The 72,089-nt window shown below is 42.6% G+C and overlaps 2 protein-coding genes and 1 pseudogene across 2 annotated transcripts; 2 read left to right on the top strand and 1 right to left on the bottom strand.

The window, feature by feature from the left end:
* Positions 1-22,210: 22,210 nt before the first annotated feature.
* Positions 22,211-47,878, bottom strand: Cgrrf1 (cell growth regulator with ring finger domain 1). The gene is made up of 6 exons (XM_003471832.5): positions 47,673-47,878; positions 39,022-39,161; positions 32,338-32,515; positions 32,045-32,192; positions 23,636-23,743; positions 22,211-23,201 (listed from the first exon to the last, which is right to left on the bottom strand). Exons 1-6 carry the CDS (start codon positions 47,774-47,776, stop codon positions 22,881-22,883), a joined length of 999 nt encoding a protein of 332 aa, XP_003471880.1. The 5' UTR covers positions 47,777-47,878; the 3' UTR covers positions 22,211-22,880.
* On the top strand, positions 41,130-47,159 carry LOC111757378 (neuroplastin-like; annotated as a pseudogene).
* Positions 47,879-51,039: 3,161 nt separating the features above from the next.
* On the top strand, positions 51,040-64,888 carry Gmfb (glia maturation factor beta). The gene is made up of 7 exons (XM_003471752.5): positions 51,040-51,234; positions 55,341-55,437; positions 56,779-56,828; positions 57,559-57,608; positions 58,302-58,384; positions 59,464-59,537; positions 61,225-64,888. The coding sequence occupies exons 1-7, from the start codon at positions 51,232-51,234 to the stop codon at positions 61,294-61,296; spliced, it is 429 nt and encodes a 142-aa protein (XP_003471800.2). The 5' UTR covers positions 51,040-51,231; the 3' UTR covers positions 61,297-64,888.
* Positions 64,889-72,089: the final 7,201 nt, after the last annotated feature.

Genomic DNA, 72,089 nt, shown 5'->3' with positions numbered 1-72,089 from the left:
TGCCTCAGGAGTGAGCCTCCTGTGGGAGGCTATATCTGGGTCTCCCTTTAGAAGGTCGAACAGGGGTTTGAGATCTGAATTTGGTATATGTAAATATGGCCTAATCCAATTAATGTCTCCCAATAGCTTTTGCATGTCATTTAGGGTCCTAACGCCATCCGTCCTAATGGTGACCTTCTGTGGAGAGACTAGCATAGGGGAGATTTTCGCGCCTAAGTAGGTCACCATTTCTCCTCCCTGAATCTTGTCGGGGGCAACATGCAGATTAGCTTGTCTCAGGGCCTCGACCAACTGGCCGAGCATATTATTTAGCATGTCTGGGTCCCTGCCGCTGAGTAAAAGGTCGTCCATGTAATGCACACATCTTATCTTGGGAAAGGATTTCCGTAGGGGGGCCAGTAGGGAATCAAGGTAAATCTGACACATAGTGGGACTGTTGGCCATACCTTGGGGCAGCGTTATCCACTCGTATCTGAGATCAGGGCTTTCTTGGTTAATGGTGGGTAAAGTAAAGGCGAACCTATGAGTGTCCTCTGGATGCAGGGGGATTGAGAAGAAACAGTCTCTAAGATCTATAACATAAACTGGCCAGGACTGAGGGATGGCTGAGAGAGCTGGCAGCCCCCTCTGGACCGCCCCCAGGGACTGCATCTGCGCGTTGACCGCCCTTAGATCATGGAGCAGCCTCCATTTGCCAGACTTTTTCTTAATTATAAAAATGGGGGTGTTCCATGGGGAGGTTGACGGCTTAATGTGTCCTAATCTAAGTTGTGTACTGACTATTTCTGACAAGGCTAATAGCTTCTCCTTAGGCAGGGGCCACTGAGGTACCCAAACCGGATCATTTGACCTCCAGGTGATTTTGATCGAAGTGGGTAGGAGAGCTTCTTCAGCGGCCCCTAAGAAAAACCCAGCCCTTGCCTACCTTTTTTGTTCTCTACTGGTATTGGGGATGTCCGACCCTGTAGGGCATTGCCCAAGCCTTTGCCGGGGGTATATCCCTGGTTCCTGAGTATATCCTTAGCCTGGGGGGAGCAGTTTGACGTAAGCGTGACATCCATCTGAGTGAGGATGTCCCTTCCCCATAGAGACACTGGCAACTGCAACACAAATGGTTGGAAATGGCCCTGATGACCCTCCTCATCGCACCAGAGCAGGGTTGAAGCACTAACCTGAGGAGCTGACACCATCCCCAGGCCCTGCAGCGTGTTATCTGCAGTGTTGGTGGGCCAGTTGGAGGGCCAATCCTTTCTAGAGATAATGGAACGGTCAGCTCCTGTGTCTAGGAGCCCTGTTATATTCTTGCCATTGACCTTAAGTGAGAGCATGGGCCTTTTATCGAGTATTATATGGAGTCCCTCGAAAACTTCCCCTGAGGAACCGAAACCTTGACTTTCTCTAATTTTCTGCTTTGAGGGGAATCTCTTGTGGAGACTGGGGAGCAGCAAGAGCTGCGCTATCTTGTCTCCTTTATTGATTACCATAGTACCCACAAGAGATTGAACCATAATTTTAATGTGTCCTGTGTAGTCTGAGTCTATGACCCCCGGGACTACTATGAGACCCCGAAGGGCCGTGGAGGATCTCCCGATCACCAGACCCATGGAATTTTCGGGTAACGGTCCCTTAAAGGTGGTTTCAACCACTTGAACACCCATATCAGGCACTAATATAAGTCTGGAGGCGACACTGAGGTCCACACCTGCTGACCCAGGGGTGGCCCTTGTTGAAGGCTGCCATCCTGAGCTGTCCTGTCTCTGGGGCGGGGGCCCGCCTGTGAAGGGGGCCCCCTCTGGCCGTTTTTTTGGCTCTCTAGCATCTCGTCCACAAATACGGTTGCCCTGAGCATCAAAGACCGACCTACACTCCTCAGCTTTGTGTGATCCCCTCTTGCATCGCCCACAAACATATGGTTCTTCATTCCTAGGGCGAGGCCTAGCATCTGCATTGTTTGGGCAATGACGTTTAATGTGTCCTGGCTCCCCGCAGGCAAAACACCCTTTAGCCTTACATTCCCCTTCTAACCCGCGAGGTCCCCTCTGCTGTACAGCCGCGGCCAGGAGAGCAGCCACTCCCGAGTTGGAGAGCGGCCCCCCTATCTCTCTACATATCCTAATCCAGGCGTTGAGGTCCTTGTTCTTATGAGGAGCTATCGCTGCCTTGCACTCCTTTGTACATTGCTCAAAAATCAGCTGCCTTACCAGCGGTCGAGCCACTCCCGGATCAGAAAATATCTTATCGGCAGCATCTTGCATTCGGGCCACAAAGTCAACAAATGGCTCTGTGGTACCCTGAATTATTTTTGAAAGACACAAGGAGGCTGTTCCGGCACCACTTACCTGCTTCCAGGCGCGGAGCCCTATGGCATTGATTTGTTCATAGACAGCGCCGGGGAACTGAGTCTGATCATCAGCGTGCCGACCTTCTCCCATAAGCATTTCCTTGTTCCACCCCCGGTTTCCCCGACTGGCGTTTCTCTCAGCCTGCTCTGCAGAGAACTCTGCGTACCAGGCTCGCCAATCCAGGTAACTACCCGAGGGCAGACACGCCTTTGCCAGCTGAATCCAGTCTGCGGGGGTGAGGGGCCCAGAAGACAGGTTCTCCAGCATGGCAATGGTGTAAGGCGCAGTCGGCCCAAAGGTTGTAACTGCATTTTTAAGTTCTCTAATCTGCTTTATCTCAAAAGGCTCCCATGCATTACGTCCCTGGCCCATAGCTACTTGTACAGGAAATATCCCGTAGGGGCCACTATCTATCCCAGGTGGTGGATGTACCTCATGAGACAAACGTCCCCCCTGCCAAAGCCGCCTGTAAAAATACCGACCCGCCGGCGGCGGAGCATAAGACGGCGGCCATGATTGGGCGGAAAATGGGGGCCCGTGCATCACTTCCTGTTCTGGCGAAGGGGAAGGGAGCTCCCGGGCGGCCGCCTCGCGGCGAGGGATCGCCTCCGGGAACAGCCCCCAAGGTGGGGCGGAAGGCTTCGCCTCCCTCTCGCGCCGGGGAGCGCTCAGGAGCTCTCTACTCCTCCGCAGACCAAGTTGAGCGGAGCGCAATTCACGGCGCGACGCTGGGAAAGAACCCTGCGACTCCTTATCGAGCGACTTAGGCTCCTGACAGCTGGTCTCTTTGGCCTCCTTGCCATTCAACTTTCCCTCGTCCTCGGAGTCAGACGACTCCGAGGCTAGAGCCCCGTCCTTCTCCTTAGCATCTTTGTTCCCCTTGACGGGCCCCTCTCGGGAGCTCCCTGACTGGGCCTGCTCAAATACCCTGCGTACTTTTGTAAGCTCTTGAGAGCTTTCTCCACAACCACCCTCGCTCTTAGTGTTGCTACCTAGCATGTTTCCCATCTTTTAATATGTTACTCACCGCGTGAGGCCCAAGGAATCCGCCACTTACGCGTGAGCCTGAGGGGAGTCTAGAAGCCCTGTAGGTGCGCGCCACCCAGAGCCCAGGCTTATCCCCAACTCACCTGTCTCGCAGCTCTGTACTGGAGCGTTGTCCGCTGTCACGTCTCGGGGGTGATCAGTCCCCGTGCGGGCCTCCAAATGTCGATGTCGCTCCCGGCCGGCAGGAAGGACACACGACAAAGTCTGGCAGTGGACAACCTTTTCTTTTATTTTTCTTCTCCGTACAGCCTGCCCTGGGATCGCTCCCAGCCGAAGCCTCCTTTGGTCCGCTCCCCGCGGCTCCTTCTGGGCTTCTACTTCCGGGCTTCTTCTTCCCCCCCAGGGGTGGCACCAGTATATATACGGATACAGTGTCCAATCATGTTAAAGTAAGCAAGGCAAGCTGATTGGCTAACATCATCAGTTGCCAGGCAGACTATATTGTTGAGCGGGTTGCTTACGCGGTAAGCAGGAAACTAACGTGCTCGATGGGAGGGGTAATCTACCTCAGGCTTTACTCTTTACTACAGGCCTCACGTCCGCCAAGTAAGGCGACCGGGCTCGGGGCTGCGGCTCCCAACATGGGAATTTAAGAAAGACACTGCAGACCTATTGCTTTTTGAGCTGGTGTTCACTGAATGAGTAGATTCACCTATGTAGAACACCTGACAATCTAGTATTTAGGAATCTACCCTATTGAAGTAAAGGCATCATTACTATAAGGCATGAATACAAAAATATTAATTTCAGCAGTTTGAAATGGCAAATGGTAGATACCTGTCTATAGAGAAACCTTTACACTGAATTTGACGCACCTACTTTTAATAGTGAGTTATAGCTGATAAAATGCTTCAAAATATAATGGACCAATGGACAGAGGGACAGGTGGATAAATTAACATGTGATAAATGAATAAAACATTAATCGTGGAACACAGGTGGTGAGTTTATAAATATTCCCTTTTAATACTTCCAGTGCCTCTGTATGTTTGAAAATGCTTATCCTAAGTTGTCAGGGATAAAAAGAAACAAATCAATTTTACATGTGTTGGCCTAAAAAAATGATGTTTTTAAAAATCTATAATGTGACTGTTTTTGTGGTTACAAAGTCACCTAGAGTGAGAATCCTAGGTCTCAGAATCCAGCCCCGTCACTCACTAGCTGTGATCTTGTACAAGTCCCTTCCCAATCTGTGCCTCAGTTTTACTGGAAATGAATCTGCCTCATTGCTACTAGGAGGAGACTACTTAAGTTTCCTAAAACAGTACCTACCATAGAGTAAACATTCAATAAAAGCAGCCATTAATTACGCTGGAGAGGGAAGGTAGGGTATGTGGGTGATACATAGATATTTTATTCATTCATTTTTTAATGCAACCTCATGAAGAAAAGATCAGGCAAATGCAGAAAGCAGGGCACTCTCTGACATAACTTCCCTGGAAGGACAGCAGAAGGACCGTCCCTGATTAAGTGACACAAAAGGCACATAACAGCCATGGGCAAGGTCTGCTCTTCGACTGCATCCAAGTTTGAAAATATAACTATCAAAGACATTTTGGGGACAACCAGGAAAACCTTTAACATAGGCTAGAAATTAGCTCATATGATGGAGTTCTTAGTTTTGTTAAATGTGACCAAGGTGCTTGTTTTTTAAAATTTTTATTAGTATATGTCTGCAGTCCACAGCGTTTACCTCCTTGTGGGGAGTTGGTACCTGTGAATAACGCATCTTTCCTCCTTGTTTTTTAATTCCTTCCTCTCCTCCCACCTCTCCATCTCTTGGTCCCCTTCCTTTTAGAGAAAGATCTATATCCCTACTTCCTATGATACATCATTTTGCTCTTTATTTATATTTTGGGTTTCCTGTATAAGAGAAACCAAGCAATATGTTGATGTCTGATTTCCTTCACTTACCACTATGGTCTCAAGCTCTGGCCATTTTCCTACAAAATATGATTCATGTATCTTTCTCTAGGGCAGAGTAGCACTGTATGGTGTGTAAATACCACCTTTTCCTTCCCCACTCACCTGTCCATTTGTTTAGAGAATATATACACTAACATGTTTGAGAAGAAGTCAAGATATTTGCAACTTGCTTTGAAATCTGCACACAACACCCGCATAAAAACATAGATGAGCAAATGTGACGGGTGTGAAATGAGCCGGAGGGTACAACAGGTGTACTTTGACCTATCCTCTCTAATTTTTATTTTTCAGATTTTTCTGAAAAATCTTTAAAACAAGGTAGAAAGTTTTAAAAGATGGAGATTGTGGTTTGTGAACAGCACTTGCAACGGTGAGGCATGCAGATCCTTAGTGACACCAGTGTTTCTGCATCAAGCAGAGATACACATTATGGTGACATAAAATGCTGCACAGAGTGTCCCTCATAGTGGGATCCAGGAACCTGGAGTAGCAGACTCTCCTGGGTCTTCCCCGCAATGCAGACCCCTGAGTTCCTCTGCAGATGCAGCAAATCCGCATCTACAAAGGTCCCATGTAAGCTCAGTGACAGCCTTCACCACGCTTCTGTTACAGACGCCCTCTGAGGATTTATTAAGTGCACAGATTCTGGGAACCTAAGTGTCTGCCTGCAGCAAATGTGTGGGGTCATTCTGCCTCTGGGCAGCTTCAGAAAGCACTGAGATAACTCTGCAGCGCCATAGTGGAAAGTTTCCTGAACACATGGGTGAGAATCCTTGGCCATCTGGTGGAAACCACCACACCGTAACTGTCTACATAGTCTTGGGAGGCTGGGCAAGGAAGATGGCCTGTTTCTTAGAAGCCCCCAGGGCTTCTTGATGTGAGACAGAGTGGGGCTCACCTGAGCACAGGTGTAAGAAGCTTTGTGCAGGAATGGCCTGGGGGAGGTTAGCGGCAGGTGTGGACCTAGGCGTGGGCCCTGCAGGACCCCCAGAGGAAAGGCAGGACCTCCACCCTTTTGGTGGCGCTCTCATGTCTAAGCTGTCCTGTAGAAGGGTCTTCCCACACACAACCAAAGGCTGGTGTCTTCTTCAGAAAGTGTGCGGCTTCCTGGTGCGTTCAGTAATTGGAGTTCCCACTGTAAATTCATACTCTAGATTGCTAGGTGCCTGGAAAACACAAGTTTAGCTGGCTGTATGTCAGGTGCTGGGAGCTGACCTAATTCCCTTCCTTCCCTCCTGCTTTCCTCCTGTTTTGTTCCTTCCTCCCTTCCTTTCTTTCCCTTTCCTCCTCCCCTTCCTCCTCTTCCTCCCTCTCTTCTTTCTCATCCTTCTTCCTGCAAAGAACAGGAATTTGCTAGAGTAAGTATATCCCTTTGGAAGCTTCTGGATCTGACATCCTTCTGCAAGCAACCACGCACTCTGATCTCCTATGGACTTCTACAGTTCATGGAGACCAAGACAGACTCTGTCACCAGGATAAGGTTTTGGTCCTGGTACAGAGGTTTCTCCACCCGGCAGATACGAAACAGCCCTGCCTCACCTTCCCTGCCACCCCGTCCTGCTGCCAGCCTTCAGAGCCCACTTTCCAGCCTGCTTTCAGTGCCTCAGACACCTCAAGCTCCTGGATGCCCCAGGCCTTGACACTGACTCCTCCTGGCACCTTGGTTCTCCTTTGATCCACACTCAGGACACCCAAAGGCTGGTGCCTCCTTCAGGAGTTGGCTCAAAAGTCACCTTCTTAGGACTTTCTATACTTGCTAAAGTAGTGGCACCTTCCTGGTGGCAGCATTTGCTTGGTCACTTGGTTGTGTCTTTTATTATCTCTCTTCCTTCATCGGATTTTAAAATCTACAAGCAGAGTCACCTGTAGGATTCTCAGTGCCTTTACAGGGCCTGCCACACAGGGACACACTGTAAATATCTGTGAATTGAGTAAGTCTTAGGGTGGAAAGCACCTCAGGGGAAGCCAGTTCTGGTGCCTGTCTTGTGCTGTAATTAAGTAACTTCTGCATGTGCTATGAGACCCAACCTGTGACAATGTCCTTCCCCACACTGCAGCAAACCAGACTGAGAACGATGCTCTTTCATCCTCTCCAATATATGCACCCTGAAGGACTTTCTTCGGAGACTATGCTTTTCCTGTTCAGGGTACTGAATGCCTTCCATTCAACCATGGTAACAGGGAGCAGTATCTGGCTGCTTGGTGTATTTACTTGGAAAAATAAAAACTTGGCAACTTCCAATGGGCTGCTAGTTTTTTGGCCTATGGAATTCAGAAGTCTGGAAGCCACAGGTTTAGGGGTGGAAATGACCCATCCCTCTAATTTGAAACTTAGCAGAGGTCCAAGCAGCCGCTGCTTCCCTGGTTGGCTTTGGATTTCAAAGGGTGCTCTCTTGAAGGCCCTGCTCTGTCTCGGTAGCAGCAACCCATAGTGGCCACGAGGGTGTGCCGCTCAGTTCTCCTCGTGGAGTCTGTTGCCACAGGTGGTGACCAATTCCGTGATGTTTGTGCCAAAGCCATGCTCCCCCATGGAGGCCCCAGCCCGTGATCAAGCTGTCCCTGACCAGCTCCTGCAGAGTAGCCTTTGTTTGGAGGTAGCATGGCCACTTGCAGAGCCCTTCTGCCCTGGCTCCTCTCACAGACGTCACAACTGCTTCTGGGAGGACGCTTCTGCCCCTTCTCACCTCCTTCTCAGGGTCCCTCCACAGGATGGGATGCCCCGCAGGAAATGATGTGGGGGTCTAACGCTGGCTCGGTATTCGCCTGAACAGACGCACTTACATGCACTGAGTGGCTCCGACTCAGAATGGGGTCAGGTATTCCAAAATGCCACCTGCGTGAGCACAGACAAGGGACTTAGGTTTCACCACCTGTAAATTGGGGATAATTCTGTTCCCCTCACAGGGGACAACACCTATGGTGCCCACAGGTCCCAGCACTGGTTAGATGGTTATGGACAACCCTACCCATGGCCGTGGGGAGCGAACTTCACTGATGATTCAAAAGCTGTGGAATTGATGAACATATGTCTTGCATATTTAAAGGAAAAGCAAACCAAAGCGTGGAATTTTTGAAAGTTGGATATAAAGGGATCTGGAAGTGACATCAATCCATCTTATGTGCAGTGAGTTTTAACATAGATTCTCATTTCCAAAGCAGGGAAGCTAGGAGGAGTGGATCCAGCTCAGCTAGAAACACAGCCAGCAGGCAGGGAAATGCTTGTTGGTTGGCACGAGCACAGGTGATTCCCAGACTGGGCTCAAGAAAGGTGTGGAGCCACACCCACATGCAAAGGAGGGCAGGCAGGGGTCATAGGATAAGACTGGGGACCCAAGACAAGTGCCCGGAGTTGAGAACATTTGAAAACTGATTTAAAGTGGGCCAGGCTGGCAGCTGTACTCGATGGACTCCTACAGATGACTTCCAGTTCCCTGTGGTTCAACTTGTGATTTATTTTGACTTTACAATTGTGTGAGAATTCTCCATATGCACACAGTGGAAACTCTCCTTGGAATTTTGCAGTTGGGTCTTTTCCTGAGCTAGCCTGCTGTGCTAAGACCCACTCTTGACCTGGTGGGCAGAGACAGTAGGAGTTGCTGTTCCTCCTTGGAATCAGAGGACGAACAGCCCATGCCACGATGCGCTGGGTTACTAGGCTTGGATGCCTCCTGGGTTTGGTGCTTCCAATGTGTTTTGAACTTATGGTATTTTTAGCTTATGATGGGAGGTTGGGACAAAACCCGTCACAGGATGAGCAGCATGGGTAGGAAAGTAGTTTCTATATTTAAAAATATCATTTACAAGTAATTATAAGACTTGTTCTTATAAGCTCTAAAAATAAATGGCATGTAGTAGGCACTTGATGAATATTAATTTTCCTCATTATATACAAATTAGAGTGCATAATTTGGCTTTTGTACATGCTTTACCCACCCATGTAAGTCAGGATAGAGAGCCACACCCAGACAGAAAGCCAGGATAACACAGCAGCAGCCTGCACCAATACCGAGTCGTCTGTACATTTTTACACAATGGCGGTGGCCTAATAATACAAGCCCAAACCAGTGCTGCAGGTTGGGCCAGAGAGAGCCTCAAGTGAAGCAGCTCTGGGACTCTTTAGACCCTATTTACATTCTTTTACAGTTCTTTTCCCTCAGAGAATAGTTGTTAAATATTCTTCAGCTTCTCTAGAATTGGTCCAAGGAAAGGACTCCTTACCCCCGGCTTGAAGTCAATAGAATGCACAAGCCAAGGGCCATGAACAGCTGTGATTGTTCTTCATGAGTCAGAGTGGAATGTGAGATGGATAAGGATGCTGACTCGTGAAGAAAGAAAAAATGTATTGTGGTAAAATATGCATACCCTTTCCACCATCTGTACATGTAAATTTCTGTGGCACGAAGTACATACACAATGTTGCACAACCATCACTCCTATCCACTGCCAGAACTTTTTCCTTATTCCAGACTGAAACTCTGTATTAGTTATGGTTTGCTGGAGGAGTCCAACCAATGAAAAATATGTATAATTACACAAAAGGATTTACTGGGCTTGCAGGACCAGAACGAAAGAATCCACAGTGGCAGTCTGCACCCCAAAGAGCTGGAAGATCCAGTATGGAAGCTGCAGAAGAAGAAGGATCGAGGATGCGGCACCAGTCCAAGGTATAAGGCCTGGGAGCTCACTTGAAAGTTGCTGGTGTGAGTCTGTGCTGTGCTGAAAGGCAGGAGAAACTGGAGATCTGGAGACCAATGTTCTAAGATGATAACAGCCAAGGGTGTACTGGCTCAGGAAGACTGGCGCTCTTGAGAATGGCAACACTTCCTTCTTCTTATCCTTTTTATTCCACCCAGGCCACAAGCCTATTGGTTGATGCGCTAGACCTACACAGTAAGTCTTCCCCACTCAATTTGCTGGCCTTCATGTCAGTCATCCATGGACACACCCAGACTGCACTTTACTAACCTACTGGGTGTTTCTTAATTCAATTGACATAACCTGATTAAGGGTCACACTATACCGGCTAAGCAATAGGTCTCCATTCCCCCTCCTCTCAATCCTATCAACTGCCCAATCTTTCTGTCTCTATGTATTTGAATATCCCAGGTACCATATATACATAAATCACACAATATTTGTTCTTTTGTGATTGACTTATTTCATTTGGCATCATGTCACCAAGGTTGTAACACACATCTTTACTCCATTCTTTTTTTCTCCTTTGTCTCCAGCACCTGGCGTGGTGGGTGTCATATAATAGGTACCCAGTAAGTGAGGCTAAAAAATACTTCAGTAAGAAAACTTTTGAAGCACTTTTCTCCAGGATGGAATTAGATAAGAAGGACCAACTCTGATTTTGCAAGCCCTTAGGTACACTGTCATTTTGACTGATTTCAAAATAATAAATCCCAACCAATCAACTGGTGCAGTTATTCAAATAAAATAAAAATACAAGCGAATGAACCACAAAATTCAAACACAAATGCAAGGTTCACACATCTTAAAAATAAACAAATGTGTGAAGCATTAATTAAAGTTTTTTATAGTAGAACATCTCATACTATGTCACAGATTAACTTTCAAATAAATTCAGACAGAAGGTTACGTGTAAGCATTGCAAAACCAATCCTATTTACAGGAATTATTTAGGTCAGGATTACAAAAGTGGGACTTTTGCACTCGTGGAACTTGTGGAAAGATAACTTGCTCCCAAATGGCACAAAAGAAAGTAAAAAATTTTCAGGCTGGAAGTCATCAAATCTGTATTCTGGCCTTGTTATTGGTTTAAGAATTGTCCTAACTTTTTTAATTGAAAGTAAAAGTGAAATTATCCACAGGCTTGCATAGTTGAAATATAAATCTAGAGTTATAGTTTTTACAACCTGAACAAACACCAGAATCCCCTTCTCTGATATTTTTAAAAGTGACCTTTGTTTGTTGAAAACATCCCATAATTGCTGGCACCAACAGTTTCCTCCTAACCAGGCACTACTATCACAGAAGATACATTACAGCCAATAATGATTAACCCCCGGGCTAGCCAGCTTTCTGTCATTGTAACAAATACCTGCGAAAATAATCTTGTAGGAAGAAACGGTTCATTTTGGCTTTCAGTTTTAGGGATTTCAGTCCATGATCAACTGGCCCCATTTCTTTGGTCTGGGGCAAAGCAGCACATCAGGCACATCCCCTCTTGGCAGGGGATCATAAAGGAAGCATGGGGAGAGCACACTGTCTCCTTTGGGGCCACACACCCAAGACCTGAAGACTCCCTTGAGGCTCCACCCTTAAAGGTTCCATAATGTCCCAGCAGCACCAAGCCATGGACAGCACCTTTACCACCACAGGCTTTGGGGGAGACAGTTAAGATCCAAACGATAGCAAACCCATCTTTTCCACACCCTTGAGATACTCCCAGGAGGAATTTTACAAGAAATGGCCTCATCCCATACTTAAATTGTAACCAAGCTTTCTCAGAGTCTTGGTTATGCTAATGTTCATTGTGACGCTTCTGAAGACAACAGAATGGCGATTCCTAAACTGTATCCAGAAACTGTGTTCCCAGGACATGTCTCTAGTGCTAGTGTTGCCTGCGCTACATTTAAAGAAATTCTGGGTCTGATAATAGATCAGAAAAAAGCAATAAAGATGACAAAAGAACTGGGAAATGGTACTTACAAATTCCATGTTGAAAAACTATGTGTTTTTGCAGGTAATACAGAAAAGTGATCAAGCCCAAGCTTCAGGCAAGAACAAAACAAAACTAGGTTCAAATCCCACCTAGTCCAGTGCCCAGGAGCTGTGTATTATGGGTTGATTACCTAATCTTATGCTGACTCCATGTTCTGCCTGCCTTAGTGAACTGTGCCAGGATTATATGAGATAATATCTAATTGTATCAACTGCAGTCTAGCCGGAAGACAGGAAGCATGCCGATTATTCCATCAGAGATTATTAATACAAAGAGTTGTGAGCTGAAAAGCCAAAAGGAAAACACAGAGGTAGCAATTACAGAACACAGCTACCACCGGGGAGCTAGGAAACAAAATGAAGCTGGACTGATAAAAATTTAGAAGACTGGAGGCAGGGCATCCATAGAGAGGGACACTCAGAGCCCCGCTAGGGAGGCGCCATGCTGCAGGGCTGGGCTGGGGTCCTAGCGGGCAGAGGGGCAAATGTTGGAAAAACTGCAAGCTGGATCCCGCTGCTGCTTCTGAACTGTGAGGACCAAGGTCAAAAGGCAAGGTACTCACAGGAGCAGAAAGCAAACAAGAAGCCCGCGGGAAACAAACAGGAAGGAGGATCCTGTCTACTTCATCTCTCTCTACTGCAGGTTTGTGAGGCCACATATGGAGGCAGCCTGCAGAGCATAAATGTGGTTTGCAGAGTCTCCGGCTCAGCATCCAACATCACAGAGTGGAAAGTGGCAGAATGAGTTTAGAGCTGAGAGGCAAAAATCTGTTTGCTGAAACAAATACGAATCATTTAGAGCAGAATCAGAGGAGAGAAAATCCAGTTATTCCTCCTTCTCCTAACCTAATTGACTTAGTGCAGTGCTTGGTGCATACTGTTTTGCAGAATTTCTGTAGAGCCTAACCTATGCTAAAGATAGCAAAGATTTGGCCAGCTATGTAGCTCAGCGGCACAACTGTCTGACTGGTAAGCATGAGGTTGTAAATTTGATCGAACCCTGTTATCAAAAACATACAAACAGAAAAAGATAGCTAAGATTAGATGGTTGGAGGCTCCATGGTTTAAATAAAACAAATGTGCTCAGGATTTCTTTTTTCTCTTGCTATGCTGAGGTATCCAATCCAGGGCCTCGGGCATGCTGGGCAGACGCTTTACCACTGAGCCAATACCCCAGCCCAAGGCAGGCTAAGCCCACATCTCACACTTCAAATGTCCATTAGACCTAAATCTTTGATTCTGCCTTCCATCTCAACCCCAGCCCCAAATACTTCCCTTCCTCAGGCTTTATACTGCACTCAGGCAGCTCACCTCCCGCGGTAACTCTTGGACCTTGCCCTGAGGGGAGTCAACACTCCTCCAGCGCAGGGCCACTGCCCTCTCTCCAACCCCGCCCACTCCGCGCCTCCTCCACTCACTTCCGGAGGCCCAGGCTTTCCCATTCCCCAATCTCTTCTCAATCTGGCCCCATTGTCCTTCCTGTTCCTTCCATCCTGGGCCCAGGCTGCTTCTCTACAAACCCTTAGGACTCAGCAAAACTGTAGGCTCTGTAGAAGCCTTCCCTGACCCATCCTGTCACCAGCTTGTGTGCTGCACCTGTTGTGTTATCTGATTTTGTTTGCTGTTTGTTGTTAGTCTCCCCTCATCCCCAGCATGTCTGAGTGCGGTCCACAAGGCAAAGACCTGGAGTGTTTTGCTTCTTCTCTAAGCACCAGGAACAGAAGTGAGTTCAGACTGGATCTTTTAAGAATTTCGCTGAGTGAATGAATGCTTGAGTAAATGAATGCTTGAGAAATAGAGGTGTGACTAAGAGTCTGGCTTCTGAATAGAAAAAGCAAAATCATCATTCATTTTTGCCTGAGGCTGGAAAGTCTTATAAAGAAATGAGGTTTGTTTAGCTCAATTCTAGAGGTTCAGGGGCCAGGGGCTCACAACTAGTGACCACCTTCTTGCTGAAAAGGTCTCAGGCAGCAACATAGGGTGACAGGGAACGTGGTGTATGTGGTGTGTGTCATTTAGGTCTCACTCTCTCTCTTTCTCTCCTTATAAAGCCACCATATTCAATCATGGGGACTTTACCCTGACAACCTTATTTAATTCTAATCACCTCCTGAGGCCCCACCTCAAACACCATAGTTGGATTATATGTTTACCCTCTTAATACCTCCAGGGGCTTAAACTACAACACCTGGACTCTTGGGGACACTCAGATCATATTCAAACTACTGTAATGGACACTCATGCCCAGACTCACTGATAATCACTTTAAAAAGCATGAATTCACAGTCACCATCAAAAGTCAAGCTCTGGACTCAAGTGCTTCACCTGCTACTGCAATAGCATTTTGTTCCTGATTTTCCTGCCTCTACTATTCCCTCAATTCAAATGCCAAGCCACTCTCCAAATCTGTATATTTATGAATGAATATCCAATGTTACTAAATTTTAATCTCTTGTGTTGATAAACATGAAACTAAGTGGTGCACATTTGCAATCTCAATATTCAGAAGGCTGAGGCAGGAGGATTGCTGGGAGTGCAAGGTCTGTCTGAATTACATACTGAGTTACAAGCCATCCTGGACTACCTGGTGAGACCCTGTCTCTAAATAAATAAATAAACAAACAAACATGAGTTCCAATACTTTTCCCACCTCCCAGTGCATACTGCTATACTTCAGTGCTGCTATCTCTTAGAAGCAAATATGGTTGTATTGCTTTTTAAAATCACGGCAGTGATTCCGCAAACAGATGCACTTCTTTAGCAAATACCTGTTAAATGGTGAGGTCTGTGCATAGCACCGGGAACATACACTTAAGCAAGTCAGTCCTTGAGCCCAGCAGTTTCCAGTCCATCCAGAGATGGAGAGGTAAACAAGCCAACAGCGCACACTGTGACCTAAACGCTGAGATGCAGACAGCGGTGGGACCCAGTTCTGACTTGGAGGCCAGCTGAGGTCTTCCGGAACAGACAAAACCGGACTTGGGTGCTGGCCGGGCAGGATGCGGGAGCACAGATCATTGTGGGGCAGGGAGATTCTCCAGAGCGCAGACTCACGGAGTGCGCATGTGCGGGGAACAGGCCTTGATGGAGGGGGTAACCCCGAAGACGAGAGGTTCAGCCTAGACTTTATCTGGTGGCAAAAGACAGCCCCTGAAAAGTTTTAATCAAAGTGACTTAATCTGTCTTTTAGAGACCTGAACCTGACTGAATTTGGAGAATGGATGCCTATTTGGGAGGATGAAGGCCCAAGGTGGTCAGGAGAGTGTTTCAGTCATCTAGCTGTGGACTGAGAAGCCTGGCATGTTCTGGGTGGTGGGACTGAAGAAGAGTTGAGAGGCAGGAGATTCCTCAAAAGAACTAAAATGAGAAATTCCATTGACCCAGCTGTTCCCCTTCTAGGTCTTCCCAGAAGCATTAAAAACATCCTAAGACTGCAGTGTGTTCGCACCCATGGTTACAGCAGCATAAATTCGCAACTGCTAAATCTTGGAAGCAGCCTGTATGGCCGATGAATGGATACAGAAATGTATCCATTCATACAGCAGATGAATGGATACAGAAAATGTGGTATTTACACACCATGGAGCACTGCTCTGCCACCAAGAAGTCATTTGTAGGAATATTTGTGAACCTTGCAGCCATAATATTAAGTGAAATAGATATCACAAAGTTTCTCTTGGATGAGAAACCAAAATAGTAATAAAGGGCAAAATAAAAGATAATAGGAAATAGGGAGATAGCTCTTTTGCAGAAAGGAAGGGAACCGAGACATAGGAGGAGGGAGAGAGAGGGAGAATTAAGAAGGAAGATGTGTTTTGTTCATGTATGATTCCCCAAGGGGAATGTGGCTGGAGACCTGGGTGGAGATAGTATCTCCCTGGAGACAAGGACCCAGGAGCCAGTCAAGGGTGAGGTGAAGGGCTGAACTCTGGACTTGCCAAGGAGCCGTGAGGCACCAGGTTGGGCTTAGAAGACCCAGCATCGGCCTGAAGACCCAGGGACTGGATGGAACCAGCAGTGGCTGGAACAGCAGAGATTCCTGAGGCCTGAGCCAGGACACCTGACATTCAACAAGCAGCTGACTCTGGAGGAGGCCCAGTGCACAGCCAGGAGCAAAGAGGAAGGTGGGTTAGTAGGTGAGGAAAGGGGACAGTTACTGACGTCCTCATACAGGGCGGAGACTTGCCAACTGAGCAGGCGTAGGGCAAGGTGGGGGCCCCCAGGGGGTGGAATGTAATTCTGAGGTTCCACACAGTTGGGAAAAGAGCAGGGCTGCTGACTCAGGAGGGGAGAGTGGGCGAGAAGCAGGCTTTGTAGGAAGGTGTGTTTACTTTGGATATACTGGAAATACCTAGAGGTTGAACTGCCTACTGCCATTCAGGTGTGTCGGTGTCGCTCCCGGCCAGCAGGAAGAACACGCGACAGATTCTGACGGTGTGCAATCTTGCCTTTATTTGTCTCCGCGTGGGCCCCGCGAGGCCTCTGCTCTGCCACCAGCCCTTTCTCGCCGGTGGACTTTCTCTATCTCTCTCTTAGCAGCGTGGGTCACACACATATATACGGACTCATTGTCCAATAGGGCAACAGCAGGCATGTGAGCTGATTGGTCATCGTCATTAGTTGCTGGGTAGACGTCTATTGCGCGGGCTGTTTATGTCACCAGGGCAATCAGGGGGCAAGAAGCAGGCGCCAACTTGGCTCACTCGATGGGAGGGGTAATTTAGCTCAGGCCTTGCTCCTTCCTACAGGCCTCACGTCCGCCAAGTAAAGCGACCGGTGTCTCGGCCGCGGCTCCCAACACAGGTGAATGCCTGAAGCTCAGCAGAGAGAGCAGACATAGAGGAATCGATCAGATGGACAAGACACTGATCCAGAAAGAGGCTGAGACTGTCAGAGAGAGGGAAAACAGGCGTTCTTGACTTTGTCAAGGGCACCGGAGTCAGATTCACCTACAGGGTCCTTACACTACAGAACCCCATGAGACTTCAGACTTAGTGAATCACACGTTTGAGGGGCTGGATCTGGGGGGATCTGGGGGGGGGAAGTCTTCCCTGCCTCCTTCTCAGACTCAGACCTTACGCAGAAGACAGACATGACTCCAAGCGAGTTTCTAGGTAGAGGAAGAGAGTTCTGGGTGGGGTCCTTCTGGGGGGCCAGCAGAAAGAGGAAAGAGCAGAGAGCTGCTGGGCGGGGAGGCTGGAGCTGACCAGGCACCTGTGGGAGAGCAGTTCAGGTAGAATAACGGAGTTATAAAAGAAGAGTTAATGGCAGAAGAGACAGGGAAAGAATAGTGGCCACACTGAAGGCTCCTGGCCTCCCCCCTGGGTTAGGGACACCTGGGGAACTTCTAGTCGGTGTGTCCAAGATCTCACTCAGATCAGCACTAGGGAATCACTGGTGTGGAATACTTTCTCAGGATGTGTGGAGTTAAGAAAAATAGAAAATAAAGAGTGGAAATCAAATAGAAATGTGATAGATTGAACTGAATGAGTGTGGTGCTGGGTGAGGACTGTCGCCAACAGCATAAAAAGGAGACCTGGAGAGGAAGAGGGGTCATTGTGGGGTCTCCTGGAGGAGCTTGTTGAGCTTCTTTCCTGATATGAACTTGGCTGTTCTCATCAGAGGAGGAGCTTGTCCCTGAGTGGCTGCGGTTCACTTTGTGGGAGCTCTGGTCCTTACTTTGAGCATCCCTTCCTGGATCTGGAGGGGAAGATACGTGCTGTTCAATCTCCAGGGGAAGCTTGTCACGCTGGCTTCCTGATATGGACTTGGCTGTTCTCATCGTCAGAGGAGCTTGGGACCTCATTGTCACTGAGGATGGCTGTGGTTCTTCTTTGGGGAGCCGTGGTCCTTACTTTTGAGTGTTGCTTTTTGGTTCAGTGCAGAACCCTCAACCTACTGGTAGATTTTTCGCCCCACTGGCAGAGACTTTCTATCTTCCACTGCTGACTGTTGGGCCTTCCCAGTGCAGATCCACGAAACTTGCATGAGACGTTGTGGGCTTTAAGGCTCCAGCTGGATATGGGGGGGGGGGCATTGTTATGGGCTCTAGGTCTTCAGCTGGACTCATGCAAGACAGTGTGTTGGGATCCAGGCCCTCAGCTGGATTTTTTGGGATCTTTAGTGTAGGGACAGATTTCCTGCCTGTTTCATGCTTGGTCTTTTTTTTTTTTTTTTTTTTTTTTTTTTGGCACCAGGGATCGAACTCACGACCACGTGCTTGCCAGGCAGGTGCTTATTCCGCTGAGCTAACTCCTGGGCCCTCGTGCTTGATTCTTTAGGTGACTATTGTAAAATAATTCCATAAACCATGTGTCCTATATTAAATTGTTCTCCTTATGAGCATGGACTAAAAGAAGCTGCCACAGGGTTGAAGAAGCTGGGTTGAGGGGTTTCCTTTAGTATCGGTGCTGTGCAGCACAGACTGGAGCTGAAGGAAGTAGGTTAGGTTGAAGACATAAGAGAAAAGAGGGTCACAGGTATTCTTTTCCTTGTTTGATGCCCGTAAGACTGATCCAGCAGAGAAGGGGAAACTGGCAGTACCATGGGTAACAGGAGAAACCGATGGACTGACATTCTTGAGAAAGCCTGTTCACCTAGAGAATATTCTAATCACATGGCTCACTTTCTAGCCTCCTTCAGGCCTTCTGAACATCGCTGAAGCCTTCCTGGCCCCTGACCATGGTTTGAAATAGCAAGGCCACCTCGACCCTGCACATTCTCTACCCACTCTGGCTGGGTTTTTTTTTTTTTTTTTTTTTTTTTCTGTACTGAGGATTGAGCTCACAACCTTGTGCTTGCCAGGTAGGTGCTTGTGCCACTGAGTAAATCCCCAGCATCCTGATGACTTTCATCCTCCCCACATCACTGATCTCCACCTAATGCACAGCCTTTTACCCACTGACCTTTCTCTCTGTTTTACCTATTTCATTCACTGCTATGTCCCCGGGACTCAAGTTAGAGTATCTTTGACACTCAATCATCATTTAACTATTCAATGAGCAGAGTCCAAGGAGGAAGCAGAGATCAGTTCAAGAGCGCAAGTGTAGAGTCACCCTGAAAAGGAGATGTAATACATTCTCCTCTTGGGGAAGAAAGGATGTTGGCTGGCTTTGGATATCTAGGCAGTTGTGACAGTCGAGCCAGTACATGCAGCTTGCCACGTGCCATGCCCAGGTCTGTGCAGTTCACCCCTGTTACCTGGCAGCCTCACAACAGCCTGTTGCTAGGTTCTATCATCCCCGTCACAGAGACGAGGAAACTAAAGTGGAGGGAGATAAAGTAGCATGTCCAAGGGCATTTGCAAGTCAGTGGCAGACCTGGGATAAAAACAAGATGGTCTGATTTTAGGGCACATCACCTCCACCTCCACGCTCTACTACCTCTTGAAGGTGCTTTGGTGAGAGGGTTGGAGCTGTAGTGGGACACACATATTGAGAAGAGATCTGGAATAGCAACCGAGAGCTTACTTAGCACAGGTCCATCTGGGAGAAAATAAAAGGCTTTATTGAGTAGTGCAGAAGGCTGGACACAACCAGATGACATGGTCCAGTGGTGGGCTCCATCCACTGGGCAGGTCACCATAAAACAGTAACACAGTTAAGCCAAGTTTTCGGGTTGGTGGAATGGACAGAGTGGTCAAGCGAGCAAGGTAAAATGCAAGCGAGCTTGAAATAGCGTAATGAGGAACCCAGCAGCAAGTTTATCAACTTTGTGTCTCAGTGATCCAGGAAAAGCAGGTCATGGTATTGAGCAAGGGAAGACTGGAGGAATATAGTACGGTAGGCGTGAAAGCGACACGACTGGAGAGGGAGCTCAGTGTTCATCTTAGGAAATGGGGCGAGCGAGCTGTCCAGAGGGACTAGGGCCATCTGAGGCAGCACTGAGTCCCTGTGGCTGACCTCGATTCCTCCTTTTTTCACCAACCCCCACTGTCTGTGTCAATGCTTCAAATTCCCACAAGCCAAGGGGAAGCTCTTCCTTCTGTAACTGATGGTAAAGCCAGAAGGGAAATAAACCTGTCCTTTGCATCCAGTCCTCAAGAAGAGCTTTCGGTTCCTTCCCTAGAGCTCACTTAAGAGACCAAGAACTCTCAGCAGGCGCCCAAGCTGCAAAGAAAGACAGGATCACTGGACGAGGGAGCGGCTAGTAGTTGGGTAAGTCCATATAAATGAGCCTTGGCTGGGACTTTTGTAAGGTAACAACTAATCTATATAAACCAAGTATCTTAGCTTTCTAATAATCCATCCAAATCAAATGCTTTTACGTGTGTTCTCCTAGCGTGTCACAGCTACTGCTACTGGCAAATTCTGACATCGGCACCCAGCAGTGCTTTTTGTGATAGGGTTGTGTTCCAACAGCAAAAGGTAAGGTGAGAATGTGCTATATAGAAAATGCATTTAATTCACAAACTCTACTGAACACCTTCACTCAGCAACATGGCAGACTGTAGCTGCCTGTTGTTTACCCTCATGCTGGTCCAGCTTCCTGGGACTGTGGCTCCCTGCATGTGTTCATCTCATGAGAGGATACCAAGCTGCATACTGCAAGCCTAGGAAAATCTGAAAGCTAAAATCTGAAGTACGGTTTCTACTGAATGTGTATCACTCTTGTTAGCATTGCAAAGTTTAAAAATGTTAGGGAGAAAGAAGCATTGTTTAATCAGAGCCATTTGTGCTTGTTACTCTGTGATTGTCTACTGAATTCGAATTCTTCATCGTTATTACCCCTGGGGGCAGGAAAAACAATCCTTCTAGCTGCAGCAAGAACAGAGGACACACTGTCTCCAAGAGGAATGAAAAGTAGCCGAAAATAGTATCAAAGTGAGTACTATTCATCCTTAAACGGGATGAAGTTCTGATGCAAGCCACAGTATGGATGAACCTAAACACGCACCACACTTACGGGACAAACGCAGCACGATTCCACTTACATGGGGAAGCTGGGATGGTCAAGCTCATGGACAGGAAGTGGAACGGTGGTTACCAGAGCCAGGACAGTGGGACCAGAGGGTGGGAGTTGGTGCTCTGAGGGCACAGAGCTTCAGTTTGGGATAAAAAAAGTTCTGAAATGGATCATGGTGATGGTCCCTGAATTTTACACTTAGAAGTGGTTAAAATGATAATATTCATGTTTTGAATATTGTACCACAAAGTTATAAAAAAGGAATGTGACAAGTGGAAGATTACAGGATTGCTACAATCTACTTCTCAACTAGGCTTCCAGGATGATGGAGGCACAGATAAATCTGTAAAAGAAGACAGGATGACCAGGCTGCAGAAGTGACCCGCACATCCTGAGTTACAGCACAAAGTGCATGTTAGGATTCTGGGTTACCCTGCTAGTGATGGCACACAGGGACTGCAGTGATTCCCAGGGTGGTGAGGATGTGTTTCTATCAATTGCCAATGCTCCTTTTATGCACGTACACTGGGGTCAAGTCTTGCCTGATCCTTTGTAGCCAGGTCCTACAAGTTATTTATGACATAGTTACTAAGTGCAGGTCAAAGCTTGATTTGGTTTCCATGAATGAAGAACAGATTTTTTTGTTTTTTTGGCAGTACCTAGGATTAAACCCAAACCTCCTAGTGCTAGGCAAGAGCTCTACCACTGAGCTACATCGCCAGTCCCCGGACGTCCTCCTGAAACAGCTCTGACTGGAATGAAATGACATTAAAGACACCGAAACAAAGGTAAGCCACCATTCTTAATACACACAGGGCAGAAAAAGGCCTGAAAAGTCTCCCTGAATGTTACAAGTGATTTGCTCTAGTCTACATTCTTGGTTAGCTGAACATTATTTTCACGGAAGGCAGGAGAAACTCAGTTTTCCCTTTTTATTCTGAGTCAGTGATGGCGAACTTTCAGAGTTTTCTGTGACAACAAAGTGGCACAGATTCACCACCTCTGTTCTAGTCATCTTGGAGACTGGCATTTTGCCTATTGAGTTCTTCAACTCTTAGAAGGCTATAATAAGGGATAAGCAAATTACTTTATAGCTCAGAGGGACACTGAACTTATTTGGAATAAAAATACACTAGAAAAAATGGCTATTTGTTTCTTTTAGTGATTTTTTTTAAAAAATGCCTCCTCTTGAGAATAAATTCACTATGCAGGAGGAAATCTAAGGGAAGACATTAAGAGTCTCACAGATTTTCCCTGATAATTTTGCTAATCTAGTATTTGACAAGCAAGCTGATAGATACATTTAATTACTCAGGAAATTTTATTATCTGGGTTTTATAAATCTGCCACCTATAGACCAGTATCATTTTAACATATGACACATTGGGAACAGTCAAAAATCATATCTTGCATTTATGATTTAACAACTTATGTTTAAAAATTAAGACTTGTGCTTATGTAACTATGATGTTACAGGAAATTAGAAACCAAAAAGCTTGATATTTATAAAAGCGCATTTCAGGAAAGGAGTTAAAGAAAGAAGCCCTTTCCAGCTCTTTTGTAAACTGAGGAACATACAATTAAAGAGAAATAAATTTCTTCCAAATTATGTCACTCCAGATTTTGTCAAAGCAAACTATTCGGCAGACTTGAGACTTTTAGCTTCCAAAATTTCAAATGGATTGGTTTTTCAGAATGATTATTCCAAACGATTCTATGAAACCATCCAGTGATAAAAAGCTAAATTGTTGACATTTTTCTGGATTTTATGGATTAACGCAGTATTCCAGTGCTCACCACCCTGGGCAGAGGGGACCCACTCACTTCCATCATCCAAGTATTGCATAAATACAGTTAGAATAAGAAGTTTCGGTGACGTTCAATACTGTTGACTCCACATAGGGATTAATGCTAAGGACATGACTGTCTGCATTTCAGGTAGAAAGTGTGTTTTTCAGCCGCGGCGGCATCTTCACAGAGTCTTCAGTCTGTCTTTGTCTTGCTCTTTCTGACTGCAAAGTGCAAAGGATTCCTGCACAAACTGCCGGCACATCGGGCACTGCTGAAAGTACCCAACGCAGCCGTTGCACAGGCACGCGTGCCGGCAGGGCAGCAGTACCCAGTTCACGCTCCCGTTCTGGCACACGACGCAGTCCTTGCTGCTCTCCTCCAAGGGCTCCGTCTCGCCTTCGCACAGCCCGGCCTTCTCCAGCCAAGTGCGCTCCGCACGCTGCTCTTCCGGCGAGGGATGGCTGGAGGGGGTGGGGTTATTATTGGCAGACATAAAAAGTTGCTGGGGAAAAAAGTGTGAAAGATGTATTTATAAACATATAGATATAGGATAGTTAAGACAGTTATACTACTAATTTCTCTTAGTTCATTGAAAAGTCTGTGCTAATATTGGACAATTAAATGCCTATAACTTGTACCCTGAGTAATCTAAAGATAACAGTATATTCTTCTGATATTCTTCTACTATCTTGTTTTGAAATTTTATTTTATCTTTTTTCTCTTGAAAATAAAATTTTAAAAAATTATAAGTAACAATTACTCTTTAAGTCTGGAGGTCATAAGAGCTACTTAAAATGTATGAGCTAGCAAGTCCAAGAGCAAAGAATAGTTAACTTCTATAATAACTGAAAAGTATTACACCTAGTCTTTGAAATAGTATGAACAGTCAGTCTTTGAAACTCTGTAAATAAGGAACCGAGATAAGGTATAACTTACCTTAAGATCATGAAATTGACCCTGAGCCAGGAGTAAATATTGATATAATATTCTGCAGGAAAGTTTGTAAGTCTTATCAGGAATATGAATTACTGAGACCATGGAAATCTAAAATAAAAAATTGAACACTAGTCAGTACTTAACCTTCTTATATTATTTCACAAACATTAACAATGTTTCTTCAATAAAAATGAGACCAATGAAATTGGAAATGCTTATGGTTTATATGAAATCTTAGAAAAAATTTAAAAACCTAAGCACCACAAAGAAAATGAATGTGAACACATTCTGCAAAGATAGCCATGTCGTACGAGAAAATAAAAGCAGATATACACTTCAAACAGTCAAAGTCTGTGAAAGGCAGCTGACTCTTACGGACTACCTTCATGTGGTTGTCCATAATTTATTATCATAATATATCCTCTTATGTCAAATTTTTACTTAACCCTCCCCATTATTTTAAGTTGTCAGCATGATTCGTACAATTAGATACACTGTATGCTTCATCGTCACATCGTTTTCAATACCGGAGGTATAAACCATGTAAGGCCTTTAACAGAGCTCTAATAATTTATATATTTTTGTAAACCTGAATCCATGGAAGTGCATTTTTGCAATATTGACTTTGAGGATGACAGCATTTGTATAGAAACAATGAAACTTCTTCAATAAATGAAGAAAAGTCCTTTTGCACATGTGCATTTGTGAACAATAAAATGCCTTGAGAGCTCGGCTCTTTGGAAAAATGCAGGTAGTAGGGCCCACCAAGGCATCTGATCAATCTCATCAAGGGACTGAGGTACTGTTCAGGGTGCTCAGATGAGCACCAATGGAAAGGCAGTACCCATGGTTACCACTGATAGTGCTGTGTCTTTAGACAGTTTGCTCTGTGATCTATCTTTCGATGAATACAGCTTGTGTGCTTGTAACTGCTACACCTGTCAAAAGTCATTCATATACTTCAGTGTTTATGGTTGCAAAAATATGTAAAGGGCTTAAAGATAAGGTTGATAAACTGTTATACTCAAACACTAACAAAGAAAAGAAATCATGATCAAAACACCAAAGAAGTCTGGGATAGTTAAAAGACCAAAATTTTGAATGTTTATTGTAGATGAGGGTGCAGAGGTTCAAGCTAACGGCACAGAAAATCTACTCAGTGAAGTGACAACAAATTCCCCACACCCTGGAAAAGACATGGCATCTAGGTACAGGAGGGAGTCAGAGCCCCAAACAGGCACGGGCTAGGTCAGACTCTAGTTATGGTGTCATGAGTACAGAACAAGGAAAGAATATTGAACCCAGCAGAATTAACTGCAGGCTCTGCGCAGAAACTCTAGGCCAGGAGGCCGTGAAATGATGTACTTCAAAGCCTGAAGGAAAATAACTGCCAGCTGGTGTACTACACCTACCACAGCATTCTTTAAGATGGAAGGAGAAATAAAACTCAATGAAATAAATTCATGACCATGAAGCCAACATTGCAGGATACATTTAAGAGAACCATACACACAGAAGAGGAAGAGTATGTAAGGTTCTGAGTATCAGACAATAACTAAACTTTAGGAAAATGTGAGATACCAGAATCTCTGAGATACAGTCGAAAGAACTTACAGCTGTGAGGGCCTCTATCAAAAATCAGAGCAATCTCAAATAAATAACCCAATAATAATACATCTCAAAGACTTAGGAAAACAAGAACAGGTGGAAATCAAACTTGGCAAAAGAAAGAAAACAAGATAAGAGTGAAAATTAATGGCACAAGATAAAAAAGCTATACAAAGGATCAGTAAAACAAAGAATTGACTCTTTGAAAAGAGAAACAAAACTAACTCAGCTAAATCAAAAGGCAGAGAAGACTCAAATCAATACAGCTTGAATGGGAACATGGAATGCTACAACAGACAGCACTGAAATCCTGGGAAACACTAGGAACTATTTTGAAAGCCTATATTCTAATAAATTGGGGAACTAGAAGGAATCGAAATTTCTAGGCACATATGACCTATCAAAATTGAGCCAACAACATATAAAAAACCTAAACAGATCAGTAAAAAGTGATCATATCAAAGTTGCAATAACAAGTCTTTCAACAAAGAAAAGTCTACGATCAGATGGATTCACTGCTGAATTTTTCTAGACATTTAAGAAAGGGCACCAATGCTCCTCAAACTACTCCATGTGATAGAAAACTCATTCTACAAGACCAGGATCATCCTGATACCAAAACTGGACATGGACAAAACAAGAGAAAACTACAGACCAATATCCATATGCAATAACTCTTAATATAAACTGGATTTTCAACAACAAATTTAAAAGATCACACACATAATCAAGTTGGTTTCATTCCAGGAATACAAAGATGGTTCAATATATGGAAATCAATAAATATAATATACCACAAATAGAACGAAGAGTAAAAGTCACATACTGATCTCAGTTGATATACAGCCTTTGACAACATTCAACATCCTTCCGGGATAAAAGCCCTAAAGAAAACAGGGACTGAAACATCGTATTTCAATGTAACACACTATCTACAACAAACCCACAATCTACATCATACCAAGTGGGAACAACTAAAAGCATTTCCTCTAAAATCAGGAATGAGACAAGGATGCTTATCTACTCTCACTACTCCTACTCAATATAGTACTTGAAACTTTAGCTGGAGTAATTAGACAAGAAGAGAAATAAAAAGGGATACAAATAAGAAAGAAAGAAGTCATCTGCAGATAAGATCTTATACTTAAAAAACCCTAAAGATTCCAGCAAAAGACCTGAGAAGCTGATACATTCAGCAAATTAGCAGAATACAAAATCAACATTGTAAAATTGTGTGGCTTTTCTATACACAAGTAATGAACTCACTGAGAAATCAGGGACAGTTTCACTCACAACAGATTCAGAAAAAATAAGTAAAATATCAAAGAATCAATCTAGGTAACAAACAGTGCTGGGAAAACTGGATATCCAACTCTAAGGAACTGAAAGACCTCTACAGTGAAAATTATAGAACACTGAAGAATAAACTGAAGAACACACTAGAAGATGGAAAGACCTCCCACAATAATGAATCGTAGAACTAATAGTTAAAATGGGCATATTACTGAAAGCAATCTATAGATTCAATACAATTCCTATCAAAATCCCAATGACATTCTTCACAGAACTAGATGGAAACACAAAAGATCCAGAGAAGCCAAAGCAATTCTATACAAACAGTGCAAGTTAGAGGTGTCACACTACTCCATTTCAAATTATACTACAAAGCCATAGCAGTATAACAAACAGCACAGCATGGGCATACAAGGTATACATGTAGACTGTTATACTAGAATGAACCACACAGGAAGAACCCATGCAACTGCAGCCACCGGATTCCTGACAAAGCAGCCAAAAACAAATGTTGGAGAAAAGTCAGCCTATTTAACAGTGTGGAGAAAGCTAGATATCCAAATGTGGAAGACTGATGCTGGAGATTGATCTCACCGATGGGGTTGGAGCAAGGTAGTCCCAAGAACAAGGTGCACTGAGGTAGGCCACGTGAATAAGCTGCTGTAGCCCAGAGAACCAAGCGTAGTGGATGTGCTAGTTTACATTTCCACCTGCGATGTCGAAGGATTCCCTTTTTCCTACATCTGCACCAGCATTTACTGTGCAAGCCCTGGCCGAGGGGAGCCAAAGCAAAGGGGTGAGCAGAGGATGTCTGAGCAGTCTTTCCACACAGTCTGCTGACTTTTGGGAGACAAATCCAGGTCATTTATAGACGCAGTTTGGCAATAAGTGCGTTGTCTCACAGAAAGTGAGGAGAGGGAATTTGGGCACTAAAATGATCAAATTCAGTGACAAGTTATAAACCGCAAGGGGAAAAAGGAATTCATGAGGCCACAGAGATAACAAACGGAGAAGCAAAGAGACGGTGGAACTGAAGGGAAGTCACTGGCTTGCAGCACGCCACGGTCAGGCTGAAGGAGGCTGGGCTGGGAAAAGCATCCGTTTGCAACCATCACAGTAAAGGCAAAATCTGGCAAGCACCATCAGGGGCTATTAAAAAATAGCAATTAAAAAATAATAATAAAAAGTGCTCCGTATGATAGCGAGGCAGGAGGCCAGAACAGGACTGTAGCAAGTGTTTCCCTGAAAACACATGAGCGTGAATGACTGTCCACACACACAACAAGAACTAAATTCCTCCCCACAGATCAAGGTAGAGCCGGCCCACACAATGGGGAAAGGAGGGAACACTTTGATTAAGAGATCACAAAGAAGCCACAGCTCTGGAGGCGGCGCCTTGGGAAGGACACCCAGTCACCCCTGCAGCTCACTGGCTGCCAATGCACAGCCATGTCCTGTCACAAAGGGGCATCCCACCAGGAGACCGAAAAAGCTCTGACTTGCAGAAGGGGGTGTGTGTGTGTGTGTGTGTGTGTGTGTGTGTGTGTGCGCGCGCGCGCACGCGCGCATGAGTGTGGTGGATTCTTCAAAAATGCTGAAGTCATAAAAGACAGAACAAGGCTGCGGAAATGTTTCAAGTTACAGGAGGCTAAAGATAAACAACAAACAGAAAACTTGACAGTGGACTGGAACCTGTCCCTGAGAGGAAGACAAGCTGCCAAGGACACTCAGACTGACTGGTAAACTGCGACCCAGGCCACAGGTTGGATAAAAGGCGACCTCAGTGTTACATGTATAAAGCTGGCAGCTGTACCGTGGATTTGGAAATATACACTGAGGTACTTAGGGATAAAGAATCATCACACATATAACTTATTCTCATATCATTCATGTAAAAATCTATATGAGAATACGGCTTGTGATCTCCTATACAGAAAATAGTAATACTGCAAGTGATAGAAATGTTAACATCAGATGATCAGGGCAATGAGTGTTGGGTATTATTTCAGTTTTGTTTTTTGCAGCTTCTTGGAATTATATACCAATAAAGGTTTAAAGACCATCATGGTTCTAAAATCACAATATTCTTTACAGGTTGTAAGTATTTATTGATTCAGTCATGGGTTCAGAGGCTTTTAATGCTGAACCAAAACAGGACTGGCAGAGGGCAGTCTAACATGCCTGCAGTGAGTTCCCGTGTGGTGTGAAACTGCAGTCACACTGGTCCCGTGCAGGCAGCTGCCCCTACCCCAGAGAAGATGCTGAGACGCTACTAACGAAGCAGGTCACAAAACAGTACGAACACCCTGACATTTAACAAAAGTACTGTGTCATGGCCAGGTGGCCGTGCACAGGTGTCCCTGGGTGACAGGATGCAGGAGATTTACTCCCCTTCTCTCAGTCTATCTAGATTTTTAAATAGTTTTCTGCCACAAAAGTGTTTCTTAATACAGAAGAAAAACCCAAATGTAACTCAGTAAAAAATAATTTTTAATTTTAAATCAAAATCTCACAACAGTTTTCTTCATTTATTTAAACAACAAACTGGTTCCTGAATGGACTAGGTAATTCTTTCCTGTTATAGTGGAAATGGAAAAGTTGTTTTTGGTTTTTTGTTTTGATATAGTGTATGACCCACCATAAAATGCTGACAAACCACATATGAAAGACAAATATGAAAAAGCTTATTTTAAAAATTATGAACTAGTTGGGCATGGTGATGCCTGTAATTTGGACTTGGAAGGCTGAGGCAGGAGGATCACTGAGTTCAAGGCCAGCCTGGGCAACATAGTGAGTTCAGGGGCAGTCTATTACATAATGAAACCTCATCTCAAAAAAAAATTTAATTAAAAAAGTTATAAACAGAGAACACAAATGCTTCAGTGCAAATGCTTTCCCCAAACTCAGATATTAAAGAGAAGGAAAGATCAACAGGAAAAGGTGAGGGAGCACAGAAATTCAAATAAAAGACACAGAGGGCATGCAGCCAGGGAGACACGCAGAAGAGGAGACAGGCACTAGGTCCTGTGAGAATAAGCTTGCACAGGGACAGAGGGCCACGGCACCTTTGTGGCAGAGGGAGCAGTGCAGATCCTCTAAACCCTACACTTTGCAAAGTTTAAAGGAGTGCGTGTTCTGGAATATAGTTTACCACACCCAGAATTAGCCTGTCCTGGCCAAATGCAGGAAGAAAGTCAGACAACAGAGAAAGAATCCTGAGCTTGTAAAGAGATGGCAGACACTTCAGAGAGAGGCCAGGAAGCCTGGGGGAAGCGATCTGATCTTTCCGTTCCAATACTGGAGAAGCAGAGAACCGGAAGCTAAGGGTCCCAGGAGTGACGGACAGAGTGGTGGGAGGGCAGGTGAGCGACAAAGAGACTGGAAACGTGCAGTGCTGATGCAGCAGGTCTTATTATCCTGCAGCTGAAAAGAAGGAGGGAAGGAGACAGAAAAGCCAGCACATGCAGCTGCAGTCTTTGCTATCAAGTGTTGGGAGATCAGCGAACACTGCTCACGATGATTCTTTTCTCCCACTCACCCAACCTTAACAGAACCTCTGCTGTGCGCTAGGCTGTACACCCTGTCGGTGTGAACTTTGGAGAGGCTCCTGTGTGCTGATGTTCACGTGTTAGGACACGCTGTATGTGGTGGAAGCAAATGAACGGAGCCACCATTTCACAATCATCCTTTTCTGGGGTAGGAGCACTTAATCTTTTAGCGGTATTACTAACCAGTCTTCATATTGTTGAAATATCCAGACTTGCTTAACATATTCCCTGCAACCTTTTGTCCTTTGACCTGCATATCCCCATTTTTTCCCTCCCTTCCCCATGACTCTTAATTCAGACACGGTCTCCCTATGGAGTTCAGGTTGGTCTCACTATGTGGCCCAGGCTAACCATGAATGCAAGGCAATTCTTCTGCCTCAGCCTGCTGAGTGTGGGCTTACAGGTGTGTGTCACCATGTCTGGCTTTTGTAACTTTTTTTTTGGTTTTTTTGAGATGGGGTCTCACTATGAAGTTCAAGCTGGTCTTGAACTCACTTTGTAGCCCAGGCTGGTTGCAAACTCTAAACAATCCTCCTGCTTCAGCCTCCCAAGTGCTGAGATTACAGGGGTGCACCACCATGCCCAGCATTGAAACTCTTAATTGAAAAAAAGATTGAAAATCTGACCTCTGCTCCACACATCTTCAATTTGATAATAAAAAATTGAAGATACTCTTATTTTTTTTAAAAGAGGCTAGGGACAACTTGGGATGTAGCTTAGTGACAGATTATTTGCCCAGGGTGAGGGCTGGGGTTTGACCCTCAGTAGTGAACAAATTAAGGAAATAACTGGGGTTTTGGACCCTGTTTCTGCCTCTATACGGGCATTTGCCCTAACACACTAGATTGTTGGAAAGAAAAGGTAAACAAATGTTAGTGAATGTATTTTCTATATAAGTGTCATGCAATTGTTATTGATTTTTATTAATGAGCATGTCTATACCAAGCACTTCAAAAAGATAGCAAATTGTGTATAAGGGTATTATTACACCATCAGATTATTACAATTGCACTATAAGTGTATTTCATGTACAAGCTGAGTAGCACTTAACAGGATGCTTAAGACCACACAAGTTTTGGACTTTGGATCATTTTCAGATGTGGGAATTTTGTATAGATATATAACGAGATACCCTGGGATGGGACCTGAGCCCAACTGTGAAACTCAATTCTCTCTCAAACACACTACATACCCAGAGCCTGGAGAGCATTTACCCAGTATCTTAATCTATCTGCATTTGACCATGACAGTCCACATGCAGTCAGGAGGAAATTTCTACTTGTGGCAACAAGTCAGTGCTTAAAGCATTTTGTTGTTGAAGCACTTTGGATTTCTGAGTTTTAGAGTAGTTACGCTCATCCTGTATAAACTCCCACCACAGTGAGATGCTTGCCAAGGCTCAAGTCCTCTTCAACCTCTAAGATGCTTTTATCTTCCTAGCAGGGTTCAACTGCCAGACCAAGGAAATCATCAGCACATAACATGAAAGTAAGGTCACTGTAATTAATAGGAACCCAGAAACAGGACATGAAGGGAGCAGCAGGGACTGAGGAAGGCAGAGTGACTATGACTATGTGTAGTAAAAGGGGACACTGTCCTAAAACTGAGCTCTGTAGGTGAGGGCCACGCTTAATTATTCAATACTCAAATGTCAGCGAACATTTCCCAACAGACTTTTTCTATAGAGCAAACTAGCAAGATACAGAGAGATAAACTTAATTCAATAATAACATGTCTTTTATTTTCTAAATAAAGTTTCACTCTAGTGACCCATAAGTAAAAACAGGTCACACCCTAAGGGTGCTATTACATGTATAAAAAAATCATACTGCCACACATCCTATTATTTACCAAGAAGAATGTGGCCAGCCCAAATACACATCTTAAGAAATTAAAATAATTAAGAACCACCATCCAAATCACTTAAAGGTAATGTTTTTAAGATTTTTAAATTACTTACAATATCATAAATTTCTCGGTCATCCTCATCAGCTAAAGTCAATAGTGCCACCAATGGATAACGAGATCTGGGCACGGTCCCAAAGTCTTCAATTTGAGTGTCTCTTGGTAATTGGCAATATATTTCTTCTTTGCTGTCCTTTTTAATACTTTTTGAAAATGTAAAGGCAAATTGCCACTATTGCCAAAGGACACAAACATATCAAAAATAAGGAATAACTCAGTAACGTTTCATTGTATATCATAAGAAGTTCGGTTCTCATGTGCTAATGATAATATTAGGTCAAAGGATACAAATACTGCTCTTGGTGGAGATACTCGCTGTACAGAGCGTCTTCTAAGGCCTGTGGGGTACTGATTCGGAAGCAATAGACGTGCTTCTGCAGGGCTTCATACAGCTTCTGGACACTGCAGCCCCAGTAGCATGTAAGGCGGCTGTCTTCAAGGCAGTCTGTTGTCAGGGTTATGCCGGCTGCAGGAAACAGCAGGGAGAGAATGGAGATGCCTAATGTAACCTGTACAACTCTGCAGGGAGGGAAACACAAGCGTACTTCAGGTGCTGAGCAAACTGTCTGTGGCTGCAGGGAAAGCTGACAGCTATTAGAAATGAGGGGCTGCCTCTAGCTTTCACTAGCTCTACAGTTTCTGAATACTGTCTGTCTTCCTCCTTATATTTTAAGCTTAGCATTTATCAGTTTGGTTTTCTTTTTCAGTGACTCGGAGATGTGTCCCACTCTAACAGTGTAGATAACCCCAGTGATAAGAAACAGGATAGCAGGGCATAGTCCTCTCCAAAAGTGGACACACATAACCCATGGGCTCCAGAAGAGGATCACTGAGGGAAGAAAAATATTAAAAAGAAATTGAGCTTCACTAATAAAGACATGTGTACCATTTAATAGTCTGTCATATAGTTAATGTCCCATGTAATATGCAAAACAGCCTGAGGGAAGAGTTCAGATTCCAAAATCTAGAGGGTTTCATATCAATATCCTCTGCTTGTTTTTAATGGAAGATTACAATTTGAATATATTTGACAAGTGGGTCTATTAATTGTAAACAGATCTGCAAATTACATAGGTAATTACTTTGCATCTACGTAGGACCCACCAGATGTTACCAATGTGATTATTCTCTCCTCACTGAAGGCAACTGTGGCATTATTGAGCTCAAGGACAGCCATGCCCAGGACCTCCAGGGTCTCACACTGTGGCCATGCGCACTCCAGGGGCATGCAGGCTCAGTTCTGGTCACTGTTGCCAGCTGAGGAGCTTGGTTTCTCGGCTTCTCTAAATCTGCCAGCAAGTCTACAAGCTATTGATATCATTTTATTGGAATCTTTCCTAAGGGCTAAGAAACAGATTGACACATTACTCATTGTTTTAGAAAATGTGATCAAAAGTATGTGTGGGGAGCAGACTCACTCTTTCCTCAGGTTATTTTGCATATTGGAAGCAAACACTGCACAGGATACTAAACTTTGAGTTTTTCTGTCTCAGTATTCAGTGGTATGGACCCAGGGTCCCATATTCTGGGGTACACACAACGCCAGTGCCATGGCTATTTCCAATCAAGGACAAATTTTAATTGGTAGGAACTCTACATAAGTAGTTGGAGTAGAATTTGATTTCAAATGTTTATATTATTGCAGTCATCAGGTATTAATTCAAGAATGGAAAATTCCATTAGCTATTAAATAGCTGGCAGGACTCCACTTATGTAAACTTATACAAATACAATTATACCTATTCTTCTCTGTGTCACTGCAGACCCTCTCAACATGAGACAGGAGAAAAAAGTTAGAGATAAGTAGGAAAAAGAAAAAAAAGTATGAAAAAGTCAGGGAAAAATAAAGCCAGAAAGTAACTGCTTTAATATTATTGACTGCTGGCAGAAATGTGAGAAGGTTATGTATGGGCAGGAGAAGTCATCACAGCAAGTGCTGGGATCAGCCCTGAGGCCCATCAGTAGGGATTTTAGGAATAAAACACTGCAAGGAAGTACAACACAGCTACTGAGGAAGAGCCGGGGCACGCAGTGGATACTGCTCACTTGCCCAGGGTGTATGAGGTACTGGGTTTGCGCCTCAGTACCACAAACATACACAGATGCGTACATACAATTTTTAAAAAGCTGGTTACCATGGTACATAGCTGTAATACAGCACTCAGGAGGCTGAGCCAGGAGGATCACAAGTAGAGTCTAGCACTTGTTGTAACATGTGGGTAGCCCTGGGTTCAAAGCCCACTACTCCCAAAAAAACAATTTTTAAGGCATATTAGAGTATGCATATGTACTAGTATAGAATGGTCTTCAGAATATATTATTAAATGAAAAAGCAAGGTAAAGAAAAGTGCACAGACATATGCATATATATGCACAACACTGTTTATCTCATGAGAGGATACCTGTATATATTTGGTCACATTTAAAAAAAAAAAACTGGGGCTGAAGATGCAGCGTGGTGTTAGAACACCTGCCTAGTACTGTGGGGTTTGATCCCCAGCATTGGCTGGGGGTGTGGGGGTGGCGGCAGGATAAAAGCCTTAAAAAAACATACACAACTACCAAGTTTCTTGCTTTGTGAAAAACCAGAGCTCCAGAAAAGAGACCAGAGACTCCTAAAACAAGCATAAACACTTGTTCACAAACTTTGTATATCTGACTGGAAGGAAGGACCTGAGACCTATTTGACAATGGACCATGAATAGACATGTGCCTCTTAAACTAATATTACAAGTTAAGAAAGAACTATAAAATTTTCTTTTCCACAGTCTTTCATAAATTGGACATATTATGTAGAAGAATTATTGATTCACACCATCTGATTTAGTCCAAATGCTCCCATGCAAAACTATTCCCCTCTCAAGTTTTCTCCACCACTTCTACAGAGTTCCCTACTTTTACATTATTGTAGTCTTCTAAATTCTAGTGCACATACAAATCCATCTTAGATCAATAGCATTACCAGAATTGGGACATAACTGTAAAGCAGAAAATTCAGAGTTAAAATTAAGCAAAGGAAATACTGCAATTTTTCTCAAACTGCTCTTATTCAGCAGAGCTGCAGCAGGCAAATAAAGCAAAGTATGAGGCAACTTTGTAAAAAGCTGAAAAATATGAGGAGTGTAAGTCTACCGCATTGAATCATGGGGGGGGGGGGGACAAACAAGTGACCAGGAAATCCACAAACTTTTTTCCTTCTGGAGGAAAAAATCTCACAAGGTGTGAGAGATGAAATGTACAGGAGACCATGCATAATGATACTAAGGACGAGATTTTTAGATTGCAGGAAGAGAATTTCACAAACTCCTCCCAGAATGCTGTGCGTGTTTGTCTGCCCAATTCTCTAACTCTTACTGTGGGGAATAAGCTAAAAATCAAAGAAGTTGTCTATAAAATGACAAAATTTCCGAACCAGTTTAATTCAACATAACACATACATACCAAATGCCAAAATTTTATTAAAACCTCTATACTGGCAATACAGAAACACAAATCCAAACACAGTATTATTAAATAACAATAAAAACTATCCCAATAACCTACTCCTAGTAAACAGAACTAAATAAGATTAAAACTGATTCTTTCCTTGGTTTTCAAGTTAAATCAGTTTCTAGATGTTCTACCTATCTCTGCCTCCTAAGTCAGACATTTTAGGGAGAGCAGTTTTAAAAATCCTAGATTATTAAACTATCCATACAGCAAATGAAACACCTTTTAAAATGTCACAAATATTGTGCCAAGATTATCTCAGCATCCTGTGTAGATAATGACACCCTCCTTTTTCACAGATTAAACAAAGGAATTTTTTATTCTATTAAATACAACTGCCACCAAAATCCATATTTTCCCTATAGAAGACACATAGTAACAAGCATTGGCACTTTAAAAGTTATAGTTCTTTAGTAATCACGCCAAAGTGCACACTGAAAAAAATTTCTGCATGTACTTAAGTAAAATTACACCTACAAGCGGGCACAGCTGAGGTCTACGTGCAGGGCTGGCTCTGCCTGGGACTACTGCTGTCCACTGACAGGTTCCTGGGCACGCCCCGGCTCCCAGGTGCCGTGTTTTGCTCGCACTGCAGCGGTTCTCCTGGCTTTTGCAGCACTGGCAGGCTGCGGAACTGTACTGCAGGCAGGATGCCACCTGCTCAAAAGCCACACGTGACCCTGCAGAAGTTCAACTCCAGAGCCACGGCGGCAGAGCAGAGCCATCCCTGTTCTGTATTCACCAAGTATGCACAGCCTGCTGTCTTCTCTATGCTCTATCTTAACATTTACTTTTTGGAGATGCCAAATGTCATGATGAACTCTTCTCAGCTATTTACTATTGGGAGCGAAGAAGATCTTGGTTCTTTTAGTTCATGGGGTGCATTATTTACAGTTAAGGAGGAAGAATGTGACATTTTGTACTTTTTTCTTTTAAATCAAGCCTTACTCAGGGTTAATGATCAACAGTGACAAAGTAAACTGATTTCTGACAGGAAGTCAAGAGTCACAAGGATTACATTTTATGAGCATTCTCCTTGCAAACTTTCACAGATGCGAAGGGATCTCACATGAACATTGACAGATGTAAGCACACTGCAGAAGGAGCTCAGGTGTCCGCCGACACTGTCACACTGTGCTGCTGTGTGTTCACTGCACAGGGCGATAGTGTACAGTGGTACAGTGCTCGGTCAGAGTCCGAGATGTCAGGAACAAGAGGAAAAGCAGCGGTGATGTGGAGGGATGCTGGGAAGCCCAAAGCAATACCCACGGAAACAAAAGTAACAATTATTGAGAGACTGACCCGAAGTGAGACGATGGTAGAGTTACTTGTTCTTCTAACATGACTTGTTCAACCTTGGCACCATAGTGAAGAACAAGGATAAGATCACGGGACATGTGAAGTTTTTTATGCTTTACACTGTGTATTCGTGTCAGAAGTGTGTAAGACTCACTTTGTCGTGCTCACCAACAAAGTTGGGAGTTCACTGTACTAGATAAGAATGGGTCACAGAGCTGAGCATGGTGGCCCATAAACCCAAAACTCTGGGAGGCTGAGGCAGGAAGATCATCATCCTGAGTGACCCAAGGAACTCAGTGAGACCCTGTGTAAAAATAAAAAGTTTTAAAAGGGTTTGGGATATAGCTCAGTGTAAATGCCCTGGATTCAACCCCCAATTCTAAAAAAACAAACAAAAAAAACCAGGTCCACAGAAGTTAGGGAGCACGACTTGTCAACTCTGCTAAACACTGCAGACACTGCATCAACTCAGGCCTGGGAAGCTTTCATAAGTGTGCTGACCACCGGGGACAGTGACCTTGAAGAGTCATTTCAGTACAGGGTCACAGGGAAAGTCGACTGCACTGCTCGAAGAAGTAAAAGAGAAGAGCAGAAGGCAAATGCAAACAGCTTTTACTTTAAGAAGCTGGCTGAGAAGGTGTTGCGGCTTGTATCTAGATGCACCCCCACAGTCTCATGGGGTCACAGGTGGGCTTCTTCAGAAGTGGCTGAATCTAGAGCGTTTGAGGCTGGAACTGAATCGTGGTGCAGTGCTAGGGTCAAGAGCACTAGCAGTAAGAATGTGAGTGCTACTGCGTGAGTAGCCTGGCTAAGACACAAAGGACAGAAAGAGCTGTGGTTGCTCCTTGTTGCTTTGTTGCCTTCTGCCGGCTATGAACTGCTGTCCCTCTGCCACACCACCCTGCCTTGGAGCCAGCCAAGGAGGGACTGAAGCCTCCACACACTGTGAGCTGAGTAGACCTTTCCTACTTTAACTGTGGCTGTCCGGTAACCTCAGCAATAATAGAAGAAACTTAGAAGGAAAGAAGAAAACCAGGACAGTAGCTAGAATACTCTATTTGTTAGTAAGACACTGAAAAGTGACAAGCATAAAAGGTGCAGGTCTCAGCCCAGAGCCCCTTGGCGGTTACAGAACTGTACCAGAATGCCCTGTTCTCAACTCTACTAAACACGCCCAACAGTACCCTGGAGTCCACAAGCTCAAAACTGCACACTGCCTTTCTTCCAGCCCTGCCATATCCCCATACTCCTGAGCTCTGGAGCAATATCGTCCTGTAGAGGCCAGGGAGAACCCAGGGCTCCCGAGGCTGTGCTCGTACCTATCCTGCCCTATGGAGACTTAACTAGTGATTTCTTATTCTCTAATATGATATTCTGTTTCCCAGCTATCTCAGAACTCTATTCCTGTTTCTTCCTCTACCTAGAAGTTTCTCGAACCTGAGGTAAACACCTACTTATCTTTTACTATACAGGACTCAAAAAAGAAAAATGAAAAAAGGGAAAAGAAAAAAAGAGACTTAGCATATTCTTTCTATGAAGGCTTTCCTGAATAGATCACCTTACTTACACAAATGTAACCATTTCTTTCTTTATAATTCCCTATAATGGTTCCTAAATGGTCCTGCCAAAAATTTATTTTTCAGGGGCTGGGGATATAGCTCAGCAGTATGGCATCTGCCTGGCAAGTGCAAGGCCCTGAGTTTGAGTCCTGGTTCCAAAAACGAAACAATTTGTTTTTCAGGTAAAGTACAGAAACAACTGCCATCCATTATCATCTACAAAAATAACATTGATATGAAATATTTTGTACCAAAATATAATTCAGGTTTTTTAAAAAAATCACTGTTTTTCAGAAGATAGCAACTTTATATTAACTATACTTAGATAACTGTCACTTCCCACTTGAGTGAAGACCAACAGAAATAGCACAGTGTCTTAAAAGACTTTTCTTGTTAATATCAGTGACATTTCCTTCTCCTGTGTATGTGTATATGCTTTTGCTTATTAGTTGATAAATTCCTTAGAACAATACTGTTAACGTCTCTATGTATCTGCAATATTCAGTCTAGACTCTGGGAAAGAACAGGTGCTCAGTAAATGCTTGATAGAAATTTATAGAGAAAGAAAAATGAGGGCTAAGGAGCATGCACAACAAGAGGAAATCTTTGTAAAACAGCCACAAACTTGTAACTGAAGCTGTGGATGGATTAGTGATCTCTAAGCCAAAAGGATTCTTCACTTGTCTCATCTGCTTTTTGAAAACTCTTGTGCTGAACTGAGTCTCTTCTGAATTTCTCAGAATTACTGGAACATCCCAGCCAAACCTGAAGAAAGGACAAAAATAAAATGTAGTTTAAACAAGTATTAAAACTTTATGTCATACGTAAAGTTTGTAATTCAGTAGCTATTCTTTTAACCTGTCAGGGAAAGAGGTTAAGGTTTACTATTTTACTATTTACTATTTTACTAATTTTAGTAAATTAATTTAGAATTTAGAGAAATTTGAGGTCTCGCAAAATTGCAATACATTGTTCATGTGGCTCAACTGACACACTGTCGATACTAGACTTACTTCTTAATATTAGCAATAATAGTAAAAAAGCATACTGCTTATATTTAATATAAAAGTAAACACATTACAGAATTTTAAGCATTTTACAAACATGTTAAAAAGTACATATTCAGTATATAGACTATATTTGGTATAACAGGTAGAGCAAAAACAATTAGTGAAACAACAAATAAACTGTGTCATTTATATATTTTCCACTTACAAATTTCACATTAAAAGAATGTGGCAAGCTTGAAAATGAAGACTAGGGGCTGAGGATTTAGCTCAGTGGCATAAGCGCCTGCCTTGCAAGCAGGCAGTCTTGAGTTCGATCCCCGGTACCAATAAAAAGGAAAAAGACAAAAAGAAAATGAAGACTAAACTTAATTTCCAGTAAAATGAAAAACCAACTAAGTTCACTTTATTTATTTATTGGAACCAGGAATCGAACTCAGGACCTCGTGCTTGCCAGGCAGACACTGTGCCACTCAGCTGTATCCCTGGCAAGTTCACTCACCTTAACTAAAGTAATCTAAAATGAGTACACACATTAAACTAGGAGACTTCAGTTTGTTAGGGTCACACTTTGATGAGCTCCCTTCTCTCCAAGTACACAGAATTAACAGACGAGGAATCAAAGAAAAATCAATGATGCTGATGAAATAAGTAAACAAGCTGATATATTTAAACAAAGAAACAGTGGTACTAAGCACTGAAAGAAAACACACAATATTCTGCTGTAAGCTCCTGGCTAAGTTTCAAAACATCCTGCTGTGCAAAAGAAGCCTTACACCAAGAGCACAAACAGCGCTAGGTGATTTCAAAGCAGGCAAAACTAACATAACGGAGGAAAAAAAAAAAAAAGGAGAACGGTAGCTTTTTGGAGGGCATGACCAGGAAAGTGCATGAAGAAACTTTCCTTGGTAATGGAATCTGTATCGTGATGGAACTTTGAATTCTGCAGATTATACGTTTGATGATTATACGGCGCCCAAGTAATTTCACCGTGACCCAGACAAAGCTCAAGAATATGTATAGGAATACAAAAATGCCCAGCAGCCTATCAGTAAAACTCAGAATGTTTCGTAGGTAATAAAAAAAAAATTAACAGTAGTGCAAAGAAGCAGAAAAATGTTACCCACAGTGAGAACAGAAACTAACCTAGAGAAATAAATCAGAAATGATAAAGATACTACATAGCAGGCAAGGACCCTAAAATACAGTTCTGACTATATTTCATATGTTCAAGAAGGTAAGTGAAGATCGAGCACATTTATACAGACATGGAAGATAAAACGCCCAGATCCATTTTTAGAGATGACAAATACAATGCTTGAGATGAAAAATGCACCGTGAGGGACTAACAGCACCCTACACACTGCAGAACAAAAAATGAATAAACCCGAAGACAACACAATTTCAAAAGTACTCAAAATGAAATAGAAAAAGCCACTGAACAAAAATAGACAAAACACGAGTTGCTCAAGGGGCAACTTCAAGCATCATAGTATACAGGCATAGAGCATTTGAACACATAATGACCAATCTATTGAAAACTATGAATCCACAGATGCAAAATCTCAATATTCTCTATGCGTAAGACACGGAAAATTACACTAAGGCACATAATAACCATGCTGTTTAAAAGCAGCAGTAATAGGACATGGCCAAGAGCAACGACATCGCGAGATTGGGCAAGTCTCGCGGGGCGTGACAGCAAAGCGGAAGGGGACCCGGAAAGATGGAGCAGAGCTTCGGCTGCCGGCTGCCGGTCCCTTTGCTCCCCAGCACCCTGCCCTTCTGGCTGTTGCGGGTCTCTGCCTCCCTCCCAGGGCCCAGCGCCACTCAGAATGAGCCAAGGATTGTCACCAGTGAAGAGGTCATTATTTGAGACTCCTGATCCAGGTCACCCTGCAGTGTAACCTCACCTCCAGCTCTCACCTCCCTTGCCTTTAGCTACTGGGCAAAGAATGGGTGGAACTGACCGCCACTCACAATAATGCTAGCAACATGGAATACAGGGTCAACAGGTGGAGAGCCGGGGTTTCAGGCGAATACCACTGCGTCTATGATTTTGTCAGCACTGCTAGCACAAACGCCACCATCGAAGTGAAGGCCGGGCCTGCCATCGCCAGCTGTACATGGTTTGAGAACAGGGATGAAGGGGAGGATGCCCCGAGGTACTGCGGGTCTGTTGGCTGTCCCCGCCCAGAGTGGGCTTGGCACCAGGAGAATGCTATCCCTTCATCATTAACACGGAGACTAACACGGAGTTAAGAATTCTGAGTCTCCAGATCATCGAAGACTCTGGGAGCACAAATGCAATGCTCCCAACTCTATCAGCTCTGCCCCCATGGTCACCATCCTCAAGATGGGGAGCCACCTGGACCCACTCTGGTCTTTCTTAGGAATTTAGGCTGAAATTATCATTCTAGTGCTGATACTGGTTGTGTGGGTGAAGAAGAGGCCAGATGAGGTTCCCACTTTCGCTTTTAAGTATGTAAATTCCTTTACACTGAAGTGTTGGACGTTACTTGCTGCATTTAAACTTTTACAATGTACCTTTTTGTTTCTAATGACCTTGACTTGTTAGAGTAGGATAAGGTTCCATGCAACTAGTTACATTATTTGGTTTGACACTATACTTTTTCACATTGATAACATGGCTGATGGCAGATTTTATAGCCTGACCAGAGTTGCATGCAGAATGTGACATGCACAAGATACATGTCATGTGCTCGTGTAACTGCTGAAATGCAATGACTACCTAAGTGGACTCACTTGTTTTTAACAATGAAACATTGATAAAAGGAGAGAGAGGAAGGAATTTCCTAACAGAAGCCAAAGAAAAAGATATAAATACCAACAAAAGAACAAAGAATGGCAGTTTTCTTATTAGAATTACTGAAAGCTTGAATATCTTTGAAGAAAAAATGTTAATCTAGAATTCTACACCCATAATTTTCAAAAGAAAAATAAATACTGTTATGCATAACAAAGCTAAAAAGTATAATCAACAGACATGCTTAACAAGAAATGCTACAGGAAGTCTTTGGAAGAAGATGATTGATAACCAAATGGCAATTTGTATTAATACAAAGAAATGAATAGCACAGAAATAGTAACTGCAGGGGAAAATGCAACATGTCTCTTATTATTTAAATATCTTTAAAATACTACTTAAAAGTTAGAGGTATACTACAAACTCACAAACAACCACTAAGACAAGTTACTGCTGATATATCCACGTTACTTCACTATTGCAATAAAGGATGAATAAGAGAGGCAAAAAACAAACTAGAGATGGGGTAAACAGCGAACAGCTAGATGGTGGCCTTACAGTCCTAGCAGTGAGTCTATCAAATGTAAATAATTTAAACTCTAATTAAAAGATAAGACAATCAGACTAGATAAGAACACAAGCCCTAATTATAAAGCCCTAATTATAAAAAATACACTTTAAACACAAAGACAAAAATAGCTTATAAAGGATGGACAAAGACATAGCTGCTAGCACTAATCACAAGAAAGCAAGAAGGGTGAATGATGTAACTCAGTGGTAGAGGCTCGCCCAGCAAGCACAAGACCTAGATTTAATTCTCAGGCTGGTGAGAAAAAAAATACTAAAGTGGGTGTATTCATAGTGCTCTAAGTAGATATCAGGGCATAGACCATTATAAGGAGTAAAGAAGCCCATTTTATAATGATAGAAGAGTTAATTCATCATGCAGGCATAGAAATCCTAAATGCTTATGTATCTATTAATAGAACTTCAAAATATGAAGCAAAAATATATACAGTTGCAAAGAAAAAGAAAAAGACAAAAATTCCACTTCTCCCGAATAGTTCAATAATTGTCTCAACAGAATATCTGCAGGAACTGCGGACTTGAATAATATCATCCAGTTTGACCCAATTGATGCTACAGAAAAATTTGCCCAACAGTAGCAAAATATATGTCCTTTTTAAATTACTAGGACATTAAAGAAAAACCATATTTTAGCCTATAAAACACATCTCAATAAAAACCTACAAGAAGTCACAATATAAAAAGTACGTTTCTGAACATGGTAGAATCAAATTCTAGATCAGTAACAAAGACATTGTAAAAATTCAAATATTTGAATTAAATGATAACTTTTAACTAACCCAGAAATAAAAAAATCTTAAAGGAAATTTTTAAAATTATAAACTGAATAAAAATGAAAATACATGCACCACTGATAAAACTATATGCTTATAAGTAAATTTAAAATTTCTAAACAGTTTGATCCCCAGAACCAAAACAAAAACTAAATACCAAAAAGCATGAAGCATCTCTATTCCTTATTAAATACTGGCCACCACTGAATCAATCAGTGAGTTTCAGTCACCTAAGAAAACAAACACGAGTTAATACTTTGGGTCCAGAATGTCTCAAAAATATATGCAAATCAATAAATTTGGCTTAATCTAGAGTTACATTCCACCCTCTTTGATGTAATACGCTAACAATCCATTCTCACATATAATTCCCTAGGTTCCTATAAAAGTTTACAGTTTTGCAGTTCTCTGTTTCAGAGGTCAGATTTTTGCTCCTGTCCTGTGGAACATCAGAGATTTTGGACTCAGGCTGCAAAGTGGGACCTAAATGAGGTACGGATATTCCTTTGTGACTATATTGGTTGAGGGTGTCACAGGAACTTCAGGCAAGGGAAAGCTGGTTTTCTCACACAAGGAAGACAAACTGCCTCCATCAACAAGGGAGACTCTGAGTTAGCCCTGGGGTCTCGAGATTCTCAGCTTTGTTCATGTCTATCGAGATGTCTCCATTCCAGGACTCGAGGTTCAACTTCTTTCAATCGGTGTCCTAAACAAGACACTGAAAAGGCTGTGCAATTCTATTACCAGCATAATTCAAACTGGATTTAATGTTTGGAAAGCTTTATTCTGTGACTACACAAAATAAAGTGCTTTAGAACCACAGAAATTAGCCAGGCGTGGTGGCTCATGCCTGTAATCCCAGCACTCAAGAGGCTGACACAGAAGGATTGTTGCAAGTTTGAGACCAGCCTGGGCTACAAAGTAAGCTCAAGACCAGCATGAACTGCATAGAGAGACACTGTCTCAAAAAAAAAAAAAAAAAAAAAGAACCACAGAAACTAACTTTGTGAGTCTTGGATTTGTCATTTTCTCTCTGTAAGTACACCAGAAAGTTCAGATGTAAGTCATCTCACTTCTGCCTCAATCCTCCAAGTTACCCTACTGCCATAACCAAGTGCTTGAACCACTTGGTACCCTGAGGCACCTGCTTCAGAAATCATTTTATTGCACATAATCAACCAAGGGTAGTAATTTAATTAGTTATGATGCCATTATGCACCACAGTGAGCCTTATTACTCATTAGCAAGGAACTGAAGAATGATCCAACCCCTAAATGCTTTCTTTAAGGGTTTTTTTCCCCCCCAGCATTCTATTTTTAGTAACACTTCCTTTATCAGTAAGGGCCTTGTCAAAAAACCCAAAGCCACAGCAGTTCTTCTAACATAGAGAAGTGAATATCAAACAATGCGAACCAGGGCTAGGGCACCGACTCAGTGGTAAGGCACTTGCCTAGCATTCAGTAAGGCCCTGGGTTTGGTCTCCAGCACTGCAGGGGAAAATGAGCCAAATGCTGCAGAACTAAAGAGGCAAAAGGGGAAACTGAATATCAGAGCTGTAGTAACAGCAGGCAACAGCTATTATTCCTAGGACAAAGGAATAGAGAAAAGAGTATTACTACAGTTTAGAAATTTGGAGTATGGACCCCATGGAGCTAGAACTCAGATCTAAAGAGGGGGGGCCAATGGGACGGGTTTTAGGGGGGTGGAAAATAATAAACTGTAACAACTGAGACCACTGCTAGAGGGAAGCACTATTGGTGTGGGAAGACAGACAGGCAGAAAGCAGCCAGGCCCTGCCTCCTCTGCCAGCCCTCCAGCCTGTCTCTCTTGTTGGCAAAGCCCGATAGACAGCCAGCTGGGAAAGAAGAAACATGGCTTAGAGTTCCCCCTCACATATGCAAATAATATATCCCAGTGGTGTGAAGTTAACACATAGCACAGTAACCTATGCTACGGTCAAGGTGGATCAGGGTCTTTGTTAAAGGCTGCATACGGCATTTGGGGCTTCTTTCTGCACAATGCTTGGCAGGAGCTATTACAGCTCATAGAAAGCAAAACACACCACACTTCTGGTTGCATGATTCCTTGCTATAGCATTGGGATCCCATTAGTAGATGCTCCTATTCTTTCTCTGCCCCACCAATGCAGGTGGGCACAGTGCATTGGGAAGAACCATGGGGCAAGAAACTCAGCTGGACTGAGGTAAGAACCATGACAAAAAAACAGAGGACCAATGGGGATTGTAGTAGGTTATCTATTTTACTCTTCTGGGAGGAATACTATTAGAAAGATGTTTTGTGAGATCGAAATGATCAATTTCTAGCTAATAAATCTGCAGCTTTGGCTTAATTTCAGTGTAACACAGTAAAAAAGTTTATCTATAGAGGCAAAGCTACACCAGGTAGAAAAAATGCTTGAGTCAGACTCAAAATGACTGGTGACGCCCAAACCAGAATGGAAGTGACTGTACTTTCATGTCCCTGTGGCCTCAAACCAGAATGGAAGTGACTGTACTTTCATGTCCCTGTGGCCTCAAATCAGAATGGAAGTGACTGTACTTTCCTGGCCCTGTGGCCTCAGCAGTGCTTAGCCCAGATTTCTAGCAGTTTGACAATTACTAGGGTTTCTATCCTTATAAAAATGATTATACAATTAGTATTAAAAGTTTAAACCAAGCCTTAAACCTGGCAGAACCAGGATCAGAGCCTAGGCCCGTGTGACTCCATTAGAATCACCATAAACATAAGGTTCCTGATTGCCTTCATCACTGACACCAGAACTGTTATCAATATGGATTTCACTAATTTTCCTACACTAAATGCCAGTGTCTAAGATATCTAATTATCTACCTGTTTAAAGTAACAATGCAACCACAGAATGTAATTATCAACTAGGTAATGATTTTTTTATGGAGATAAATTATGTTGTTTTAGGAGAATAACACCAACGTTATAGGCATTTTAAAATCTTGTGTTGACTGCTTTTCTCATTTGACACCTTCCTAATTCCGATTACAAACTTTCTTTAATGAGTAACAGCATTTAAACCCAATGGGTCAAGAATAACAAAATCCACGTCAATTGGTTTATATCTTCTCATACACAGGAATCTTATACTCACCCACTGGCAGGATGGGGAGCTGTGTAAAAATGTTAAAACTTTAGGTAGTTGCTGTTTTAAAGTAATGACAAATATAAGATCAAAAGAGATTTGTGAGCCTGTTTTACAAAATGTATTTTAGTTACTAACATGTCCTTCTCTGCTCATGCTGTTTTCTCTAAGCCTTCTCTTCTTCACTATTGACATTCAACTATTCTTCTAAATACTCATTCTCCAAAATACAGCTCAAGTCTTCTTTTCAGTAGGGTCCTCTCATATCTCTTCAGGCCAGGGCTTGTTATCTAATCATGAAAGCTGTTTGGCACATTTTGAACTCCGCTTTTTCAAAAGACTATGAAGGCTACGGTTGTGGCTAGTAAGATGGTTTCAACCAGTGTATATTTATGAGGCTTTTCTAAACATGACATAGTGCCATCTTTTCAAGAGAGAAACTGCAGACTCCCTGGGATAAAGAACTACTTTGTGGTTCTCTAATAGTCTACTCTCACCTCTCATCTCCTGCAGGTAAACTTCCTCTACCCCACAGTGCAGCATAATTAGAAGATTTCGTCCAGCTTCACAATATGGATTTTTTAAGAGTTCCACTGGCTAAATATTAACTCCGAAGGTATACAACGAATATAGAAGCCATTACACTCTCAAAAGGTAACAGAAGTCAGCTGGGTAAGATCTGCTGAAAGACCGCGGGCCAAGTTTCCAGTTCTGCTGCGAAACGCAACAATCAGCCCTGTTTCCGGCGGGGGCCGCTTCCCCAGGCACACAGTAGGCCCGGAGCGGGGACAAAGCCCACCGGACCAGCACTTCATATCGCAACACCAAGTCCAGGCGCTTCCTGGCGGCAGTGTCCCCTAGAAACAGCCTAGTGAAATCTCCGAGCCCGTGATGCGAGCGCCAGCGCTATGCACCGAGGACAGTGAGGTCCCCGCGCCGACCCCAGGTGGCCTCGGGCTGCTGGCGGCGACCCTCTCTCTCCCCGAGTGTCCGCCCCTCCGTCCCCTGCTCCCAGTCCCTCGACACTCACCATCCCAGTACCAGGCCGGTGGTCACGATGAAGCAGGTGAAAACCACCGCGATGTAAAACAGTGGCGAGTATTCATACAGCGTCACCAGAAACACCGCAGCCATCAGGGTCTCCTGGGCTGAGCACGGATCCCACCGTCTTGCTCAACCCAGCACGACCCACCTCCGGAGGTAGGGGGACAGGGGCGGGGGGGGGGGGGTCAAAGCCTCTACGGTGCTCGGGAGAGGACAAACTTTGAAAGTCTTGCATGCCTAAGATTTCCACGGAGCTAGAAATCTGGGCCAGATCCGGTAGTAGGAGCCAGCGAGCCAATCGCGGTATCACCAGCCAAGCGCGCCACACCTCCTTCGAGCCTGACCCGAGTTATTGGCTCTGCGGAGGGGCGGGACCCCGAATCGCACCGCCCCCACTCGCAGGATTGGTTGTCGGCCAGCGCTTTAGTGTGGCTTAATGGTCATCGCTGTTCTGCCCTCAAAGTCTAAATTGGAATTGGCACCAAGCGTGTCCAAATTAGGTAAATGCACGTTTTCTGGTGCCTAAGAGAGGTATAAACCGTGTACATCGTTTAGAAATCTCGAAACTCTGACTCTGAGATCCTAGGCTAATTTGGGACGAGGAGGGCGGGCATCACAGGTTCTACAAAGGGAAACATCCTCATACCTGATCGCGTCAAGTCTGGAAGACGTGTAAAGAGGCATAGTAAAAACAAAAAGTAGCTTGTATCACAAGCAATTTTTATGAGCCTTGTCATGCTTTTCCAATTGAGCTTAATCATAAAGGATAATTAGCATTGTGTAACCAAGACTCAAAATAAAACAATCGTCTTCCTTCCAGAACCCCTCTTTTTCTCCTCTTTGTACTCTCTGCTTGGAACTGGCCAGACCTTTCAACTTGTTAATATTCATTTTCACTAAGAATTTTTAAAAATTTTAACGGAGAAGACAGAGTGCAGAAAATGGCTAAGTGGCCTCAACTTGCCTCCCTGAAGCCTGCCCCCAACACTTACATCTTTTTGGTTTGCATTTAACCTTAACCTAGTTACAGAAAGAAGAGGGAAATGTATTATTCTGAGCGGTAATACCCACGCTACAAAATCAGGATTTTGTTACTGCGGCAGAAAGGGAGAATGAACATTGATACAAGAAATCAAAAACAACCTTCATTATGGAACCTTGAGTCTGGCCTCATACATCCCTTGGGAAATGATTATGCATTCTCTAGAGTAGTGCTGATCTTGCTTCTACAATATAATTTTAATTACCTTCTAATTATTACATACCTGATTTATGAAAGTGTAGTTTATTTAATCAGCTCTCCATTGTTGAAAATTGTTTCATTATCATGAACAAAGCTGCAATGAGCATCCTTAAAACTAAATTATTTCTTTTTTTTCTTTGGTACGGGAAATTGAACTCACAACCTCGAGTTTGCCAAGCAGGCACTTAAGCCACTGAGCTAAATCCTCAGCCCAAAATTAAATTATTTCTTTAGAATAAATTACTAAGAGGTGCAACTTTTGTTTTAAAACTATGTACATTTGTAAGATTTTAGAGAAATTCTGACATTCAGAAATGTACTAACTTGTACTGCCACTCTTCAACTAGTTTTAAACTGCATTTGATACTGTTACTGAACAAAAATCTTGATCAATCTGAAAGGCAATTTTATTGCAATAAAACAAAGTTCATCACAACACAAAAATGTAAAAGTAAAGTGTCATTACACATCTAAGTTTGCTCCCTCCTTTACACTTTAAAGACTTAAAGTGTAAGGGAATTTAGCTCAGCAGCATAAGTGCCTGCCTGGCAAGCACAAGGTCATGAGTTTGATCCCTGGTACCAGAAAAAAAAAAAAAAAAAAGACTTAAAGTGTAAATAAAAATCAAGAATAATAGGAAATAAGATCAGAAACAATGATATATGGAAAGATGAAAATTAGATAATTCAATAATCAGGGCATGAAAGCTAAATCCTGAGTCCGCAATAAAGAAAACTCAGACCCAAGTTTATCCTGAAGAATTCTCTACAAAAACAGAAACACAAACCCTTATCATTTCCTACATGAATTTCTACTACAGTCAGTGAAACTTGTATCTTTTCTTCTAACAGATTTGTCCAATGTATTTGGACAGTGCTGGCAAGGCTGACTTTTTTTATAGCACATATTGTATTCTACTGCTGAAAATCTTGGGTTGTCATGTAGTATTTCTTCAAGGACAAAATCTGCAAGTTCATTGTTTGGCATAACTACTTTTATATGACTTTACCTCTTTTCTCGCATTTATTCATTTAAAAATTATTTAATAAGTGCTTGATATGTCCTAGACATAGTAAAGAATCAAAACAAAAAAACAATAAAAATGGCATACTCCCTTTTCTGCAGTTCATAATCCAGTGAAAAAGATAAACATTAACCAAAGAGCTCTGAACAAAATTATAAGTGCTACTTAAGAAAGGTACATAAAGATAGGAGAACTTATAATGAAGTAATGGAGGAATATAAGGTACATCAGATGATTGAGAGGATTCGATGGAGGGGTTTACCAAAGGGACAGAAGAGGCGTGTGGGGCACAAGCTATAGACCACACAAAGTCCTTAAGTTGGTAGAAATCACAGCACACTTAAAAAACTGAGAGGTCATCGTAGCTGAAGTGTGCAGAGCTCAGAGAAACAAAATATGAGCTGACAGCCGAGACCGTATAGGAGTCTTGCCATTTAACTACTTAAATTTACCCTAAAAGCAAAAACAAACAAACAAACAAACAAAAAACACTGATGTTCTTGAAGAGGGGCAAAGGCAACAATCTATTTGCATTTGTAGTCGATCATTTCCGTGCATAGGAAACTGATTGGAAAGAGGCTGAAGTGAATGCGAGGAAATATGGAGATAGCAATTACAAGATTCTGTCTAAAATCCAGGCAAGAAATACTGTTCACTCTGATTAGGATAGAGCAGCAAAGTGGACTATTAATTGGAAATGGTTTTATCTGTGAGAGACAAGCCAACAATAACAATATCTTAATCAAGATAAAAGTGTTAATCTTAACTGAAAGTCCTGAAGCAGACAATGCAGTGACAACATAATGCCACATTGTACTAAGGACCCAGACACCTGTTCTCCATTGTATCTGGGCCCCATCCCTAAAGTCAACTCATAACCTAAAATGACTGCTGCCGGAAGGAGGAAAAACTGAAAAAGTGACACATCACTCCCGTTCAGGGAGAGGGAGAGGTGGGGGACTAGGGAGAGAGAGAGAACGAAGGAACTCCAGTCTCCGGGTTTTCCAATACTCCACCTGTTTGGGTGAGTTCATGACTACTAGCTCATTTGCAGCATAGCACAATTTCACCCCTAGGAGGCAAAGGGAGAGGCGGGCGTTAGCGTTCCGGCTAGCTTTGAGCCGCGCCTCCTGCCGTCTTCAGTCACGTGCGGGCTGCAGCCGCGCTGATAGGCTGGAGCCACTCAACTGGGCGCCGGGGCCGGAAGGGAGGCCTCCGCAGAACCATTCTTAAAGGGACCGAAGAGGAGGCGGCGGGCTGCGGACGGCCGGAAGGAAAATGGTGAGCTGCTGTGGGAGGGCGGGGGCCAGAGGGCTAGCTCAGCCAGCTGCCTGGCTTTGCTGCTCTCCAGAGCCGATAGCGGCGGGCAGCGCCTGGTGTGGGTCCTGCTGCTGGCAGGAGCATCCTTCATCCCACCCGTGTCTGTTGCCAGAGGAGCTCGGGACGAGGGTGCGGCCTCGGCTGGGGAGGGTCGTCTTCGACCCGCCCGGGGGTCGGGGAGCAGGGTCGGGCTCAGTGGAGGGTTCCCCAAATGCCAAGGTCCCTGCGGCATCCGCGAGGGCCAGGCCGGAAGGATGGCTTATCCCTGGCACCTTCTGCCTAGCGGTTTCTGCCAGGACTCGAGTTCTGATTGCTTTCTTTCGGCCTCGCTTTAGCTTCCGTCCTCCCCCCCCCCCTCCTCTGAGTATTTCTCCTGATCCAGGCATTCTTCGGATTACAGCAGTTGGAATCCTTTGACCCAAGGCGTTGGCGCTTGGCCTTCAAGTAACTGTCAGAGATTTAGTTTGCTGAGTCTTGGGGCTGTAGCTTCCGTCCTCCACTCTGATGGGCCCCAAACAGAAAAAATGAAGTGAGAATTAGCTCAATTGCCAGCAAAGATCTTCTGGATCTTTCCCAGAGGGTTGTAAAATATGTTCAAGTTTCATCAGCAGCAACAACAGAAAAACGTTGCTCTATTCTCTGACCTCCTGTTCACTTTGGAGCCCACTTCCATCCATTAGATTTTGTGGAGATTAATGAATCAATGGACTCTTTTCTTTTCATCTTTTGTATCTTCCAGCTCAATTGCAGGATATTGACACTCTATTTTTTGAAGTAGCAGAGGCCTTATGCTTCCTCCTTGGTTCTGGGATACAGAACTCTAGGTTTTCCTCCTCCTCTTGGTGCCCATCTGTTTGCCATGCAGGAGATTCTTCTTTCCCTGGACAGTACATGTAGGAGTCCTAATCTTTCATTTTCCATTCTGCGTTTTTCTCTTACATCGTGAATTCAGTTACCTATGTTCAGATGACTTGTGAATTTATTCAGATGACTTGTAAATTTAAGCTATCTGAGATCCAGTCCAGATTTTATACTAGGCTCCATAGTTAACAGCCCACCTCATTTTGTCCCAAAAGAAGTCATGCTCTTTTACCTCAAACCTGATCTTCATGCAGTGTTCTGTAACTCGGTGAAAGGCAGTCCTGTTCTTTGTGTCATACAAACCAGACACCTAGGAGATGTGTTTGTAACACCTATTTTTCTTTATCCATTCTGCCTCCCCCAGCCACTCTGCCACTAGCTCCTTCCTAGTGGTTAAGAAAGTGGGCTAGAGGTCAAGTGCCTTGGTGGCATCCTGGCTCCACCTACCAGCTGTGTAAATTTTAGGGAAAACAATCTGTCTAAGCTTTACTTTTTTGCAAGAAAGAAATAATAGTACCCGTCTCATGGGCTGTTAGGAGCATGAAGAGAAATCTGCAAAGGACATAACAATATTTCATGGTGTCTGATATGCCCCATTATTAGCATTATTCACTTTATTCTCATTATCATCAGTAATCTACTTTTCATCTCTGATCTGGACACCCTTTGCCTGCATCTAGTCCCGCTGTATTCATTGTGGCTCCCTGCCTGTTTCCTGTATACCACAGCACATGGTTGTTTCACAATGCAAATATGATCATGTTTTTCTTCCCTTTCCTACTTGAAACACCTTTTGTTCATTGGAGAGAAAGCAGGATTCCTAACGTGGACAGCTTCTTCCCGACCATGGTCCTGCTCCTGCGCCCAGTGCTTGAGTCTCACTGGCCTTTCATTATCTTCCTCATGTTGTACTCCTGTTAATAAAGACATCTTGGCCATGGTAGTTTAGTCCCTCAGGTGCCTGTTTTGGGAAAGACTTCTGTGACCATGTTGTAAGTTCTCGTAGCATCATGTGTCTCCTTTTGTAGCCCTATCACAGGTACTAGTTGACATATTTTTGCCTAATTCTTTTGATGTAGGGCAAAGACCATAGCTTTTATATGATTAAATCCCTAGCACTCAGTACACCTCAGGTACTTGTTAAATATTCATTGAATAAATAATAAACACTTTTGGCTTATATATTAACATTCACCATACAGTTGTTTTCATGGCATTATATTTATCCCTAAATGCTTTTACTAAGTGTAAGCAATTAGAGTTGGCTGAGTCTGAGTTCTTCCAGTAGGAAGAAATTTTTGGTTTGATTGTGGAATTGCAAAGCATGAACACACAAAACCAAGTATAAGGATTGTATCACAGAGTGTTTTTCACTTGATTTCTGATCCCAGGCGCCAGATTTACACAAGCTTTGAGTAGCAGAGCTTGGAAGGTGAGACTTTCACGACAAATTGATCTTTATCTAAACAAAAATCAGAGAACAGAAATTCTAGTTTTCTGGCTTCATTATCTTTTTTGAGAGAGAGAAAAATAATGAACTGGCATTGAATCTTAGCTTCAGGAAGCGCCCTGTGATTCAGGATCTCTCTGAAAGGAGCTACAAGAATGGAAATACATAACTCCTATAGTCATGTTATTTATTGGACAGTGCCTTCTGATGGGAGTTGTATAATAGTTTATCATATGATACATATCACACACTACTTATCAGTGTTATGATAATAGAAATTTGAAATAGCCAGTTTTGCTTTAGCCTTTTTTTGTCTTTTCCTAACACAGGATCAAGCAAACAGGCTTTTTTTTCAGTTTTGATTTTAACTTAAAAATGGAAGCCTTATGCCTTTGAGTTCTGATGGGATGGGCATTGAGCATTGCACTCAGAAGTATCCTGACTTTCTTGAAGGAGGAGTGGGCCATCCTATATATGAAAAGAGACCAAAGTGACATGACATGTTCTGGATGGTCGAGCCAACTGCAGAAAAAGTTAAAACAGTGAGGAAATTTGAATAGTATTTGGATATTGCGACTGGAATTCTTGCCAGTGTTTAAAGAGGGATGATTTTCCTGTCTTTATGTTACCCATGGTGTGTCATGTCTTTTATTTATTTATTGAAGTACTGGGGGTTGGATCAGGGAAAGCTGAGCTACATCTTCACCCATTTTTTATTTTGAGACAAGGTCTTGCTAAATTTCCCTGGCTGGCCTCAGATACTCAGTCCTCCCCCTCACTCTCTGGAGCCGCTGGGTTGCAGGCCTGTGGCACCCTGCCTAGCACAGTCTTTTACATGACACATTCTAAACTACTTCAGGTGAAATGACTTCTGCCTTGGTGGTTGCAGTCCCCGGGGGCATTGTTGAGGGTGCTGGGTGAAATAAGATTGCTGGTGGGTAAAGCTGAGTGATGGGTGCGTAGGGTTTCATTATTCTGTTTCCTGTGTCTGCACATGGAGTTTCACTTGTTAGGAACAAACATATTTCCATCTTCTTGTTTGCAGTAGTGCATTGCACAACTCAAAGAGTGCTTTTGATCATTTCCTAACTAGATTTCTGGGAAAGCTTCTGTGTTTTCAGTTTCTAAATGATTCTTTTAGCTTTTATGTTTCATATGATTTTGCTTTCATATGGTCTTTGTTTTTCCCATACATTCTTTTTTTTTTTTTTTTTTAATCAGTACTGGGATCGAACTCACAACCACGTGCTTGCAAGGCAGGCGTTCATGCTGCTGAGCTAAATCTCTAGCCCCCTTCCCAAATATTCTTAATAGCTCATTTTATATGTCCATGGTCAACTAGGATATAAAGTGTTTTTAAGCTTAGGGTTTATTATTTTTAATACTTTCGTTGTTTTTATTTTTTCCATGATTATGAAACCCTAAAACAAGATGATTTTCCTGTTCCTGCACTGTAAAAATATTATGCTCATCTTATCTAATAGCAGATGGTGACCCTTGACTTCCCTATTTCCTCTCTTCCTTTCCAATTTTTTTTTCTGCTCCAATTCTGCTGGAGTGTGCACATTATTATGTGTCTAATTTTTGCAGCATTTATTGGCCTAAGAAAAAGTTAAAGTAGAGCTTACGCAGAAGATAAAGTTGTACAATTAAACAGTATAGATTTAAAGGCTGGTAGGTTTGAAAGTTAATATGATACATACATTGGAGTCATGGCATTTGATAATGTTTTCTGCTTTTGTTTTCTGTTTTGTAGAGTGAATCTTTGGTGGTTTGTGACGTTGCTGAAGATTTAGTGGAAAAGCTGAGAAAGTTTCGTTTTCGCAAAGAAACGAACAATGCTGCCATCATAAGTAAGCCAAGTGGTTCTCTCAAAGCTGGGATCTCAGTTTTCTTTTTCTTCCTTTATAGCTGCATTGAATACCCTGTGCCTTCACAAAGTAATGTCACCTCTACCTGTTAGACCCCCTCCCCTACTACCTTTAAAAGTTAAGAAGCAGCTGATTCTGAGGTCACAGGACAGGTGGGCTGTCCCGTCTTCCCCCATTCTTGGCTGCGTACACAGCTCTGGAGAGGATGATCTCAGCCCTGAGTAGTGAGGATCCCCACTTGTGACCCATCTAGCCCCATCCTTCTCAGGACGGAAAATAGTCCGGGATTTCATCCTGATATAGGAACCTGTGCTCCTTCTAAAACAGTCATGTTTGCCCTTACATCCAAAGTGACTCTAGGCCTTGTGCCTGCTCTAGAGCAGAATTCTCCTTTCACGGGCTGAAAATGGAGAGAAAAGTTTGCATGTTGCCTCTCCCCACTGCAAGCCGTGTCTGAGGCTATGCAAATTCCTTTCTCTTTGTATTTAATATGTGGATGGAGGATTTAAAGGTGAAGGAAGGATGGGGGTGAACATGTGAAACTGTGCAGACCGAGCTGAGCTTAGATGGGTAACACCTTGTCATGAATCCAGGTTCTCTTTCAAATAAATGCCATAATGTGGGCATATGGTTCTTGAATGTAAAAATATGTGGCAGTGCAATTTTACCACCAAGGTGAGACTATTTGAAACCAAACTGGGCCTCATGGGATTTAACTAAATTAATACAAAACCAGGTATAGTCAAAGGAGTGCAAAACCAAACATGGGCCACTTTGCAGAGGAGTGGGGAAAGAATAGAGGCGAAGGTGATCTTCACTGATTCTGGTTTGGCTTGGGATCATAACAGGTATTGGTGCTGTTTGATAATTCGTTTTCTCAGAATAACCCTAATAGAGCACTTTGAAATTCCCACTCTGAAGAGGATGGGTTCTACAGTCCAGACCCCGGGTCTGCTTTCCACTTGCAGTGATAACCACGTGGCCCCTGGACCGCTGTCAATCACGGTCACCTTCTCAGGGGCTTATCTGATCTAGGAAATCACATTTGCATTAGGAAGGTTTTCATGGTCTCAGTAAAGGCAAGGAGCTGAGTCTAAGTTCTAACTAGAGCATGCTAGATGCTGGGAATGGTGGGTGAAAACTTAAAAGCCGACACCTTAAAAAGCAAAACTGGCCAATGGACCATAAATCAGAGCTGCACGTGAGTTTTGCGGTTGTGTTTGTTAATGTCTTAACTTTGTCCCCCAAAGACTGAGAGTGTGGGGTGGGCAGGTCACAGTCACCATGGAATCCCAGTTGACTCACACTGTGCTTTTGTCTCAGTGAAGATCGACAAGGACAAACGCCTGGTGGTACTGGACGAGGAACTTGAGGTTCGTTCAAGAGATAAATATTTTTATACTTAGAAATGGTTTCTCCACAGACGCTTTCTTGGCTGGGCGTGGGGGCACAGGCCTGTAATCCCAGCACTGGGGTGGCTGGGGCAGGAGGATTGTCCTGAGTTCAAGGCCAGCCTGGGCTATATAATGAGTTCAGGGCCAGCCTGAGCTGCATAATAAGACCCTGTCCCCAGAAACCAAACCAAACAAAAATGCTTTCTTAATTACATGAACTCTACAGTGCATTATACGCGTGCATAAAACCAAGGTTAATGATCACAGATCACATTGCCTTACTCATTTGCTGCCTTCCTAATCCCTGAACGCAGTCAGGAGGAAGCGGAGGGAGGCAGGGCTGTGCACCCAGGCAGGAGTGAGTCAGCTTTATAACTTCCGCATTGCCGGGATAGTTAAGGCATTAGCAACTAAAACCCCACAGATGTCAGCATTTAGTTATTAAGCAACTAGTTCAGGGTGAGAAGCAGTGAGCCTTTTTTTTCTGAAATCTGGTATTTCCTCTGAGATGTCGGCTTCCCTCACCCAGTATTTCATGACAGTAGGAACATAAGCTTGGAATACTGTGCCTGTGTTTAATCAATGAAAGGAAGTCATTTTCTTTTGTTATGTGATAATTTGTGACTACTAGGAAGTGTGTTTAGAGTGTCTCCTAAGAACTTACGGGTAAGAAAAATGTTTAAAAGTTGCTTTTTTCTGTGGTTACTAGGGCATTTCACCAGATGAACTTAAAGATGAACTACCTGAACGACAACCTCGATATCCTTTCTTGCTGCGTTAGGAAAATCTGTTTTCTTTAGTTCCACAATTTTATGTAGGAGCTTATTTGTTAGATTTCCAAAAGACATATTATAATGTCTTTCTATATTATGATTATAACCAAGTTAAAATATATATGCATATGTTGCACTTAGACAAATGAGAAGTTGATGTTTTCATGAGATAAATTAACTTCCTGAGTGTGGTGATGCTCACCTGTAGTCCCAGCACTTTGGAGGCTGAGGCAGGAGAATTACAAGTTTAAAGCCAGCCTACCTAATGAAGCCTTGGAAAGAAGAAAGGAGAGGGAAGGAGGAAGATTTCCTTTATTATATTGTGGGTATGACAAAAATTGAAATATAAGCCGGGTATGGCTACACAGGCCTGCAATCCCGGCACTTGGGAAGCCGAGGCAGAACTGCTCCAAGTTCAAGACCAGGCTAAACAACATAGTGAGGCTCCTGTCTCAAAGGAAAAAAAGCAAAAAATAATAATATAAAATATTACAACTATTTTTAAGAGGTTACATGATTTTATCACTTACCTTTAGGGCCCATTTATAATTTTGTGGAAAGATAAAAATGCAAATGTGGCCACTTGAATAAGCTACTAACATGAGGCTCAGTGGCTGCCTGGGTGTTGGTGAGTGCCTGCCTCAGAGCAGCGGCTTCGTTTCTTTAACTTGAGAAAAACCTTCATTGTGTATAGTTATAAATATCAACATGATGATGGAAGAGTTTCATATCCTCTGTGTTTTATTTTCTCCAGTCCTGTAGGTAAGTGAATTTCTTTAAAAAAAAAAAATCTATATTTGGCTCTAATCTAATTAAACCATCTTTTGTGAGACAGACTTCACACTATTTTAAAAAAAGAAAATTGTTGAGTGACCTAAATTGAGGGATGTGTATGTGTATGCGCACACACCTGCCAGCATCCCTAGAAAGAACAGAAAGCAGCGTCTCTTAGAAAGTTCGCTTTCTGCAGTGAGTTCCTAGAAGTATAATTGCTGGGTCAAATCATGCATACATTTTAATGACTCTGAAATAGGACACTTTTTAAGCATCAAAAGTTTATTTTCTTACATATTTTTATCTTGGTTGTAAGCTTTGTATAACCATGATAATTTGTTTCTCTGTTAAGTAGCAGTTTTCAGTGATAGGACTGTACTCTGGGGACTGGCTCCCAGGTGGTTTATGTTGTGTATTAGAATGGGTTGGGCTGAGACGTGGCTGTGATAGGGCGCTTGTCTGGCATGCATGAGGCCCCAGGTTCTTCTCCAGCACTGCAAAAAGTCAAAATCAAAACTCACTGGTGTTTAAGGGATCCATTATCTCTAGAATTCCCCTACCACAGTGTTCCAGCCCACAGGAAAGGCTGTACTCACTCAACTGTTCTCTAAACTTTATTATTTGTCTTTTTTTTGTCCTTAAAGTATAATAGAGTTTATTTTTAAATTAATAAATAAGCTGACTAAATTTTGTTGGCAGCATATCTCCCTGTTCCACCATCATCTCCTACATCTTTTTTACTTAGTTCAAACATCGATGAAATGGAGCGTGATATTTAGTGTCCGAATTAAGACTGCTGAACAAAGATTCTGAGTGTTGTAAGGCTTTAAAAGTCAAGATCCACAGAAGTCTGGAACCGTTTATTTTTTGCTGACCTGTGGACTTACGCATAGCTGTGTCTTTTTGTAAGCAGTTCTAGATTCAAAGTAGAGCCCATGTACATAAACCAAAGCTTTTGTAAAACTAAACAGCAAAAGAAGTCCTGAATGTGCCATTTTCTAAAATTAATGAAAACTCATCCCATTTTCCAAATCTGCACCTCATTTCTTTACTCACCTCTTTTGCAGGATGTAAGCCTGAACAACAGATGATGTATGCTGGCAGTAAGAATAAGTTAGTCCAAACAGCGGAATTAACCAAGGTGGTATTCATTTTTCTCTTACTTGTTGAGATTGTATGTCCTCAGTATAAGAGCAATAGCTAAAGTGATCTGGACAGTTACATTTTTTTATGCAAGTAAAGGTTATTGAGACCACAGCAGTAATTAGCAAAGCTTTCTATTAGTTGGCAATGCTGGAATGCCAGTGGCCTGAATCAAAGGGTGCTGTTTAGTAAGTGTAATAAAAGAAATCACATTCAAAATGTGAGCAGCTTTAGAAAAGCTACTGTAACAATTAAATCTATCAAGAGATCTTTATGTCCTGTAACTTAATTTCTTATAGAGATCAGCATTAAGGCTTACCTTTACCGTAGTGTAAACTAAATTAGATTCTGTGCTGGAATTTGTTATCATCTAGCTAGCTATAATTTCCAAGTCTAAAATTAAATTAATAAGAATATAACAAAATGACAACACTTTTATATGAGGTACTTTTTGAAGATTTGCCAAGGATATAGCTCAGTGGCACAGCGACTGCCTGGCAAGCGTGAGGTTCTGTGTTCGATTCCCAGTATAAAAAAAAATTAATATATTCCCCATTGTTGTGTGGTATTTTTGAAGGGTGAGGTTCAGAGGTACTTGGCCTCAAACTCCATTCAATTTCTACATACTGGTTTGCATTGGAGCCACATACACATTTAGGGTTTTGAAATAGAATATGGTGTCATTAAAACTATTCTAACAGTATTTCCTCTAAAGTTTTATTTTTAAAGATCACAGTAGCACTTACCTTTGGGTGCTTAAGCGTCCACTCAGAAAATCTTTAGGCGCCCTCTAATTTTTCTCTTGAAAATACGATTACCATTGATGCCACTGACCTGTAGACACTACTTTCCAGTTTGTACTAGGGAACATTCTGGAAACTCAGCAAAGGACTGGATGGTTAGAAAGGAGTCCCTGGCACCACAAAGCTGTAGGCTCATCTCCTTCTTCCCCCAAAAGGAGGGGGATTTTATAATCCTACATGTGCCCTGGAGTGCTAGCGTGGACACACTACAAGTGACTTTTGTAAATAATCTCATTAAATCCTTGTATCGCCTGCCCGCTGAGGTCAGTGCTCGTATTTCTGTTCTGTGCATTGGGAAGTCAGCAGTGAATGACTCCCCCACTGTTGCATGGTAGTAAATGACAGAGCTGGGATTCAGATTCCCATAGGCCCCCGATGCCACCCGTTCTGTAATTCACTGTCTTGCCACAGCCATTAACTTTTCTGAGCTGTGTTAATTCAGATTCTTGTTGCGATTCAAGCTGTCAAACTCCCTTCTGTCTTTAGCAAAACAACCCACAGCAGGTGTTTACATTTGGTGCTCAAATTATGCAGGATCTGTATCCTGTTCTCCTGACTAGATTGATTTTAGTAGTCTATACTTGGGCATCTCTTCTGATGGGCAAGGTTTTCAGAACTGCTCTTAGAATAATTACACATTTGTGCTTTTAGGGAGTTCTGGTTTTATGTCATCTTGTGTGTTTTACTATGGTAACAGATTTTAGTATTTAAAAGAAGCAAAATGCTGTCTACAAGGTATGTCTGATTTACACAGGTTAAATCATGGCCAATAGGAAGGAAGCATAATCTGATATTTCATACTCAAATCTATATTATACATACTGTGTTTTTTAAGGCCTCAGACAGAATGTGATCTAAGCTGTTTGTTTTTTCCCCCTGAAGGTATTTGAAATAAGAAATACTGAAGACCTAACTGAAGAGTGGTTACGCGAGAAACTTGGATTTTTCCACTAATGTGAACTTCTGTGTTTTCCAAGTATTTATGTGTTAACCTGACCATACTGGAACCAGACATAAATACTTATTTATGCCTAAAAATGCACTGTTACTTACCGTTTATTTCCTGCAGTAAAGAAAAATTCATTTGTGCAAAGTTTGAACAAAGAGGAAATCATCTTCATAGTAATGAAACTTTGTAAAGTGTTTCCTTATATTTGTAATTGTTAGGTGGACTCCTTTTCTCCAGGGACTTTTTGCACTCTTGTGACTAATTTGTATAACTATAGATCAGAATTTGTTACTATTTACAGACACCATTGAAAAGTGGGTATTAGATTGTGATAGACAACTGTTGCCTCCTTTTGACAAATACTGGATATTAGCAGTTTATATATGAAAATAGCGTATTATCACTTGTCAAATTGTTGACATTAATTTGGTGTTAAAGACTTGACTACCCAATTTTGAGCCATGAATACTAATTAATTTAGTGTAACCTGCATTCTAAATACATTTTTCCACAATTTCATACCTCTTGATTTCCTGTATCTTTTTAATCAAGCTTAGAAACTATGTTCAATCATTCATTCTTAAGGTCTGGGAGTTAGATTTTATGATAGAGTTAGGACTATTAGTTTTCTTCTTATGGAAAATAGCATCTTAGTGGTAGAAATTGGTGGGTGGTTATAATAACCAAGGGCTTCCTTCCTGTTTCTCTTATTTCTAGATTGTTTTTAATCTAGGTTACTAATACTTTATTTATAAAGCATTTCCTAATGTCTTGTGAGCACTAATTATTTTAAGTATGTTAATACTGTGCCTTTGATTTGTTAGTTTTATAGTTTAAGATTTCTACACTGCCAGTATTCTAGATTTGGTGAAATTAATACTTTTTTAAAGGGTCCAAGTAAAACAATTTTCTAATGTGTTTATCTGAAATTTGTAATAAAATCAGCCTCTTATATTAAAAATTCCAACTATCCACTTGCATTGGTGACTATATGGCCACTGAAAGTAAAAATTTGGGGTATATTTGCTATTAGTTTCATGCTATATCCGAAGATTATTTGTTGTGAAACTTTGGCCAGAGTTAATAACAACCCATCAATAGAAATTACACCTCTTATCCTAAATGTCAGGGCATATTGTAAACTGGGCCAGGCGTGTCAGAGGACAACATCCTTGGCATAAAATGCTCACTCTAATATGTCACATACTTTAAAAACACCCAAGATCCAGACGTTCTAGAGGCTAACCTGATTGGATGGCTGAATTCTTGCATTAAGAATATGGTAATCATTTCAAAAATAGCAAAGGCATTATTTGTATGTTGCATATTTTCCATTCCTAGGTTCTTTGCATTTCAGTTTTTGAGGGTTTTGTACCAAGTTTAATAGGAAGTAAAGATAGCTGGGAGTTTTCAAAATGCTAAGTAGAGCGTCTTCTGTTTGACTTCACTGATGAAGAAGACAGAAAACAATCACAAGCTGGACATGAGGAATCACTAGAGTAGGTATTTGTTCTGGTTAATGAATGGAAAAGTCCTTTGTTTCCATTTCTGGAAGGAGAGAAAACTGTCCAGGAAGTTTAAGAATTTCTTAAGTAGATACTTTGATACAGGAGAATAACTTGCTCATGATTCTGCAGAAATGCAAATGAAATCCAAGTAGAAAGTAGTTGTCTTTGAATGAAGAGAAGGAGATTTTGTTTTACCCAGTTTTAATCAGCAAGAGAAACCGGTGCTGCAAGAATGTGGTTTTGTTTTTTTGTTTTTTTGTTTTTTTTTAAATGAGGTTTCTTACTTTGTCTTTTATACTTTGGTTATGTTTTTGTTTTTGTTTTTTACTTGAGAAGTCCTCCGTAGTGTCAGATAATACCGACCTACCAGCACAGAACTCTCAGTTCCCTTATTTTCCTACAGGAGCAAAGAGCTGTGAAAAAAACTACTTTTCTGAGCCTGTTTGGCTTCTTTATCACAAACACGTGTTTTGCAAGACAATAGATTGTTCGCTTAGGGCTCATGTTTTTTATTCTGCGTGTCCTATGGGAAGATCAAATCTCATGTTCTAAAGTGTTTCTCAAATATTTATCTACACTTCCCTTAAATCTAACTAAACTTCATATTGTTCTTTTAAAGTATATTTCCTAGTCTGTTTTTCTGCCTTCCATAAATAGTAACTACAGATTTTGTAATTCCAGTTTTTACATTCCATATCTTTCTCGTATAACTATTCCCACTCAACCTTAAGTCTTAATCTTTCTTTTTTGGCAGCCACTTTTGGAACCTCCTACATGGTCTTCTAAGTCAGCATTAGTTTTGAAATTACTGGTCTGGAGTAAGTTCTGCATAGCATCTAATGTCAAAAGAGAACCAGCTAGCAATAGCAGTATGAATTTAGTTTGGTTTTTGTGGCAACAAAAATGACATATGAAGAAAACTGTCCTCAGGTCACTATGCTGGAATTCCAAAATGTGTTGAGTTTTGAAGAATAATCACTTTTTCTGGTATTGAAGCGATTATGTTAGGAAAAACGTTGATTGTTTTTGTTTAACTGGCTTTTGAAATAAATGTTTGAATTGTATATTTCTAAACAGTTTACTCAATGCCTAGTGCAGTGAAACATACTCTTGTTTAAGAGGGCGTTGCTAAATTTTTTATTGTCGTTACTAAATAATCCATGTGGCAAAGCGTGTGCCGGCACTTTCCTCCCTTTTTTACCTCCTATTTTCAGGAGTCAATTGTAGCCATAAGCCGTATCCTGGTCTGACACTTTAGCTAAAGTTTCTGGTTAGGGGAATTCATTGCCAAATTAAATTTGGCGGTCCTTTCCCCCACCCGTATACGTAGATGCTAAGGAAGTTAAAAAGTTGTTTGGCCTACTTGTAAAACTCAGTGTCATTAATCCGTGTGTGGACTAGTGATGAATAGATATTTTCATAAAAGTTTAAATGCTGATATTTGGTGGAAGTAGAGAGTAACTCATATTCTGTCAACTCATGTATTTTTCGGATGGTTGCACACACCCCCCCCCCTTTGTTTGGTGGACTGATAATACTGGAATCTATAAAGTTTGAGCCTTTACAACTTAACATGGAGAAGTGTTTTGAACATTTCTGGACAAATTCTATTTTGTATTTCCGGAAGAATGTAAATAATCTTCTAGGCCACTTACAACCAATGGTCCCAAGTTGAGTGTTCTTGAGAAACGTGTTTCTTTGTAGGCCATCTGACATTTCAAATCAGTGAGCATATTCCTGCAGTGTTTAAAACATCTCCATAAGCTGTGACACAACGGTATTTTCTTGCTCTGTGGAGTGTAACTCATGTGCATATAATCACTTGAATATTCTTTGAGATCACTGACATGCTGAGGCAATTCCCACTGATATAGATATGATATAATCTCATTCGGGAGGCTTGAAACATTAATGGTTGAGTCTTGTGAATTTTAACAGTTCTCCGTCATCGTTTAAGAAAACTGACAACTGGCACAACTTCTTAAGCTGCGGTTTCAGTCTCTGCTAGTTCATGCTGCATGTTTATTTTGGACAGTCTTTTGTTAAGCATGGTGCTTGTACTGGTTTAAATAAAATGTTAACATGAAAAGACTGTGAGCTTTTCATTTGTATCCCCCCCCCCAAGGTACTAATACCTGCCTGGCTCAGTTTATATGAGCCACACACATGGCCTCGGCAGTTTACCTTACCTGGAAAAACTGGGAAACAAATAAGAATCACTTAGCAACTTGGGGGAAATGGAATATAATAAGATTATGAAAATATGTAAAACTCAGTCTAATGATAAAATGATTGCTTTGTAGAAAATATCAACAAATAGTACCAAGCACAGAGGGAGTTATTTCAAATTATGAACCCTTTGAAAGGGAAAATTAGAAATTTGGAGGTATGTATATTTCTGAAGAAATCAGATTGTTTTGTTTTCTATTCAGATGTACTTAGTTTCCAAAAAGTCAGGTTAGAGGTTTCTATTAAATATTATTTATCATACTTATTAAACTTGGAAAATCCATTTTTTACAGGCTATATGTTTAAAAGGTGTCTATTGGAATGCACAGAAATCACTAATACATGTTTTAGTTAAGACTACCAAGTATTTACAGTTAAATATGTAGTAATAGTCACTGATTGGATTGTAAAGGAGTCCTTTAGACCTTCCTGTCCTGCAGAGTGTCACATGGAGAATATAAAGTATAAGAAATTTACTCCTCAAATCTGGCCACTTTAGCTGCTTCAGCATCTAAATGCTAAAAATGTTCTCCATCCCTAGAAAATATCTTTGCTTTTTGTCCTTTGCGCTCTTGAGCAGTGGAAAGCATTGAGCACCTGCCTCACTGCTCGGCCCTCCGTCCTTGGTACTAGGGTGCACCCTAAGTGGCTACTGTACCCACAGCTGTGATGTTAGCCACGTCAGGGAGCCAATCAGCTGACAGACATGCTGAGCATCAGGGAGTTTTCACGTTGACACTCCTCATCCTTGGCTTGCTCTCTGCTCTTCAGGGTTGTGAAAGCTTCCTGCTGAAGTTGCCCTTTTTGAGCTCTAGGAAGGAAAAAGCAGCCTAGGTTACATCCAAAAGCTGAGGGAGATGGGTGCCTGTGTGTGTGTACATGCCTGTGTGTGACCTCTTCAGTCTCAACACAGCTGAGTGCAGATTCTCTTCCTCCCAGAAGGTGAACAGTTACTAGGTAACAAGGTTTGAAAATAAGCCCTGACTCTGTACTGTGCTCCAGACACTGCCCAGGGTCCCTGAGAAGCCAATGTAGGCAGCGGCTCTGCTTGGTGAGGTCCTGACTGCTGGCTCTGCCAGTGGCTGCACAGTGATGGGGACTCTACATCCTTTCCTGTGGGCCCCGAAGTTCTCTAGGGCATCCCTGTGGCCATGTCCTCCATAGTTCATGGAGTTGGACCTGTGGAAGTAACACTGCATGGACATGTCAACGATTTTTCATCTGTGTCTTCCGGAGGGGCGGCCTGAGCCTCACTGTGTGAGCACAGTTCCTGTGGCCTAGGAGTGGCAATGGCCAGAGCACAAGGCGGCTCTGGACGCTGTTCTGCCATGCTGCCCTATGTTATCAGTGTCTGTGGGGTCCTTCACTCTACAGTTGGCTTCATGGATGGCATCTGGTTTCCTTCTCTTGCACCCAGTCTCCTTATCAGCATGTTCTCTCCCATGTCATTCACCTGTGCGTGCATTCATTCATTCATTCATTCATTCATTTGTGGTACTGGGGAATAAACCCAAGGCCTTCACATTGAACTACATCCCCAGCCCTTTGTTTATTTTTTATTTTGAAGCAGAGATTCTCTAAATCACTAAGTTGTCCATTCTGGGCTTGAACTTGGGATCCTGCTGCCCCCACCTCCCAGAGTGGTCTTTTCATTCTCTACAACATGACCAGGCTGAGAAATTACCAGGTAAGATTCTAATGAGGGACAAATCACTTCTCAGTCTGCACTGCAGGTTTCCCCCAGGAATGCACACTTGGAACTGAGGGAGCAGAGAGAGAGGCAGGGAAGGAAAGCAAAAGACAGTAAAAGTATCAATGTCAGACTAAACCGACTTTTATCACCTTACAAAAGCATGCATAATTCTTTAATACTTAAAATGACCAGCAAAGCTACGCGCCACAGGCTTCCTCCATAGATAGGGAAGGAATCAACCAAAATGTCAGCAGATTTCTCTAGGATGTAGAATTTTTTTCTTCGTTTTGCTTATTTATATCTTCTCATTTTTCTCTAATGATATACTAGTTTTTTAGTTAAAGGGTTTTTGTTTTGTTTTGTTTAAGGACCGTTATATTTAGTTCAACAAACAGCAGCCTTTGTGGTTTAAAAGGCATTTGAGATGATTTTCGAAGGCTGTTGATCTGGGCAGGCAGCAGAAGTGTGGGAAGGAAATGCTTTTGCTGGTGGAAGAAGATGAAGCCAGGCCGGGTTTGTAGGTCAGGCTGGAGCTGTGGACGCCTAGACAGTAATTAGCATAAGTGTAGTCAGAGTCGGAGCAGTGGCAGATGGAACGCAAGGTGGTGTGGTAGTCAGGCACTTTTTGTGCATGAAAGTCAACAGATCCCCCAAAAAGTAAGGTAACAAAAACAAAAGCACCCCCTCAAACAACAAAGTCATTCTGCTCCTTTCATGCTTTGCTTAGAGATTTCCTCTGCTCAGAACCTAATCACATGTTAAGTTCTATCTTCCACCAAACACAGGGACACAAATACAATTCCACCAAGTTCTTTGTCACTTTATAACAAGAGGCCTCTCCGCCTGTTCCCAATCACAAATTCCTCTTTTCTGAGACCGTGTCCCCTATCAACTTCTGACCATGGCCATTTAGATATCCTCTGAGGAACTCGAAGCTCTCGGCCCCCATCTTCTGCACCCTTGCCAGTGTGGTGGGCTCCTTTCACATCGAGGGACCTCAGAGCTCATCCAGGCTTTCCCTGTAGCCAGTCCCAAAGCTACCTCCCCATGTTCAGTAATCTGTTAGAGCGCTATTCCATTTTTGGTACCAAGTCATGCTTTAATGTGTTTGGGGGTACTGTCACAAAATACCTTAGACTGGATAATTTATAAATAACAGAAATTGATTGTTCATCATTCTGGAGGACAGGAGGTCTAAGATCAAGGCAGCAGAAGACTTGGAGAGTGAAGATGGCAACTTCGATGTTTCCCCATATGACAGAAGAGGCAAGGGGCCCCAAAGGTCACATCTGCTAATGCCTTCACATTGGGTGTTAGGTGCTACCATAGCCATTTTGGAGGGCCATGTGTGGCACACAGGGACCATATCTGCCCCCTGGAACTTGTATCTCTTTGCCTCATCTACCAGGAAAGTTATACCTCATTCCTTCTGCCGTCTGGGTTACTTCTCTCCACAGGCCCTTCTAAGCATCTCTGATCTTACTTTATCCCATTACCCTAACCCACTACCCTGACACCTTGCTGGGCTGACTTTGTTCTTTTTTCTTCCTGGGAAGACTGCCCGCTCGCCCTCTACCTTACCCCAATATTCTCAACTGGGCACACAGCCTGCCTCCTCTGCTTTCCCATCCCATGGTAAGCAACCAATTCATTCACCTGCTTGAATTCTCAGCATAGCACTCACCTCTCTCTAATATTTTTCTAATTTTCCTACCTGAGGACTCTCGTGGAACCGTGTAGCATTTTTACCTGTATTTCTGTTACCACATGTTTGCAGTATACAATGGTTACATTCACCAAGGGGAGCCCATACATGTGTGTAACACATCTTAATTCTTTTTTCAGCTCTATGCCCTTCTCTCCATCCCTCTCCTTTCATCTCTTGATCCCCTCTTTTGTAAAAGATCTCTGTGATTCCCATTATTTATCTCTTGCATAGCTCATATAAGAGAAACCATGTGTTATTTAAGCTTCTGTGTCTGATTTACTTCACGTAATATCACGGGCTCAAGGTGTGTCCATTTTCCTATAGTGACTTGTGAGTTACTTGCGAAAGCTGCTATTTCTGTTTCCTATCAAACTTCTCTGTTTTCCTCTGGTTAGAAAGCTTCCTTGATGACAGGATTGTTATAATACACTAGTCACTTAACTATCTAAAGCGCCTTTTCTATCACCAGAATCCAGTTCTGTTCATTTTTAAATGTAATCTCATAATTCAGAATTGTTCTTCTCGACATGGGCTAACGGCTGTGTGTAAGCGGGTGAGGACACACCTGTCTGCACACCTGCTATCTTATCCTGCCGTCCTCTCCGGGCACGGAAGGAGATGAGTTGAAGACCATATAAATATCTGTGTGTTGCTGTCGGCCAACTGCTATTCTTTTGGGTGCCATTGTGTCTGTTTTAAGTGCCCAATGTGGAGGGAAGGGGGTTCTTTCCAACTATCCAAATGATGGCTCTTTCCAAGGAGTCGTTCATGGACTCTTCAGTTGGCTTTCCACGGCTTTTTCAAAATTAATCTTCCTATAACTTTTGCTGTTCTTAGATTATTGATCATCTTTTCACATTTCCTTTCTTTTTCTATGTAGCCATTGCTTTATTTTTCCTGAGTACTTCACAGACTGGTCAAATGCCCAGCAATTTTTCTGAACAGTTCAACACACAAGATGATCTGTTTATTCATCTCTATCCCCTTGGAGCCCTCCCTCCCCGCTCTCCATCCCCCTCTTGAAATCTGGCCCAGTTACTCTCTAGGCATGAGGCACAGCTGCCATCTAGAAGCTTCCTTTGCTTGCTTCTTAGTTGGATCCCTTGTGTTGGGTCCCATGTATTCACTTGTGCACTAACTCATTTTGCGGGAGCTCATGTTGGTTGGGAGCTCAGCATTTTAATTCTGAAATGCTTCTCCTCCACACGCGGGTGGGTTGGAGATTTGGCTGGGGTGCTGGCTATTTTCATTCTACCTGTCCAGAACCCCTTTCTACCCTTCTCCATTCTGGTCTCTGCTCCCAGCAGACTGGCCTCAGGAATCATCTCATCTACTTCCCTGTCTTCTGATTTCTGCTTCTGTTCAGCCAAGCTAGGTGACAACATTCTACTGAAGTCATTGTTCCACTCCCAAGGTCCCTCTCTGCAGGACAGCTTCCTCCTCAATCCTGGTAACCACCTCCTCCTCTTTCCTTAAGGCAACAAACACTGCAATATTCCCTCTCCACTGCCTAGTGGCAGCTCTTCTTCAAATCTTTCTCAAATTATTCTGATTCGGATATGCCGTCTCTTCTGGATGTGAAATTTAGTTTGGAAATCACCTTCCTTTATATGGGTAAAGACATCACTCCTCTATCTCTACCTTCTACTTGGGGTTACGAAGTCCTGTACCAGTCTTTATTGCTTTTATGTTTCCTTTTTTCTCCTCCCCTGATGCTTTTGGGCTCTTATTTCTCATAGCCTGAAATGTCTCTGCCATGAAACCTGGTGAAGACCTGGTTTCACTCATTGTGTCAGATACTTGATAGACCACTGGAATCCGAAGAAGCCTATCACTTAGTTCAGGAAATTTCTTCCTCGTATTTATTGATAACCTCAGTGGTTTTATTCTCTTTCTATAACTCACTGGCTTGGATATTGGACCACTTGCATTGATTCAATAATTTTCTTATCATTTTTGCTATTTACTCTTTGTTTTTTGGTCCTTATTCCAAGAGATTTTTCTCTTCCAATCTTTCCAGTAGTTATAACATTTTAGTGAAAAAAAATTGACAACCATACAAGTTTTATTTGAAAGAACTAACAATGCTAAGTTAAGCAATGGAAATTAAAACATCTTTAGATTCCATAAAGGTTTCCATAAAGGAGTTTTTAAAATCTTGGAATAGGAAGCTAATAGCATCTCTACAGTTAAATACTTTTCATGGATGGGTTGATTGATTGATTTTGAGAGAAGGTCTCATTAGCAGTTCAGGCTGGCCTTGAACTCACTACGTAGACTAGGCTGGCCTTAAACTCAGGCTATCCTGCCTCAGCCTCCCAAGTGCTAGGTTTACAGGCATGCACCACCACACCCAGCTATGATTATATTTAAAAAGATACTGCTGCAAGTTCTGAAATTCTTCTTAAGCAAAATGTGCTCCATCTTAAGTTATTGACAAATTTTAAGTTAAAAAGCTGTTAAATATTTTCCTACTTCATTTAAATGATACAAGACACACAGGCCATGTTTTTCTGTAGCTGCACTGGGTGCACTGTATTTCGGGCTTCCTCCAGGTACTTTGGCCCGGCTTCTGCTCATTCTATCTCTTCTCAGGGAAGGCTTCGTCCTACTAGTATTCATGGCTTTTTTTGATGTCACAGCTCTTATGTTACCCGCCAGTTCTGTGTCATATTGCATTCATTAAATTATGACAGTGTTTCAATTTTTTTCGTGGAATACAAATCAATACAAGAAAGGTCCTTTAACTAGGAGCAATCCTCCACATTTAACCTAAAAGCCTCAGAGATTTCCATGATAGCTCATTTTCCAAACTAGAACTGATACTGGCTATTAAAGATCTAAATTTTATTTAATCTGCAAATAAGTGGGAAGCTGGTCCCAGTCGGGGCTCCCAGGCTAGTGTTGCCAATGAGCTGAGAACTTTATTCCTCTTTTAGGATTCAGTGCTGATTTCTGGTAATATGCCAGATCTGTAGACAGGAAGAGGATATACTGCCCACCAAATGTGTTTCCAGACCTTATGACTCTTTCTTAAGTTTTCCATTTTCCTTGCAAAACTGACATTGCCTAATGTCTAAGGTGAACAGTTCACTTGCACTCTTTCCACGGAAGTAGAAGGGAAATCAGAATTTCTTTCTGTTTTTACAAATGGGAGGTGTTATTGAAAAGCACAGTGAATGTTTAAGTTTCCTTTAAAAATTTATTATACTAAAAGGCACCTTGGTGTTAACATTCCATTTGGCCCAGTGTTCCTGTCCCTTTCTAAGACAGCTCTGGAAGTTCTCTCCTGGAGTCTTTGTAGTTTTACGGCTGCCTTGAGGTCCTGAATCAATTCAAAATTTTTACCTGTCTCTATCATTTTGATTTTAGGGAAGAGTCATAATTCCTACGGTGCCAGATCTGATGAATAAAGTGGATGAGGGCACACCATAAATTTTTTTTTTTTTTGAGACAGGGTCTCGCTATGCAGTTCAGGCTGGCCTTGAGCTCACTTTCTAGCCCAGGCTGGTCTCAAACTCGCAACGATGCTCCTGCCTCAGCTTCCCGAGTGCTGGGATTACAGGCGTGAGTTACCATGCCTGGCATCTTGTAAAAACACTCCGGAGAGAGGCCTTCCAGATCTGCCTCAGAAAGTGGTGTGAATGATGAACGATCGTG

This window comes from Cavia porcellus, unplaced genomic scaffold, assembly GCF_034190915.1.
Source record: "Cavia porcellus strain 051 isolate PalLab524CR breed Dunkin Hartley unplaced genomic scaffold, mCavPor4.1 scaffold_1, whole genome shotgun sequence".
NCBI classification, from domain to species: Eukaryota; Metazoa; Chordata; class Mammalia; order Rodentia; family Caviidae; genus Cavia; species Cavia porcellus.
Note: the sequence above shows the minus strand (reverse complement) of the source record. Positions and strands in the feature narration are given on the sequence as shown.

Bases quoted from the DNA above. Each gene is read 5' to 3' on its own strand.
- Gmfb (XM_003471752.5), top strand. The intron at 55,438-56,778 runs GTAAGCCAAGTG...CTTTTGTCTCAG, and splicing joins GAACAATGCTGCCATCATAA to TGAAGATCGACAAGGACAAA. The intron at 57,609-58,301 runs ATATCCTTTCTT...CTTGAGAAAAAC, and splicing joins CTACCTGAACGACAACCTCG to CTTCATTGTGTATAGTTATA.
- Cgrrf1 (XM_003471832.5), bottom strand. From the start codon at position 47,776: ATGGCTGCGGTGTTTCTGGTGACGCTGTATGAATACTCGCCACTGTTT. The intron at 39,162-47,672 runs GTGAGTGTCGAG...TCCTTTCTTCAG, and splicing joins ACCGGCCTGGTACTGGGATG to GTTTGGCTGGGATGTTCCAG. The intron at 32,516-39,021 runs GTTTGTGGCTGT...TGTTTCCTGCAG, and splicing joins ATCCACAGCTTCAGTTACAA to CCGGCATAACCCTGACAACA.